Raw genomic sequence first — 72,089 nt, 5'->3', positions numbered from 1 at the left:
GAGAATCAACACAAACATCACCTTCTCCAGAGGGCTTTCCCTGGTTCCCACAATCTGATTCACATACCCCTTCTTGGAGGATGTAGCTCTATACTATATCATGACCCCTGCACATTATACTATAGTCTTCTCTTTATCTACCTACCTTACTGAATTTCATTTGCATACCTGAAATACCTTTTGTTTATTGAACCTAGCCCAACATCTGGTTCAAAAGAGGCACTGAGCAAATGGTGGTTTAATAAAGCAAAGAATGAATGAGAAAATAAATGAATTAATGAAAGACAAATAATCACTAGATCTGATAATATTTAAGATGCTCCCAATTCTAATATTTAATTTTAATTATTTTTGTTAGAGATAAAAACACAAATTTCAACAATAATAGTTAATAAAACAAATATTAACGATTATATTTGATTATTTGATTTGATATAAAGTACTCCCACCCATGTTAGCCCATGTTATTCTCAAGAGTCCTGTGAGAAATATTTTATAATTTGTTCTTATCATTTTATAAATGAAAAGACTGATGTTAGAGGTTAAGATATTTACAAGACCACTCAGATCTTCAGCAGCAGATCTTAAATCAGGTCTTTGGAATATAATATCTATACTTTTTCCTTAATGCCTCAAAACAAGAGAAAGATAAATAAAGTGATTCATTACCAAGTTTTTTTCATAAAGTTTATATTCACCACATCTTCTAAGTAACAAAAATTTATGATTCTTTCATTTTATATACCTATTTTTTTCATCTCTTTTTTGACCTCCACCACTGCAGTGAAACCACGAATGCTTCTTAAGTAGATCCCCTTACTGAGCTCTTACATTCACTGCAAGGCTCCCTTCAAACTCAAAGTGTTATGTTCTTGTGGTAATGCCATGCTATTATCTGGTTTTAGAGAGAGGGGTCTCATTATTTTTATGAAAAGGAGTTATGTAACACTAGGAGTTAAGGAGAAAGAGCAATGATTTTTCTAACAGTTTTAATTTTGAATCTTATGTAATAAAGTGTCATAAATCCAGCACCTCCATGGGCAAAATGTGCCTTTTATGCAAACCTTCCTCAGCCTGTTTAATTATTGTGGGTGCTATGATTACTCTTTCATAATTATCTTCTGAAATATCAATCCTTCCAAACTCCAGGATTTATTATAAATGTGTTTTTCCACTACCATTACCACAAAGTAGATTTTATTACAATAATCTTTATTTGCATTAATTTTCTTGCTTTTCTGTGGTCATCAGACAACTGGTGAGCATTTATTAAGCACATACAATCTGAAAGGCCTTAACATATTGAATTTTAAAAATGTTTCCCTGTCTTCCAGGTTTAAACTTCTATTTCAGGAACTCCCTTTTGACCATGCATGTCTCCTGCCTATGACCCAATTACACTTTACTTTCATGTTGTCAACCTCCACTTCTTCATGACTATACTTCAACACCATCATCTACTGCAACTGCTCTTGGTAAGGACGCTAATAAAGACCCACATTACATTTTCAGTGCCTCTTTTACATGCCCATTTTCTAGCATAGTAACCATGCCTTTTTCTTGAAAACTTACAATCTTCAGTTTCGTGATAATAGGCTTTTTTTTGGTCTGATCTTACTTCTCTGACAAATTCTTATTTCTCATTGGCTCCTCTTAATGTACCTCCTGTTTGTCTTTTTAATTATTAGGGTTGCATTAATTCTGTCTTCACCACTTATTTCTCATTCTTTACATGATTACTGAGTTACCTCTCCTCTTCCCATTGGTTTAACTACCTGTAATCCCAAGTACATAAATCCAGCTTGCTAAAAAAGAAAATTTCTTATGAATGTTGCTGAAATACCACAAATTCCATATATCTTTTTCATCATTGTATTTCCTAGGATCTTAAGTGGTGTCCAGAACTTTGTTAGATCCAATAAATATTTCTTATATGGATAAAAGAGTAAATACATCTTATTCATCCTTAAATCTCCTCTTCCTCCATGTTTCTACTCTCAGTGATTGGTACAACCCAATCACCCAAGCTACAAACCTGAAAGTCATGTTTCACAATGACATCTCCATCAACCACCAGGCAGTCATCAAGCCTTGATTCTATGTCATACATATATCTCTGGAATCTGCACGTCCCCTCAGGCCATGCTCTATTCATATATCATCATCATCACCATCATCTTTCCTGCATTATTAGTATAAATTTGGTCTAACACCAACCCATTTAACAAACCACTACCATAAGTTTTCTAAGCTACAAGGCTAATTGTGTGCCTTCATTCATTTAATTCAACACTCCCCATCACCATGAGAGAGACACACATATTTTGAATTACAACATGACATACTATGTATTCCTTAACTTTGCCAACTACAAAGATATGAATCCTAGCCTGCAGGAGGTTCTTAGTAAACATCTGTTATATTTAGTTGGCAGGAAGAAAACCAGTGTTTTCATACTTTCCTGCTTTTTCACATGCTACCTTGCCTGCCTGGAATATCTCCATCAGGGTGCTATCTGGCAAAATCAGCCTTCACTTCTTTTGTGAAGTTTTTAGGACGTCCTTTCATACCAGCCAGTGTCCAGCATAGCACTCCATTCATGGCTCTACAGATGAGTAGATACATGAATTACAAAGAGGAATTACTTTTATCTGCTGTTTTATTATTCATTTTGAACTTTAAACACAAAGTAAAGATGTCTTAATTAAAAACAACTACTTAGTATCCTGAGCATAACTTTGTTACAATTGTCATCTTGTTGGTTTTGTTCCTTTTTTTGTAAAGTCTAGGAATACCTTGGGTGAAATGATTTTTTGTTTGTTCATTTATCTTATAGTCTCCCATTTTCTATCATACAGAGAAAGTGGTACATATATAGGATTGATTATTTGCTACATCAGATGGAATAGAATGGGATGGAGTGGAATTGGGTTGGATACAAAAAAAATAATTTTTATAGTAAGGTCTAGGATGGATTACACAAGAGAAAAGCTGGAGTCATAGAGAACATTTATAAAATTATTTTACTAGATAAAAAGCAAAGAATCTCCAACCTAGACAGTTGAAATGATACTCGAAGGAAGAGTAAATTAAAAGAAATACAAGCAGAATTTGACAAGAGATTTGTTCTGGTGGTAAGGGAAAACAACTGGATGATGATGTTAAACTTTCAGACCTTTGCAATTTGGCAAAGATGACAACATTTTAATATCTATTATTTTACTTTTCTTTACTTTTAAAGTTAAGATGATTTCAGTTCTCTCTGTGTAAGATCTTTGGGATCAAGGAAAGATTCCCACAATTAAAGCTCTGATACCCAGCGGAGATGGGTATCAGACTCTGGAAATGCTCATAAAAGAAATGATCTAGTTATTAACTTTACACCTTTGGCTACTCTTTTAATCACCACTATCCCTTATTGTAAACACAGTTTGCAGTTGTTACATCATTTATTTTGTCATCCTAGTATAACAGCAAGGGAGGTAACCATGACAAAGTATAGATGTGGGCCTGCCTAAGTGTTCCTATTAGGAATGACCCTACCAATTTTATACCAGGTAATTTCTTTCTGAGAATCTCAGGTTCACCAGCAAACTGTAATTGGCTAAATGTCTGAGAGAACGTAAGTTTCAATGATAGTTGGTCATTACTTCTTTAAAGTTACAGGAGAATCCAGGGAAGCCAGTATTGGGTTGCGCTCTTAATTGTGCAGAACAGAAACCCAAGGGAAGGCATGCCTTGTGGCCTGAGTTGTTCTGATGCTGATATTAGAAAAGCAAGAAATGCTTCTTTCACAAGTACTGAGACTGTCTTTGCAACCCCCAAGCCTCCAAAACTAGAACTGAATGGCAAACCATGTTGTTATATTTTACAGCCAAGACATTTTTTGTGCCAATTGTATAATTTTGCTGTGTTTCACAAGAGGAATCTTTAGCAACACGTTGCATATGATGTTGAAAGAAAATTATCTCCAGGAAGATACAACTGTGCCCCTAAAATCCTATGAAATGTTGTGTATGCAGCTGAGAACTGAAGTCCATGAAAAGACACATAATAAATTAGACTTTAAAATAGGCAACAAGAGGATTCATGATGGTTCTCTCCATAGTACATATGACAGTTGGTAACTATCCCAATTTGCAATTAGCATAGGTTCTTTCTATGAATTGGATCATGTCCCCCTAAACTCATATGTTGAAGCCCCAATCCCCTGTGTGATAGTGTTGATATTTGAAGATGGGGCTTTGGGGAAGTAATTAGGTTTAGATGAGGTCATGAGGATGGGGTCCTCAAGAAGGGATTAGTGTCCTTGTAAGAAGAGATACTAAAGAGCTTGCTTCCTCTCACTCTTTCTGCCATGTTAAAGACAAAGCCAGAAAGCCCATCTGCAACCAAGAAGGGAGCTCTCACCAAGGAAACTTGATCTTGGACTTCCCAGTTTCCAGAACTGTGAGAAACAAATTGCTACTGTATAAGCTGCCCAGTCTATGGTATTTTGTTAGACAGTCCAAGCTGACTAATACAGTTACTATCATCTCAGAGCTGGTGATGGCCATCTTTAGTTTCAACAGTAACATTCAAGTCAGGAGACTAACAGTTCCCATTTAGATTAATTAAAGTGGCCAGAGGTTTTCATATCAAAATAGAAATTGTTCAAATGATAAGTATGGTTTAAAAAAAAAGTCTAGAACAGATAACAATTTTATATTTTAAACAGTAATTGAATTAATACAACCAAATCCAACTTTCTTTTTGCAAGTCCCCAGAATTCAGAAAGCACACAAAAAAATTGAAAAGCCACAACCTGATATATTTCATAACATATAATTTGACTCTTCCTAAACTTTCATCTTTTTTTAAATCAATTATTTTATTCTTATAAGTTAAAAATCTAAAATCCAAATTCTCATGTTAAATTTAATTAAAAAATTATCTTCTTAAATTTCTTATTCAATTTCATCTAAATCAGAAGAATATTTCCGGGCTTCCCTGGTGGCGCAGTGGTTGAGAGTCCGCCTGCTGATGCAGGGGATACGGGTTCGTGCCCTGGTCTGGGAAGATCCCACATGCCCCGGAGCAGCTGGGCCCATGAGCCATGGCCGCTGAGCCTGCGCATCCGGAGCCTGTGCTCTGCAACGGGAGTGGCCACAACAGTGAGAGGCCTGCATACCGCAAAAAAAAAAAAAAAAAAGAAGAATATTTCCTCTTAACAAGAACAAATTTGATCAGTTTTTTATTTAAAAATTGTGTGCAGAAAGCAGAGCAAATCAATTTACAAGGTGTCCTTCCTGTATTATTATTGGGTAAATATGAACCCATTAAGTATAGTTGTAGAAAGAAGCCAAAAGGTAAAAAATGAGAGAATGGCTGAGTGAAAGAAAGGAGGGGAGACAGATAGGTTGAGATCACTGCTTAATTTTATAAATTTATTTTGGAGTGATAATAGTATAAATATTGTCCAAAAAATGAAAACAAAATAGTTTCTGGATGGTCAGTTCTCTTTAACAATGAAAAATTAGAGCAACTAAACATTAGACTCAAAGTTGTTCAAGGCATTAGGAAATACATAACTAGGAAATTAAATGACTTTCCATGTTAAAGAAAATATAAATAATTGCATCAGGAAATTAGCTTATAGATATAACACCATAATGCAGTCATTTTCACTTCTGTTGAGTTTTGTACTCTTATCCTCAGTCAATGAAAAATAAGCAGGTAACAGTATTTTAGATCTCTTACCTCATCTTTTCATCTTCCTATGCCTAAAATATCTCTACTGTAAAAGAATTGATATAGTTTGGCAGATGAATCCTTTTTAAAATGATTAAGTAATTTTATTTCCTTCCCTATAACACTAGCAAGATTTTATCTCCCTACCTAGATTTTAAGTTTTGAACTGTTACTTCAGATAAATTCCTCAACATAGGTGCTTCATTAAATATAAGATAAATTGAAATAAATACAAAATTATGCCTCTCATTGGCATCTCATAAAATCCAGCTCATAGAAAGCTCCGGGTTTTTCATCAGTTTAACTAGGAAAATACCTAGACCTTGTCTTCACGTGATCAAATGTCACATCTGAAACCTGAAAAAAAAATTTAATAATATTCTGGCTATTTTAAATATTTGAATGTTTAGATCTTACACACTGTATCTATATTTGCTAAAAAAAAAATTCTAATTTTCAAATATTTGTCATGGCCCCCCCAAAAAAAGAAAAAAGAATCACTCAGACTATGTGATGAGTAGCCATACACTCCATTTCTTAGGAACCCCTCAGGCCATTGATTAATGCAATCAACTGAGTACCAGATCATTACATCTGATTAAGCACTCCCTGATTTTATTGGCAATTTAAGAACTCCAGTTTAATGCTCAGGAGGAAATCAAAAAGTATTGAAACACATATATCTTTTTTTTTCAAGAGGGAAAACTTCATTTGGTATTCAGTCCACACTAGATAAGGGGTGATCTATGGAAATAAACATACTGAAACATGGACATGAATAAAATGAATAAACAGAAAGAAAAATATCCAAAAAAACACAGGGTTTTAACCGACTGACAACCTTACTGTTGAGTGGGCTGATCTTTCCAGTGAACTGCTTTGGAACTCATGTTATAATAATGCCGATAATAACTAATGAAATGAAGTCTCTGCTCCTTGCAATCCTAGGAACCAGCATATTATTTAATACTCTTCCCTTATTTCCACAATATTTCTTATGAATAAGAAATACAAGCTTCTGTAAGAAATTTCCAGAGACTCAAAAAACACCTGAATACAGACAAAAGAAAATGGGGGTACATCAAGGACTGTTGGGAGGCATCTCTCAACCTGATGTTGGAAGAACTGACTCCTGTAAGATAGAGATTGTCATACTAGCAGTTACCCTATAATGACCTTATATGAAGTGAAAAGAAAATGGGCTAGTTCACCGTGTTATAGGTAATGCAGAGAGAACCATCTTGAATCTTCTTGCTACCTGTCTTAAAGTATAAGTTATGATGAGTCTTTTCATGGGTTTCAATGCTCAGGTACACATACAATGCTTCATATGGCCAGTATGGGCACAACTGTATCTTCTTGAATCAGTACTTCATTCTTTTTTATTGCCAAATAATAATATTCCATTGAAATGGATATATAACATTTCTATACCCATTCATCAGTTGGCATATATTTCGTTTGTTTCCACTTTTCGGCTAATATGAATACTGCTATGTAGATTCAAGCAAAAGTTTTTGTATGGACATATGTTTTCATTTCTGTTGGATATATATACCTAGGAATTGAATTGCTGGGTTATGTGGTTTCTTTGTTTAAAACTTTTGAGAAACTGAAAAAATGTTTTCAAAAGTACCTGCACCATTTTACATTCCCACAAAGTACTGTATGAGGGTTCCCATTTCTTCACATCCTCAAATATTTATTATTACCTGATTTTTGATTATAGTGATCCTACTGAGTGTGAAGTAATATCCAACTGGGATTTGAATCTACAGTTCTCTGATTACCAATTATGCTGAACATCTTGTCATGTTCTTATTGGATATTTGTAGAATCAGATGCTGTTTGTAATCAGATGTTATACACATATTTGAATTAGGTTGTCTTTTATTATTTAGTTGTAAGAGTTCCTTATATATTCTAGATAAATCTTTCATAGGGTATATGATTTGAAATATTTTCTCCCCTTCTGTGAGTTATCTTGATCATGTCAATTGAAGACCAAAAGTTTTTAATTTGATAATGTGCAATTTATATATTTTTCTTTTGTCACTTGTGCTTCTATTATCATAAACTAGAAGGTTTTACCTGAATGTCATGAAGTTTTACTGCTATATTTTCTTCTAAGAATTTGACAATTTTATCTCTGATATTTAGGTCTAAGTTCTATTAAGAGTATACAGTGAAAAGAAGGGGTCCAACTTTATTCTTTTACATGTAGATATCCAGTGGTTCCAGTACAAATTATTTTTTAAACTTTTTTATTGGAGCATAATTGCTTTACAATGGTGTGTTAGTTTCTGCTTTATAACAAAATGAATCAGTTATACATATAAATATATCCCCATATCTCCTCCCCCTTTCATTCCCTCCCACACTGCCTATCCCACCTGTCTAGCTTGTCACAAAGCACTGAGCTGATCACCCTGTGCTATGTGGCTGCTTCGCACTAGCTATCTATTTTACATTTGTATTTACATATGTCCATATATACACTATTACTCTCTCAATTTGTCCCAGCTTACCCTTCCCCCTCCCCGTGCCCTCAAGTCTATTCTCTAGTAGGTCTCGGTCTTCATTCCTGTCTTTCCCCTAGGTTCTTCATGACCTTTTTCTTAAATTATTATTCCATATATATGTGTTAGCACATGGTATTAGTTTTTCTCTTTCTGACTTACTTCACCCGTATGACAGACTCTAAGTCCATCCACCTCACTACAAATAACTCAATTTCATTTCTTTTTATGGCTGAGTAATATTCCATTGTATATATGTGCCACATCTTCTTTATCCATTCATTTGTCGATGGACACTTAGGTTGCTTCCATTGTCCTGGCTATTGTAAACAGAGCTGCAGTGAACATTTTGGTGCGTGACTCTTTTTGAATTATGGTTTTCTCAGGGTATAGGTCCAGTAGTGGGATTGCTGGGCCGTATGGTAGTTCTATTTTTAGTTTTTGAAGGAACCTCCATACTGTTCTCCATAGTGGCTGTATCAATTTACATTCCCACCAACAGTGCATGAGGGTTCCCTTTTCTCCACACCCTCTCCAGCATTTATTGTTTCTAGATTTTTTGATGATGGCCATTCTGACCAGGGTGGGATGATATCACACTGTAGTTTTGATTTGCATTTCTCAAATGATTAATGATGTGGAGCATTCTTTCATGTGTTTGTTGGCAGTCTGTATATCTTCTTTGGAGAAATGTCTATTTAGGTCTTCTGCCCATTTTTGGATTGGGTTGGGTTTTTTTTGATATTGAGCTGCATGAGCTGCTTGTAAATTTTGGATATTAATCCTTTGTCAGTTGCTTCATTTGCAAATATTTTCTCCCATTCTGAGGGTTGTCTTTTCATCTTGTTTATGGTTTCCTTTTCTGTGCAAAAGCTTTTAAGTTTCATGAGGTCCCATTTGTTTATTTCTGTTTTTATTTCCATTTCTCTAGGAGCTGGGTCAAAAAAGGATCTTGTTTTGATTTATGTCATAGAGTGTTCTGCCTGTTTTCCTCTAAGAGTTTTTTAGTGTCTGGCCTTACATTTAGGTCTTTAATCCTCTTTGAGTCTATTTTTGTGTATGGTGTTAGGGAGTGTTCTAATTTAATTATTTTATATGTAGCTGTCCAGTTTTCCCAGCACCACTTATTGAAGAGGCCATCTTTTCTCCATTGTATATTCTTGCCTCTTTTATCAAAGATAAGGTGACCTTATGAGCGTGGGCTTATCTCTGGACTTTCTATCCTGTTCCATTGATGTCTATTTCTGGTTTTATGCCAGTACCATAGTGTCTTGATTACTGTAACTTTGTAGAATAGTCTGAAGTCTGGGAACCTGATTCCTCCAGCTCCATTCTTCTTAAGATTGCTTTGGCTATTCGGGGTCTTTTGTGTTTCCATACAAATTGTGAAATTTTTCGTTGTAGTTCTGTGAAAAATGCCCATGGTAGTTTGATAGGGATTGCTTTAAATATGTACATTGCTTTGGGTAGTAGAGTCATTTTCACAATATTGATTCTTCCAATCCAAGAACATGGTATATCTCTCCATCTGTTTGTATCATCTTTAATTTCTTTCATCAGTGTCTTATAATTTTCTGCATACAGGTCTTTTGTCTCCTTAGGTAGGTTTATTCCTAGGTATCTTATTCTTTTTTTTGCAATGGTAAATGGGAATGTTTTCTTAATTTCACTTTCAGATATTTCATCATTGGTGTATAGGAATGCAAGATATTTCTGTGCATTAATTTTGTATCCTGCTACTTTACCAAATTCATTGATTAGCTCTAGTAGTTTTCTGGTAGCATCTTTAGGATTCTCTATGTATAGTATCATGTCATCTGCAAACAGTGACAGCTTTATTTCTTCTTTTCTAATTTGGATTCATTTTATTTCTTTTTCTTCTCTGATTGCTGTGGCTGAAACTTCCAAAACTATGTTGAATAGGAGTGGTGAGAGTGAGCAACCTTGTCTTGTTCCTGATCTTAGTGGAAATGTTTTAAATTTTTCACCATTGAGGACCATCTTGGTTGTGGGTTTGTCATATATGGCCTCTATTATGTTGTGGTAAGTTCCCTCTATTCCTACTTTCTGCAGGGTTTTTATCATAAATGAGTGTTGAATTTTGTTGAAAGCTTTCTCTGCATCTCTTGAAATGATCATATGGTTTTTCTCCTTAAATCTGTTAATATGGTGTATCACATTGATTGATTTGCATATATTGAAGAATCCTTGCATTCCTGGGATAAACCCCACTTGTATGATCCTATTAATGTGCTGTTGGATTTTGTTTGTTAGTATTTTGCTGAAAATTTTTGCATCTACTTTCATCAGTCTGTAGTTTTCCTTTTTTGTGACATCTTTGTCTGGTTTTGATATCAGGATGATGGTGACCTTGTAGAATGAGTTTGGAAGTGTTCCTCCTTCTACTATATTTTGGAAGAGTTTGAGAAGGATAGGTGTTAGTTCCTCTCTAAATGTTTGATAGAATTCCCCTGTGAAGCCATCTGGTCCTCAGCTCTTGTTTGTTGTAAGATTTTTAATCAGAGTTTCAATTTCAGTGCTTGTGATTGGTCTGTTCATATTTTCTATTTCTTCCTGGTTCAGTCTCAGAGGTTGTGATTTTCTAAGAATTTCCAGCACAAATTATTGAATGTAATGTTCTTTTGTAACTACAGAAAGAATGCACTGACATTCACAAAGTATTCAGCTCATAAGTGTGTCAATGTTTTTTAAGGACTCTCTAATCGTCTTTATTGTATTTTATAATTTGAATTCATTTATTTATTCTTTTATATTTAGTCAATGAACATTGGATTTTGTGCAGAGGACTAAAGATAAAATATACATTTTTAAAAACTTAAAATGCGGTGGGTAAATCAACACAAAAATTATTTCTAATATTTTGAAAACACATTAAACAATGTCCTTGAATTTTTAGTAATTAATCACATAGAAAATGAGCATGGATTTGGAAATCAGAACGTCACACTGAAGCTCCAGCCATCCTTATAAGATATTAAATAAGTCATTTAAGCTCACTGAGATGCAGTCTCTTTGTTTTTAAAATGAGTGAGAGAGAATGGATGAAGGAGATGTGGTACATATATACAATGGAATCTTAGCCATTGAAAAGAACAAACTAATGTCATTTGCAGATTATCATAGATTATCATACTAAGTAAAGTAAGTAAGTCAGACAGAGAAAGACAAATATATCATATTGCTTAAATGCTGAATCTAAAAAAAATATACAATTGAACTTATTTACAAAACAAAAACAGACTCACAGACTTAGAAAACAAACTTATGGTTACCAAAGGGGAAAGGTGGTGGGGAGGGATAGATTGGGAGTTTGGGATTGACATACACACACTACTAATATTTAAAATAGATAAAGAGCAAAGACCTATGGTATAGCACAGGAAACTCTGCTCAATATTCTGTAATAACCTAAATGGGGAAAAAAATTTAAAAAAAATAGATACATGTATATGTATAACTCAACCACTGTACTGTACACCTGAAACTAACACAACATTGTTAATCAACTATACTCCAATATAAAATAAAATTTTTTTAAATAAAAAGGTAAAAATAGGGGATTCCCTCGTGGCGCAGTGGTTGAGAATCCACCTGCTGATGCAGGGGACACGGGTTCTTGCCCCGGTCTGGGAAGATCCCACATGACGCAGAGCGGCTGGGCCTGTGAGCCATGGCCGCTGAGCCTGCATGTCCGGAGCCTGTGCTTCGCAACGGGAGAGGCCACAACTGTGAGAGGCCTGCGTACACCAAAAAAAAAAAAAACAAACAAACAAACAAAAAAAAACATGTAAAAATAAATAAAATGAATGAGGGGAACGGGACAGCAGAGTGAGAGGATTAAAATAATGAGATGTTAATGCCAATCTTGACCAATTCATTGAGCTATTATGAGGATAGAATGAAATACTTTTTACAAAAGTGTTTTTTTTCTGGATTAAAAGTTGAAGGCAGGGCTTCCTTGGTGGCGCAGTACTTGAGAGTCTGCCTGCCGATGCAGGGGATGCGGGTTCATGCCCTGGTCCGGGAAGATCCCACATGCCACAGAGCGGCTGGGCCCGTGAGCCATGGCTGCTGAGCCTGCGCATACAGAACCTGTGCTCCACAACGGGTGAGGCCACAACAGTGAGAGGACCACGTACTGAAAAAAAAAAAAAGTTGAAGGCAATACAATTTGCATCATTATAGTAAAAAATTCACACATGAATTTATTTCACAAAAATTTACTGAGTCCACATTATGCCAGCCACTGTTCTGGGACTAAGGATATAGAGGTGAACAACAAATAAGACTCAGTCTCAGACTTTACAGAGCTTCCAGGTAGAAGAAGAGTTTTCAGACTACAAATTTAGGCCTTGTATTCTTTTATTTTTCAAATTTACGTATATAATAATCACTCCAAAATCTAAAGAGATAATAAGAAAAATAATTACCAAATGGTAAAAATGAAAACAAAACAGCACTAGTGCTTGGCACTATACATACAAACTTCTGGTTATTGAGTGAACTTCTGCTGTAAAATTCCTTACTTGTTGGAATATTAAAGCCTTAAAAAGCTCCTTTTTATATTTTACTTTTAATATGCCAATATCTTCTTTCATGTGCAAAATCTCCCATTTTATTTTTTTCCAAATTCTGGGCTTACTTGCCCCAAAAGTTTCCTATCTAGACTCACTGAAGTATATGCTATATTTCAAGCATGAACATTGTGTGTAAGCAACAAAAGAGGTAAAAATAGACTTTCTAAATTATAAGGAAGGCCTCTACAATTTATTTTACTAAATTACACTAAAATACATACCCACAGTGCAGATTGAGCAATAAACAGTGTTCAAGGTAAGTCAGGTGATGGAAATTAATAAACATAGTAATGTTTTCATGTGTTAAAGGGGTAAGAAAGACTGTGACTTTTATAAACATCATGGTAGAAAGAAAATAATCATTATTCTACTTTATAACAAACAAAGACAAAGAAGATTTCTCAAATAACATTGTTCTGTAGCACTTGAAACTTAAAAATTGGACATATAAGACGTATAAGATTGGAAGTAGAGACCAAAAGCAATGCAAGCTTTTTCATCTGATGTAATCCTTGATTACTCCTGTGTCCAGCTCTGTAGGTGGACCAAGTCTTCTCGATGATTACAACTGTTAAACGCCCAGTTCATGAATGGTTAAAAAGAATCATAAAGTCTTTAACAAAAACAAGCAGAAAAAATAGTGAGATGAATTTAAATTCATTTATTAAGGAACTGTGCTATAACACATAAACTAAATAGAGAGGTTGGAACACCAGAATTTAACAGTTTAAGAGCAATTGCTTAAATGTTGATTGTAACCAAATATTGGTAACTCTGTCCCAGAGGCTGAAGTATAAACTGCCATGTCGTGCTGTTGCCCACTGTCCACAAGAGATGAAGATAAATGTAAGGAAAATCAACACGGGCTTCCTGAAATTTGTCACAGGATACTAGTGAGAAGCATAAATACTCTGAAAGTCAAAAAATAGCCACAAGGGACTTCCCTGGTGGTGCAGTGGTTACGAATCCACCTACCAATGCAAGGGACATGGTTTCAAGCCCTGGTCTGGGAAGATCCCACATGCCACAGAGCAACTAAGCCCGTGCACCACAACTACTGAACCTGAGTGCCACAACTACTGAAGCCCACATGCCTAGAGCCTGTGCTCGGCAACAAGAGAAGCCACCACAATGAGAAGACCACACACTACAACAAAGAGTAGCCCCCGCTCGCCACAACTAGAGAAAGTCCGTGTGCAGCAACAAAGACCCAATAGAGCCAAAAATAAATAAATAAATAAATTTATTTAAAAAAAGAAATAGCCACAAGATGACCAACATCTTTGGGAATATAATGGTCAGTAAAAAGAGTATTCATAGCCAGAGCTGTATCTAGCTCAAGCCATAGATAAACCCACTGTCACCACCATATCTTGAGCATAAACTACAACCTGGCCCTGGGTAGCTCTTGCATCCACATTATAGCCACTGCCAAGGCCACATCCACAGGCTCCGCCAAGAGTTCTTGCTATGACTGGAATGCATGATGTCAAAAGGTGAATTTTCAGTTGGTTGTAAAAGAAGATTGATGTCATTCAGAGCTCCAAGACCTATACATACATCCACTGCCAGGAATGGGTGGACCATGTCTCACATGGACTCTGCCTTCTCACTAAATGCATCCAATTGTGTAGCAGCCTCTCATTATTTTGTGGTGTCCTCTTTAAAAAAGACTTTGTCATAGCAGTTAAGGAAGTTTTCAGGTCACCTCCTGCTAACATGGATTTCCCCAAAATAAATCTTCAGTCTAAAATAATAAGTTCTATTATTATAAAATGTACTATTCAGATTTTATTATACATAATCAGCAGTGTGACACCTTCTATTAATGTGAAGTTCCCCTGTGAACACACAACCATGTGAAAGCTACTACAACAAATTCTTTTGCTCTTTCATTATCCTGGTATTTTACCTAAGACCATAAACTCAACTTATTCCTCACTGCAATTTAACATGTCAGATTAGGCAGGAAGTTACATTCCTATTACTGCATAAAGCCTCAGAGACAGAATTATGTCTGTGTCCACCTGCTGTCTAAACAACATACAGATGGCCAAAAAGCACATGAAAAGATGCTCAGCATCGCTAATCATTAGAGAAATGCAAATCAAATGGGTTAACACCTCACACTGGTCAGAATGGCCATCATCAAAAAGTCTACAAACAATAAATGCTGGAGAGGGTGTGGAGAAAAGGGAACCCTCCTACACTGTCGGTGGGATTATAAATTGCTATATTCACTATGGAGAACAGTATGGAGGTTCCTTAAAAAAAAAAAAAAAAAACTAAAAATAAAGCTACCATATGATCCAGCATTCCCACTCCTGGGCATATATCTGGAGAAAACCATAATTCGAAAAGATACATGCACCCCAATGTTCATTGCAGCACTATTTACAATAGCCAAGACATGGAAGCAACCTAAATGTCCATCGACAGGAATGGATGAAGAAGAACATATATACAATGGAATTTCACTCACTCATTAAAAAGAATGAAATACTGCCACTTGCAGCAACATGGTTGGAACTAGAGATTATCAACCAAGTAAAGTAAGTCAGACAGAGAAAGACAAATATCATATGATAACACTTATATGTGGAATCTTAAAAAAATGATACAAATGAACTTATTTACAAAACAGAAACAGACTCACAGACTTCAAAAGCAAATTTAAGGTTACCAAAGTGGAAAGGTAGGGGAAGGATAAATTAGGAGTTTGGGATTAACATATACACACTACTATATATAAAATAGATAATCTACAAGGACCTACTGTCTAGCACAAGGAACTCTACTCAATACCTGTATAACCTATATGGAAAAATAATCTGAAAAAGAATGGGTATATGTATATGTAAAAAAAAAAGTACAATTGTGATTAGGACACATGGGCCATCAAAGCTATAGAGTTAATTAATGAGGGAAATTATCAGCACTTGTATCAAAAATTGTGCATTAAAAACAAATAATCTATTTTTTTCTGTTTGTAATATCTCATCTGTCTAACTTGTTAGTTGTTAATCATATTTTGATAATTTATCCATCCTTCATGTAATTGTTTTATGTATTTCTATTATTCAAAATTCATTCCGGTGGTAAAGTTGGTAAAAAAAAATGTCTTAACATTTTCCAATGTATTCTCCAAATTCCTGCCCTTCATTCTGTTTCTCTTTTTCCACTGTGAAACATCACTCATCTTTTGGCAATTGGCACAAACACTGCCATACCCAAATGAACAAATAACATAATCATCAGTATAATGCTTTTTAAATGTGTTGTTTTAACTAAGCAACCATATAATCACAGTGTAGTCACAAGGAAAAGCTAGTGGGACCATGTACTTAATTCGTTGGTATAATTATTTATATTGCCACACTTTATTCTCAAGGGTATTCCAGCTTGGATAATAAATTCTACCAGTGTCCTATTATCACTGACTTAAGGGTCTGCCTGTTTAGGTTCAAATCCAAGCTTTGTTATTTACCATTTGTGTAAATTTGGACAAGTGTAATCTCTCTGTCTCTCAAATTGCTTCATTTGTAAGTAAGTGTTAAGTATTAAGTGAGTTACTATATGTACAGCATTGAGAACAATGTCTGGAAATAGTAATTATTATTATTATTGAGTGTTAGCTATGGTTATTATTCCATATATTAAAACCAAATACACATTCACAGAGAGAGAGAGAGAGAGAGAGAGAGAGAAGAGTAACACATCTTTATGGCCTATGGCACTTCAGAAGTAAAACAAATATAATATTGAAAAAACAACTAAAACAGTACTATTTGATTATACATAGCATTAATGACAGAGAATGTTAATAGGAACCTTTGGGACTGTGAAACTTTTAGAAGGAAATAGTTATTAGCTTTGCTATATTTTACCTGAGGCAAAATGCATGTTAATATTACATAGAAATGTTAACAGTTGGGCTTGAATATTAGTTTTAGTTTAACAATCATGCAATACAAATAGGATGCATTCAGAAAATTCTGGGGATGAAACATATATAAATAAGTGACTTAATATGAATAAAGTAGTTTTTAATTTAATGCTTTATATATTATTTAATTTTGAAAGATAAAATATTTTTTAAAATATTTTCCCCAGGATTTTAAATCCATTGTGGAAAATAAGAAATGAAATAAATTTATTTTCCCTGAGTTTTTCACTTACAAAATGGCTTAATATGCTACCTACTAATGTTTCTGAAAATTGAAAACATTTTTTAGGAAGGCATGTGGCATGTTTTGAATAACTTTGTCTTGTTCTATTAGTGTTTACATAGTTTTTCCTTTTCATAAATATGACAGAAATAAGCCATTAATAGAAGATATATTTACATAACTATCTGTAAGAGAAACAGAGAATAGAAATAATTAATCCATATTTTTTCCCTTTAGAAATGGCAACATGCAGATCAAAGGTGATTAACCTGTATTGGACACCAAGCCATGGTGATGGAATACTTTACACTCAACTTCCCAAGTAAGAATCATGCCTAAGACCTCCACATTATTGAGAGAGTCATAGACAAGAATCACTAATTGGACCAGATGCTCTTTTACACTCAGTATTGCTCCAAAGTTCTGAGCTTTCCCCAGCAGATAATTCAATTGCACCAGGAAATATAGAAAAGTCAAAAGAGTCACAATCAGAAAGTTCAGAAACTTCCCAAAACTTCTAAGTTGATTTTCAGGTAGAGTGTGAATAAAGAAATCTATGAGGAGACTTTTACTTCCAGTTGTCATATAAAAGATTAAGTCATACAGAGTGAAGTAAGTCAGAAAGAGAAAAACAAATATCATATATTAACACATATATGTGGAATCTGAAAAAATTGGTATAGACAATCTTATTTACAAAGCAGAAATAGACACACAGACATAAAGAACATATATATGGATACCAAGGGGGAAAGGGGGGAGTGGGATGAACTGAGAGATTGGGATTTACATATATACATATTGATACTATGTATAAAATAGATAACTGATGAGAACATACTGTATTGCTCAGGGAACTCTACTCCATACTCTGTGGTGAATTAAATGAGAAGGAAATCCAAAAAAGAGGGGATATATGTATATGTATAGCTGATTCACTTTGATGTGCAGTAGAAACTAACACAATATTGTAAAGCAACTATACTCCAATAAAAAAATTTTTAATAAACTAAAAAAAAAAGATTAAGAAAGATCTTCCCTCCCATAACAACCAGAAAAGCTTTAACAAATGAAAATCATACTCCTCCATGGGGTTAACAAAAAGCAGTATATTCATGAAGACCTTGTGAACAGACTTCAAGAGAGAAATGAGCCTCATAGAAGAGCAGGAAGCCAAGGGAGTTTTCACTCCTGAAGGCAAATGCCTGCTGTATGTGCAGGCAGACAAGACTTAGAAAATTTAAAGGTAATCTTTGTGTATTTCAAATACAAAAGAGAAGCTAGTTCCCTGATTTCACCCCAACTCTATGAAGCAGCATGTGTTCTGATTTCCAGCAGGAGGATGATCTTATATAGTGATTAAAAACTATGAATTCCATTTACAGATTAGAAAACCAAGATTTGGAGACATTATTTTCAGACGGCCGAGCAAATAGTGAATAGAGGGGAAAATTACTACTAAAATTTCCTTGTTCGAAATATAGGGCTCTTTCTCCAGTAACACAAGACCATATTCTTTCAAATAGTTAATATCATTGCAATAACATGCTGGATCATATAATCAAAACCTTTGTTCTGGTCTCCCCTTACTACCGCCTGATAAGCAGATGCATTACATGAACTAAAGCATCCATTCGATTGTGCAATAAATGTTAATTGAAAAGTTTACATGTGTTAAATCATGAAAATGAAAAATAATCCCTATCCTCAAGGATCATACATGTAATAAACATGTAAGTTGGAAAATCCAAGGTAATATGACAAGGAGAATATAGAGATGGGTTCTAGGTTAAGCTAGAGGGTTCTGAGACGCTTCAAAAGGATAAGTAAGGTACCATAAGACAAAGAATCAAGGAAAATATTCCAGGGGGAAAGAAAAATTATATGAGGGTAGAGAATAGGGAGAATTGTGATATAGTTAGGGTGAAGCAGGATTTTGACATAGAGCACCTGGAATTCTCTCTTTGAACCTCTTCCCTTTTCTGCCTGCATTCATTTCCTTCATGGTCTAATCCTGTCTCATGGTTTTAAATACTTGTCTATTTTTGGTAGTTTCTGAAAACTACCAAACATAAAACTCTGACCCAGACCTCTTCCTGGACATCTTTCCCAACTCTTTAATCAACATCTCCACTTGAATATCTGATGAGCATCTCAAACATAAAAAGTCCAAACTATACCTCTTAATCTTGCCCCACAGAACCACTCCTCTTTGCACTTTACTTTACCTCAGTTTAAGACTGCCTTATCTTTCCTGTCACTCAGCGTAGACTTTGGAATCATCCTTAACACCTCATTTACACTTCAGCATCCAATCATTCAGCAAAATTGGTAAATTCTACCTTTGAACTATATCCTCATTTTCATTGCTATCACCAAAAGCCAACTGCAATAGCCAGTAGCCTTCTGACTGGTCTTCCTGCTCCCAGTCTTGCCTGTCCCTGCCCCTTAGCAGAATATTATCAACACAGCAGACAGAGAGATCCGGTTAAAATATGTCAGGTTTTGCCTTTCGTCTGCTCCAAACCCTGCTGTGGATGCCCATCTTAGAATCAAAGCTAAAACCCTTATTGTAGGTTCTCTGACCTCATTCCCTACTGCCCACCCACCAACTTCACTCCTCTGTAGCCAAATTCCAACTCTTTCCTCTTTGATATACTAAGCAGAGTCCAGCCTCTGCACTCGCTGTTCACTTGGCCTCAGATGTTTTCCCCACATAAACAGGAGTCACATGTTCTCTTCCTTTAAGATTTTCTTGAATGCCATCTTATCAGGGAAAGCTTCACTGATTATCTTGTTTAAAATTTCAGTAAGACTGAATAAAACTTAACTCACTGCTCTTACTTTGTGCAGCTTTTCTTCTAGTCAACACTAGAAAAGAGGAAATTCAGGTCCCAATCTAGACCCACTGAATTGGAATCTGATTTTTAACAAAACCTCATGTGATTTGGGCCTTGGTTCTGCACCCAATTCCAACGGTGGGGGTGGGTGGCAGTGAATACCCCCCAACACCACCAAGCAATTCTCGGAATGTCAACCAGGTGTCCTACAATTTAACTCAATTCGGACACTATCTACCTAGAGATAGTGTCAGATCCCACAGGTTAAGGGGTCAGTACTGCAAGACACCACCTCCCCACTTCAGATGCCAATCACAAGCTCAGCAACTGACTATAAATTAGAGGTTCCAACAACCACCTACTTGGGTTCATTTAATTTACTAGAGAAGCTCACAGAACTCAGAGAAACATTTTACTTACTAGAGCACCAGTTTATTACAAAAGAATATAACTAAGGAGCAGCCAGATGGAGGAGATGCATAAGGAAAGGTATAGGGAAAAAGCACAGAGCTTCCATGTTCTCTTGGAATACACCACTTTCCCCAAATTTCCATGTGTTCAGCAATGTGGAAACTCTCCAAATCCTGTCCTTTCAGGTTTTCATGGAGGATTCAGGACATAAGCAAATTAATTAAATCATTGGTAATTGACTACTGATTCAACCTCCATACCCTCTCCCACCCCTGGAGATCAGGGGGATGGGACTGAAAGTGCCAACCCTCTAATCACAGGATTGGCTTCCCTGGCAACCAGCACCCATCCTTAGGTGAGGTTCAAATATAACCTCATTAACATAACAAAAGACACTTTTGTTGCTCTCATCACTTAGAAAAATTTAGGGTTTTAGGAACTCTGGCATAAACAGGAACAAAGATCAAATACATATTTCTTATTATAAATCACAATATCACAGGCCCACATTAAAGACTGATAAACACTGACCTAGATAGCATATACTCCATAATATTTGGATTGGTTATTAATGCTCTATTTAAATGCTTATCAATTCCTAATAATTTTGATCCAAAAATCAACAGCTTTCACAATCATTGCTAATTACTGCAGCACGTTTCTCTTATGATCATGAATACCTCAATTAGCACTTCAATCTACAAAAACATGAGCAGTTCAGTTTACAACTGGACAATTTGCCTGTATTTGAAGGGAATATTCAGACAATAACTACAAATCTTAACAACATGCCTTGTCCAGATAACTAATAATCATCACAGGACTGGAACCATCATAGGATCAGAAATAATGAAAAGTTCAAAGAGTGGACAATAGACTGTTCAGATTTCCAGAAGCTGAAGCCAAGGCAAATGTTAATGTTATTCTGTACATACCTGGACATTTTCTTTCTTTTTCTGTTACTTTTCCTCTTAAAACAGAATATATACTTATGTGTGCTGGACAACATGTTTCTAATGAAAACATACTGCATCTTTCAGTCAGGATTAATTCTACCCTCTTATATACTGATATGCTCTTTTATTTCCATGAAATAACCCATATCAATATCTTGACAAATTAAATATGGTAGTATAAAGAGTGTTATGTGTATTTTGCTTTTCTCATGAAGATTAATTAATATCACATGAATGCCATAACCTTTAGAAATAATATTATCCCCATGCCCCCCAAAATTAACAAGAATAATTAAAAGACCTTTATATAAAAAATATGATCATGCCTTCTAAATGCACACAAGGAAGATTAAGGTTCTTCCCTTAATCAATTATGTAATCTATAAACATTCAGGACCAAATCAGAAAAAACAGTCTGAAATGATTAATTATCAGGCTGCTAACCATAGCCCACTTGGTGCTACATTTTAGGAGGAGTACGTATGTGTTATTCATTCATTTCTCTAGGTACTCAACACATAAAATGAGTTAAAAAAAAAGAAGTCTAATAATTAAGGACTTCAATCTTTTATCATTGATATTAACTGAATATTAGGAGTATTCTAGTATAAAGAACAAATGTGTTCCATCCTCTGGAGAATTTCCTAGGTAATATTTGAGCCCTGAATCCAAAGGAGGTGTGTTACATTATTTCAGGACACAGGAATGCTCCTCTTTGGGGGATGATACAGGTCAAAATACCCTAGTGTTTCAACAGTGATCAAATGGAAAGGACCCTCAGAGAATCACAATCCTAAAAAAACAGGCCAAAATCTGTACATAGATCTGATCAGCTTTTCAGAATAGCAAAAATGTGAACCTCTGAAAATTCAAAATCATGAACAAGTGAAACAGAGGGCAAATTCAGCAAAGAAAGAGGCAAAACTGGAAGATAAATTATTCTGGCATCCAGGGTACAGACATAAATCCAGAATCTAAATTGAATACAGAATGAAAAAATGCATAGCAACAATACAACAAAATAGAAACAAAAAATCAGAAACAAGGACCAACAATTGCTACTCCAGGAAAAGAATACTTAGAATAATCTGCATAGTAAAGTGGCCTCCAGCTTGAACGACAGTGAACTCTATGCTCCATCACCCAAGCATAGCATTCCATTAAGAGGAAAATGGACTTTTAAATAGAGAGTATCAGAGGAACTTCAGGTAAAATTCATTCCAGTCAACCCACTTTGAATTAAAAAGTCAGTTCAACACTTGCATTTGGATTCCCAAGTATAAGAAAGAACAGGAAAATTAGTTACCAAAAAGTAATATAGGAACTGGCAGCTAGGTGTGAAGTGAGAAGGCAGATAAGATGACAGGTCATGGTGATCAAGGTGTAGAAGTCCCCAGTTAAAACGTTGGAGAGTCCAGATGACCATTATCTTCCACAGCAAACTGGGGCTTGGGTATAGGCACAACCAACAGCAAAGACACATCCACAGTTATATCCAAGTCATTGGAAACTTTGCAGCCATAACCAGAGCCCCAGAGCCCATGGCCAGAGCCCCAGCAATAACTCAGGTCTCAAAGACACCATACTTAGAGTCACAAAGTCCAGAAAAGCCCGGGGGCAGAGGGGTAACCAGTCAGAAGAGCAATTGTTGTTATAAGTCATATTGAAACTAAGCGTGCCCTCTGATATCCTGGAGCATGTAATCAAAGTTAGACCATCACAGTTTCCATGGTCTGTAAGTGTGTTTATTAATACATCTACCTAGCAGTGGGTGGGATACTGCAAGTAAATCCCCTAACTCATTATTCTAAAAACGTATTTAAAAAATAATAATAAACCTCATTAACCAGTTTTCTTTTTACATGAGGACAAACTTGCTACCCATTTAAAGATACAATATTCTTTTTTTTTTTTTTTTTTTTTTTTCGGTACGCGGGCCTCTCACTGTTGTGGCCTCTCCCGTTGCGGAGCACAGGCTCCGGACGCACAGGCTCAGCGGCCATGGCTCACGGGCCTAGTCACTCCATGGCATGTGGGATCTTCCCAGACCGGGGCACGAACCCGTGTCCCCTGCATCGGCAGGCGGGCTCTCAACCACTGCGCCACCAGGGAAGCCCAAGATACAATATTCTTTGAGGTCAAGTTGCAACTTTGCTGTACCCATCTCAGTCTGTAAACTATACTAGGAAGAGAACATCTTTAATTTTTTAACCCCAGAGGTAAAGCTCTGAAACTAAACTGTTTGATTCTATTCACATACAGCGTACTGGAATTTCCTTGCCCTCTAATAAGATCTCACATCCCCTCTCAAAACTTTTTTCACCGTTGTGGCCTCTCCCATTGCAGAGCACAGGCTCCGGACACGCAGGCTCAGCGGCCATGGCTCATGGGCCCAGCCACTCCACGGCATGTGGGATCCTCCTGGACCGGGGCACGAACCCGCATCCCCTGCAATGGCAGGCGGACTCTCAACCACCCCTCTCAAAACTTTTGACTAGATGAACCTTCCCAGTAACTGTGAGTTTCTGAACAAATTCCTTTGTTGAGAATGTTGCCTTCCCAGCACAGGGTTTCTGGATGCTGATACACCCTGCACTCCCACCAGTAAGCTGAATGACCAACAGGATGTGTCCAAATGTAGCAACTGCCCACAACTGTTAGAGATATTGACAGACCCCAGCCAAGATAACTGCCAGCATTAACCAACACTGTTGACCTGAAGTCATGGCTATTTCTCTCAAAAAGCATCCAGATAATGTAATAGGGAAGAACTATTCTGACTCCATATAGGATCTGTTTCTTTTACTTTAACCTTTGTATTCTATAGCTTTTGCTACAAGTTAAGAATGTTGCCTGTAGCCTGAAATTTACAGGAGAGCCCATTCTCAAGGCTCTGACCTTTAAAGGTATAACACTTTTCCATTCATATAGAGATAAAAAGTTGCAGAACAGAGAATAACATTTGTCTTGTTGGAGATTTACAGGAACATCATGACCTGACCTATGTGGACAGATGTAAGAACAAAGGATTCTGACACCAAGAAGTCTGCAACAAACATACCTCCTCCCCTTTTAGTATAAAAGAAGTCTGAATTCTAACTTGGTTAAAATGGTTCTTTGGGACACTAGTCCACCATCTTCTCAGTCTGCTGGCTTTCTGAATAAAGTGTCTATTCCTTGTCCCAACAACTAGTCTCTGGATTTATTGGCCTGTCATATGGTGAGCAGTATGAGCTTGGACTCTGTAACAATAATAAATGGCTTCACTTACTTTTCTGGATGTACAGGTGTTTCAATGAATACCTCTGCTCAATAAGAATCATATTAAACTTAACAGTTGCTGGTCCCTGAATTGATGAACAGCTCAAGTAGAAATCTCAAGGCCCTGTTCAAAAAGAGTTTTTGAAAATGAAACGTTTTCTACACTTTGATTTGTCACCGTTAACAGTAAAGCAACATAAACAAACTTTATCTACTCAATAGGTTTCTAGGCTGGACCTTGAAATCTACAGAAATTCCATTCTAGATCCAGAATTCTACTTTTCTATTTTTCTTATATTATGGTGAGAAGTACAATGTGCTGATACATTCATAGAGAGTCACCAAAGTGCTGGTACAATCAATAAAATACTCTGAATTGCTGTGCAAACACAAAGTAAACAGTTGTGCTATCATAAGTACAAGTTTAGAAAGTAAATAGAAATAACTATGCATATATCAATAAGTTCAGTAAAAAGGAAAGCCATTTTCCTTACAAGGAAAAATTAGAGACAATGGTACTGCTTAACATGACGTTCACTAACAAAATGATATAGTAATTGTAGAAACACAGGCACATTTGAGTATGGGCTGTTAAAGGAAGGTTAAAGCTACATAAAGGATTGCAGGGATTAGAGAAGCCTTAAAGTCAGGATTTGTAGGATTACAAGAAACAACATTTTGGCAAGTGTCTGAATGTGATTTTCTTCCAAACTACCACTAACACTTCTTTGCTCTCTTGCTCAATCCTCTCTCTTGTCAGCAGTCAGTGAAAAATATTCCTGCTCCCTTCCCATAAAACACAGTAGTGTTTAACCTCTGTGTCATGTTTCCCTGAATGCTGGCTTCACCATTTTATTGACTGACAAAACAATGTTTAGATCAACCAGCCAATCAGTTTACAGGAGAGGTCGCTGTCATTTTATCACCTGCACTTCTCACGCTGTACTGTTTTTTTTTTCCTTTAGTTGGGTTGTGTTATGGGTCATAAGTAGGGGCAAGAATCTGCTAACAAAGAAATAGAATTTTTTTTAAATATAGAGTAGCACATGCACAGTATTTAAAAGAGAACACAAGTATATTAATAAATGTGATATTTCAGAAGAAAAATCACAGGAATCTGTTCCCCATGATCTAACCTGGCAGTAAAATTTACCTTAAAAATTATTTCCAAGCCAGTACCTATGAAGAGAATCCTAAAAGATTTCACAGAGGGGAGAAAAAAGCATTCATACAAAGGACTAGAGGTCAGAATGATATTAGATATCTCAAAAGCAAAATTGTAAGCCAGAAGAAAATGAAGCAATGCTTTTTTAGTAAGATGAAAAAGTATATATTTCTAGCTTAGAAACCAGTCAATATATAAATTAACTGTCAGTGTAAAATAAACATACTTTCAGACATGCAGGATCTCACAAAGCTTATGTAAAGACCCACTAGCTCAGGAAAGTTTTCTCCAGGATCCTATTGGACACAGTAAGGAATAAAGAATTTATTTTCATTACAGTGGCCTGACATTGGAGGATAACATGTATCCTGAATCCTAAAAATATTTATGACCTTTGATTTAGTATCTTGGCTCTACTTGAAGCCTAAAATAAGGGAATAATCAAAGATGGGAATAGTGATTATTAATGATGTTCATTAAAACACTATTTCAAGCAATCAGTGTTTGAAAACACCCTAAATGTGTAAAAGTGAGATTAAATAAATTAAATATGCTGTATTTATGTAGAGAAATATGATGCAGTAATTTTAAAATTATGTTTTCAAATAATGTTTAATTTTATAAGAGTTCAAAATAATCACACTACAAAAAGTATAAAAAATTACTTTCAGTCACTAAGGATGTGTTATTATTCACTCCTGATTAATAGGTAATGTTTATGATTTTTCTTACTTTATTTTCTCTATTGTTTGCAATGAACAACTACTCATAGAAAAAAAATTTTTTTATTTTTCTACCAAAGTAAACATCCTTTCTATGGAGCTCAATTTTTTTCCTTGAACTTCTAATAGAGAGAAAGTTCTAATCATTTCTAAGCAATGCTTTCTAATGTTTTTCTCTAGACTCTTCCTCAATTTCCTACATTCCTAATAAAATTCAGATGATAAAACAGAATGAGTATTCAAATACGGGTCTGGACAGAGCCATATGATGGAAGGATTATCACCTCCTATGTGTCATACTTCTATTAACTCACATTTGTATCAGGTTCTTTTTTAATTATACATTACATTGTTGATTCATTCTTAGTGTATGACTTGTTTGGTTTCTGCAATATTTTCCTGAGTCAAGATTTCTCCATTCTTTCCCTGACACTGACGTGCACTTATTTGTCCCGTGCCAACCTTCATTCTTGCTGGTCACTTTGTTTAGGTCACCTTTGAAATCTGCTCCTAAACCTTCAAGGTTTGGAAGTACCACTCAAAATTAGTGACACTGGGAAAATGTGGTGAACATGTCAATTTCTTTATCTAGATCAGTGTTTCTCAGAGGTGATTCTGACACCATCTGCTTCATAATCATTTTGTGCTAGTTAAACATGCAGGTAAGTGCGGTGTGCCCCAGACACTGAACCAGAATCTATGGAGGCAAAACCCCAAACTGTGTGTCCTTTAACACCTTGGCTAGAGTTTTTATCCATGCTCAGATTTGAAAATCATGAAATCCAGGTTATTGTAAAATAAATTTCACATATTTTATATATCCATCATGGTTGATAAGACGTTTTCAGAAACTGCCTGGTTCTCTATCCCCACATTTCCTCTCTTTCAATTGTTAGACCAATCAACCCAGAGGTCCAGGCCTACCCCAAATTCTGGATGGATTCTGCTCTTAGCTTACTCCTTACTCCAAAACAGATTCAATAAGCTTACCAAACCCCATAAAGGAAATACCTAAATGCCTAAAGAAGTCTGTTTCAAAAGTTATATAATGAATAATTTCATTTATATGTCCTTGTCAAAAAGACAACATATGATGATGGATAACAGATAAATGGTTGTCAAGAATTAGGGGAGAGAGTATGACTAAAATATGGACAGCATGAGAGAGTTTTTTGGGTGATGGAACTTTTCTATATCCTGATTGTTCTGATAATTACACAGATATATGCATGTTTTAAAACATGTACCCGATTTTACTGTATGTTGATTTTTAAATATTTTTAATCCAGCTTGGTAGAAAATTTTCCTAGACATATAAAATCCTCCATTCATTTTGGCGATCCAAATTATATCCTTGGATAAAGTGAAATTTTCCAGAGAGCTTTAAATCTACATTACATCATTTTTTACTGATACGCATGCATTTTTCTGGATTTTGCTTTTATGTTGCCACATAGGCTTACATTGAAAGAGATTATAAGAAATAGATATTAGAAACTCATTATAATGTTAATTATGGAAGTGTTCTTAAAGTGATATTTAATAATAATAGTAACACTTTTAAAAAATTATGTAGGGCTTCCCTGGTAGTGCAGTGGTTGAGAGTCCACCTGCCGATGCAGGGGACACGGGTTCGTGCCCTGGTCCAGGAAGATCCCACATGCCATGGAGCGTCTGGGCCCGTGAGCCATGGCCGCCAACCTGCGTGTCCGGAGCCTGTGCTCTGCAACGGGAGAGGCCACAACAGTGAGAGGTCTGCGTACCGTCAAAAAGAAAAAGAAAAGAAAATATTTAGCGTTGACAGCTAATTCAATGTAAGACCATGAATGCACAAAATTATGGACCCAGGGGGATGTGAATATTATTCAGGGAACTGTAATTTTGGTCAAGTTTGATCTAATGCAGTGAATCTTCTGCCATTTCTCTTATGTGTCCATTTTTATGTCAAGTTTGGTGGTTCAGGAATAAACCAGAATGTGAAATACAACTTACTGTAACAAAATTCACCTTTCTTGACCTTTTATATTTAAAGGAATTTAAAATGTATTTCTCATCTTCCTTCATGCAGTCCACTGAGACTACTCAAGGGAATAACCTTTCCTTAGCTTGCTGTGTGAGGTAAATACCACTGTAACATCATTGGGATTTACTTTAATTCACATCTTTGTTCTTTTTTTAACCATTAAACTCATACCACAGATTCAAGAAATTAGCCATATAAAGAAAAATCAAACTGAAAACAGAAAATGATGAACATATAAGGGATATAAATTTTAAGATTGCACACTGAGTACAAAGTTAAGATTGTACACTGTTTCTTCTAGTTGGCATTGTCAGCACTGAGCCAGAATGAAGACTACAGGACACTGGAAAGTATTCTTAAAAAGCTAAAAACCTTTTATAGTGGCACTTAACACAATAGAGATTAGAGAGGTTAGGGTTAAATTTAATCCCCAGATTTCTTATTCAAGAGTATAATATGAATAAGGGAATGAAAGAAGAATCCATGAACATTCACCACCACTGTCTACTTTTTTCTTAAATCAATACCCCTTTAATAGATAGGATGCTTAGAATAGCAAAGTATTACCCTCACTGCAAAATGCAGGAGAAAAAGATATCCACAAGGAATGAATCAAAAGAACAAAACGAAATTGAAAATCACGTTTATAGGCTAAGTATATTTATTAGAATAGGGAAATTAATGGAAAAAACTGAACTAGAATTTAGGGGGAAACATGAAAATCAAACATACTGGGAATTTAAAATCTTAAGGTACAGTAATCTATCAAGAAAAATTAAGACTTCAAATAAAGTTCAATCCACAAAGTTTATGTTCACTCTACTTTGCACAGTTTAACACATAGAGAATCTGAAGACCACTTTTTATCCTCTGGAAAGCTGTTAGTACAACATTGCTTCAAGTTTGGCTCCTGAGGACACATTGTACAGTTCTCGTGGTTAGAAGTTGATTAATAGAGGTTGAATGTCCAATATCTTCTGTAGTCAAGTGGCTGGGAGCTACCATATCTACATCCAAAGCCATAGCCCACTGAGGAGAAGCTGCTGCCATATCCACAGTCAATAATGTAGCCCAGAGGGTAGCCACAATTGCCCCAGTAGGAAGCTGGGTAGATGTTCTCACTGAAGAAGCCACAGGACATTTTTTTAAGAGTTGAGTGTTGAGTGGCAAAGACAACATTCCTGGGAATGACTTGTTCCATCTGTCCAAGCCTTTTATACACCCCCACTAAAGAGTATGGCAACAAATACCCACCTTGTTCTTAGGCATTTTCATTACTCTTTAAAATTATTTGAGGATGACTGACTGCCTAGTGTTCCTTGAATTAGTTTAGTCCCTATAACGGGGAAGCTACTGAAGAGTCATCAACGTTTTTGGTAAAAGCAGGTAAAAACCGGACTTCAAACTCAATCCTCCAATTATCAGACTTCCCAACAACAAAAACTGTGCTGGTTGCAACACCAAACCATATTTTTAGTCCACAGGAATTTACTGAATGTCCTCATGCTTCATAAAGCTCTACACCAGGATTTGAGATATAGATTTCAAAGAGCTCTTAGATCTAGCAAACCTTTCAAACTGGAAGCAAAGGCAAAACAAACAAGCCTACAATCAACATAAATATATGCAGCTAAATCCCATAATTATAAAATGTTGTGTGGACCTAGTGGAGCAGAGATTCTAGTAGGAGTTTGTGTAACTATAAAATTGTAAAGATGAATTAAACTTTAGGATGTTAGGACCAGGGAGTGTGTAGCATAGCACTCAGATGACAAAGGAAAGTTTCTCTTGATATTTTAAATTATGAAAAGAAAATTTGCAAACAGACAAGGAAAACTGAGAAGTGAGATGTGTTTTAAAAATTATTCATGACAGGCTTCCCTGGTGGCACAGTGGTTGAGAGTCCGCCTGCTGATGCAGGGGACACGGGTTCGTGCCCCAGTCTGGGAAAATCCCACATGCCATGGAGCGGCTGGGCCCGTGAGCCATGGTCACTGGGCCTGTGCGTCCAGAGCCTGTACTCTGCGATGGGAGAGGCCACAGCAGTGATAGGCCTGCATACCACAAAAAAAAAAAAAATTATTCATGACACTTGTTAAAGATGGTAAGGCCAACTTTATTCAAGGGGAGCTAATACAATGTAGTAGTACAGGTTTTGTAATAGTGTAGAGAGACTGGGCTCCACTTTGAATACAAGGAAAGGTGGGAATTTTTAGCCAAGGAGCAGGGGGGAATCAGTGGATGGAAAATTACTGAGAAGAAATGTCAAGGGTAAGGGGAGAGGGGGTTGGTTTCAGACCAAACCAACCTAACAGGATTCTTGCTGAAGGCAGTCCAGAGAGATCAGAGTGGGAAGTGGTGGAAGATGAGGAACCACATCAGGTATTGAAGGTGATCAGACATCGAGGTTGGGGGGGCTGTAGAAGGGTTCTTGTTTAACTGAATTAGCAGGCTTCTTGCTAAAATTGGACAATGCAGAGACAAACACAGGAAACCAAAAGTCAGAGCCTAGAGGGTTCAGTGGAGCCTGATTAGAGTTTGATCAAGCAGGAAATCTTTGTCAGATGAGCAAGTCTCTTTCCCTTCCCTTTACCTCCTTCTTCAATGGCCTTCTACCTCTGGACTGTGCAATTTTTCATAGATTACTCATCTCTTCCTTTAAGGCAGAACATCAAATCATTTTTGACATTTATGAAGAATGGTACTGAAAAATACTCTATAATTGATATCTGTAAAATTCTAAGAGACACAGTTGAATGAATGACACTGAGAGAGCTGGGGGATGTGAAATTGCTGCATGATGTCATTGCTTCATCCTATCAGTAGATCCTAACCAAACAGCATCCACAGCCCACTCCTCAATCTCAGGAAATTGTTTCTGGGCTCATAATCAACACATTCATAAAATCTCTCTTGAGTGTCAAAAAAACAAAGCAAATAGAGCTGTTTTCAGATTTGAGCAAAAGATTTTCTAAGGATCTCATTGCCATGATTAAGGATTCTTTATTTTAATTTGAAAATAACATCTTGTCTTTTCATTCATGTGACATTTATCCAGGACTTAATATGAGCCCTATGCTGTGCTTTATTTTGGGGACACAGTGGTGATCAAGATAGATAATAGCCCTTCATGGAGCACACAGTTCTATAGAATGCAATTCGAGTCGACTCTTGTCAGTGAGAGGCAGATAGCAAGGCTTCAGCATCAAACACACCCAGATTACAAATCCAGTTCTGCCACTCTCCAGCTTCGAGTCCATGAACACGTCATTGAACTTTCTGAATTCCAGTTTCCTCTTGTGTAAAGTGAGGATAACAGAACCTTGAATAAAAGCAAACTCATGGGGTTGTGAAGAAGAGTAGTGTACTACAAGCCCAGGAATATGTAAAATATTAGTTCTTTTGCCTAATTATTTGTATTATTGAAATGACTGAAAAAATATTCTAGAATATGCTCAAGATGATGACCTCACCTAAAACCTCAAATAAACCCAGTTCAGAAGGATTTCAGTGTCATAAGAGAGTAATGGGATGAAAACATGCTTACCAAATATTTAGCTCCAAAGTTATTATGCTATTCTAGGTTGTACACAAGGTTGGGTGGGTAGTTGGGTGGGCAGTTGTTTGGTTGGTTGATTGGTTGGTTTTAAGAAAACTTTATATACACATTTGCCAACATAAAGCCATGAGTTGAACATATCCACTGGGCAGCAGTTATCACATTTGGGATGGCTCCTTTGGCTGAAGGAGAGTTATGAGAAATCAAAAATCAGAGGCATGTAAGTATGAAGCATTTCCAGTTTCAGCTTTGCTTCCTGTGTCTGAAGTTTGGGGCAAAAGAGCAGGCAAAACCTTCTTTGGATAAGAAAAAGATTCACTTTGAATAATTTTATCAAATGCCAGTGTCATCCATTGATTCTTCAGTGTTTTATGTTTATGTTCATTTAGTATCTTCAGTAGGTGAAGAAGAACTCTGACTTGTAAGGTACTTGGTAATCTTCCTTAGGTATCTATTGTAGCTGAAAGCTTTTTTTAAAGTCTACAAGGCAAAGCCAGTGTGAATCTTTGAAAATGATGACTTTTTGCAACTGTGAGATTTCTCTGTGCTGGGAAGGGGCTTCTCTTGATCTCTTCTTGCTGAGAAGCTGCTCACAAATCTAGTTAGAAATTGACCCTACCTTCATATGATCTATGGGAATAGAGGTGAATCTTGTGGTCCTCTAAGAAGTAAAAACTTGAGGACAAAGATATAGAAGCGAAAGAGAAGAAAATGCAGACAAAGGAAAAAATATGAGGGAGGGAGGGAAAATCATTTGGTCGTTTCTTATTTGCAAGAACAATGTAAATACGGTATAAAATTTCCTACCAGTACCAAGCTTGCTATGACTCTGCCATCTTCACATTCTCCACTGTAGTAATTTTATGGCCAACAACTTTATTGGTTAGGGTAATCAAATACTCTAGTCACAAAAAGGGTCACACTTGGAGAACATTCCTCCACCAACTTGTGACAGAAGGCAGATATTAGCTGTCTTCAAAATAGCCTTAAGAGAAAACTTGGGAAATGTTTAACAGGGTATCACTAATAGATTTACTATCAAAGTTAGTCTTGGAAAACTCTTTGGGGCTCTAAACCACTCCGTGAACCACATGGGTAAATACAAATCAGCATTCATATATTCAGCTTTGACTAATGAATCACTACTTGTGAGTAATCAAGGAATTGGGAAACCTAACAATTCGAGTAGAGGGTTTAGGTAAAAGGACAGAAATCCAGAATCCAGGTGGTAGACGTTCGTGAGAGACATGAGTACATAATTGATACATAGAACGTGAAAATGTGAAAAACAAATTTCTAAAGAAACTTGCAACATTCAAAACCCCTCCTTTGTGGAGACAAGTTGGTTATGGAAATAAGTCATTAGGAAAATAGTAAGCAGAGTAGAAATAACACTGCACTCTGGATTCAAGCAAGGGTTATGCAGTATGATTCTAAGTGCAACAGTTAGTCACAGACTCATAATTCAAGAAAGTACTCCAGAATATTCTCTAGCCATGCCTTTCTTCCAGGAAGAATTACTCTGAAACATCTAAAATATAGGAGGAAAATATTTTTTCTCTCTCTCTTTTTCTCTCAAACTTTCTTCTGTAAATAAGGTGTCTTTAAGTATTCAAGTCACCTTTCTCAGCTACAGGCTTTATTCAGCATGGAAATCTTAAATATATGTAGATTCGTTTTTCAGGTAATTCAGAAAAGTAAGCAATTAATGGGAAATTCGGAAATAAAAACAACACTTTTCTTCATGTGTGACCATCTGCAATGAATCCAACTTATAAAATGTGCAGACATCAGGCTTCCAACCTGCAAATGGCTATGAATTAAAGAATAGTTATGAGATGTTTGCAAATGGATGTTTGATATCTTTTTCATGTTTGTTGGGGAAATTTGTCAGATAACCCAGCAATATTTATTGAGTTTCTACTATGTGCAGAACACTTAACTGGCCCAGCTCAATACCAAAACTCATGTACAATTAGAAACAAATAGCTAACCATACTCCCTACAGACCACAGCTGAGCCTGAATGCAACATCAAATGTTCTTCCTACTCTTTCTTTTCACTTTATCTGTAAAATGGTATTTATTCTGTTCTCATTTTTATGAATCCTATATAAATATAGATGAAATCTCTTCATTGCTAGATTCAAGATAAGTGGAGGAGGCTGAAAAGGATGGGAAATAAAAAGCAATGAATAAGGACCTTGTAATTGTCCCAAATTGGCAGCCCAAAGGTAAATTACTTATAGAGAACTTTTTAAATACAAATTTCCAGTACGCATAGAAGATCTTCCTGTGAGAATTTCCAAGGGTGGGAACTGAGTACAAGCATTTAAAAAAAAACATATATAATAGGAGTGAGTTACAATTAAAAATACCAGACATAAAGTAATGTAGAATATTTTCTTATTACATAGGAAAGGATAAATTTATCAAATCAACCAAAAATACATTTTTTTTTCTTCTAAGCAGAGCATGTCATCAGAAACTTGAGTCCCAGTACCATGTCTGTGCTTGAAGGGTGCCAAGCACAGACATTGTACTTCAGTATACTTCTTGTATGTCCTTGGGGATATAAAGGTCTCCTTCTTCTGCCCTTATCCTGTTGAGATGTAGATGATTTGCCTTTATCAAGATTCAGTTACCTGAGCATAAATAAATAAATAAGTGTGTGTGTGTGTGTGTGCGCACGCATGTGTGTGTGTGTAATGGCCTGAAGCAGTGCTTCTTAAAGCATGGGGGTCAGACCACCTGATGTAGAATCCCTGGGGTAACTCTAAAAACTTTAGATTTCTGGTTCATCCATGTTGTTTCCAGTGACAGGATTTCTTTCTTTTTTAAGGCTGAATACAATACAAAACAATAAATACAATTTTCTATTGTATTTATACCACATTTTCTTTATCCATTCATCCCTCCATGGACACTTAGGTGGTTTCCATTTCTTAGCCACTATGAATAATATTTCAATGAACATGAGAATGTGGATATCTCTTCAAGATAATGACTTCATTTCCATTTGGTGTACACCCAGAAGAGAGATTGCTGAATCACTTGGTAAATCTATTTATAATTTTGGGGAAACCTCCATATTGTTTTCCATAGTGGCTGAATCAATTTACGTTCCCATCAACAGTGCATAAGGGTTCCCTTTTCTCCAACATCCTATAATAGATAGCAGCACTTGCTATCTCTTATCTTTTTGATGAAAGCCATTCCAACAGGAATGATAACTCATTGTGGTTTTGTTCTATTTCCCTGAAGATTAGTGATGTCAACATCATATACCTGAAAAAAAAATCGGTAATTATCTGAGGTGAATGATATGTTAATTCACTTGATTGTGGTAATCATTTCACAATGTATGTACATATCAAACATCCTGTTGTACACCTTAAATATATAAAATTTTTATTTGTCAATTATACCTCAATTAAGCTGGGAAAAAATATTTTATTTCTGGATCATACCTCAGATATACCAAGTCAGAATTCCTGGGCGTGAGGCACAAAAATTTACATTTTAAGCCAGCTGCCCAGGTGATGGTCCTGCATGCCACAACTTCAGAAACACTGAATTAAATGTTCTCTGTGGTCTCTTCAAGCACAAATTTTTTATAATTCAGTCATCATTCTAGAACAGTCAGACAGTTTCTAACTTCAATCTGACCCCCTAATTCCTGAGGGAAAAAAAAACTTTTCTTTTTTTATGCACTTCTAACCTGCATGTTTGGTTAAGTTACAGTTCTCAGCATGCATCAACCTGCAGCTGCTAGAAAGTTTCAAACTGGACAATTTACTGATTATAACAATAGTCTACTGGAAAATAATCTACTAAGTCAATTCTTAAACAAGATGTGTTTTGAAGTTTTTTTAAACAGATATTTGTTGGATGAAATACGGTGCAGAAAATATTGTTTTCTAAAATGATCTCTCCAAATAGCCTTTACATTTATAACTAAGATGAAAAATATGCAACATGCCACATGCAGACACTCAATAGAAGAGCAGAGTTAAGCCAAATCCTGCTGTCACCAAGAATATTTGTACTCTACATAAAATGTTTTCAACAAGAGGATTGAGACATTATTGACTTGTCTTATAAAAAGAATACTACTCTCCTCTCTAAAAGAACACAGAGAAAAGCTGATATATCTTCAGGTCTATGAAAAGGGGCTCTTTTAAGAGTAAAATTCACTACCTGGTATTGATTCTACAAAGATTAAGAAGCTTTACATCGTTGTTTCTAAACTGGTGCTTCTAAGCTGTAAAGTAGATACCATAGGTGGTTTGAGATAAGGGATTTATCCTTCCCCCAAAAGACTCTCAGGCTCCTAAAATATGTCTATAGCTACTCTAGATGCCCCAGAATCCTTAAATAGGGGACATAGCATTTTATTCTACAACCCTTAATCCCTGGGAGAGGGAACATAGTGGGTTTCCTTTGCACTAATATAGAAATAAGTGAAATCGGCCACCAATGTTCCATTCTCTTGAAGAGGAGCAGGATGGTGAGATGGTACACCAAGCAATGAATGGTGTGCCATTGGCACCAGAATTGGAGATGGATGTCACAGAGTTAGAGGAAGGTTAAGATAGGATTTTTTTTCATCATAAGCAAACCCCTCTTGCCTGCTTATCACAAAAGATCAAGGATTATTTGCTTTCTCACTACTTCTAACACACACATGAGAAAAATAAATCCACTTCCCTCCCCACTCAATGTACCAAAAAATATGCACCCAAAAAAGGAAACTCCACTCAGGTGAGAATATTATGATGGTTGAGACAAGTTTATTGAGAATTTGACAGACACATCGCAACTTTATGATGACAAACGTCATGAGCATGGTGAAAAATTCAAAAGTAATACATGTTTGCGTGGCAAGTTTCTGCAAATGTCCCCATAAACATCATCCAGGGGAGACAGCTGGAGGCATCAAGTGGTTTTTCATTTTCTTCCCTTGAGACTCTGGCGCTAGGTCTGAAAAGCAGTGACTGGGAGGTTGATGAGCACATGAGGACTTGGAATTATGCCTCTCAGCTTTGGGAGAGAAGATTCCATGCCTCAGGTATTTCAGAAAATCAATAGAGAGCAAATGGCCAGAATCTTCTGTAGTCGAAAGCCCCACAGCCATTGTAACCATAGCCAAAACCATAGCCCACTGGGTAGTGGGTGCTGACATAGCCACAGCCAACATTATACCCCAGGGGGTAGCTGTAGCTTTCCCAGTAGCATCCTGGGAAGACAGTGCTGGAGAAGTTGTTATAGCACATGGTGTCTGGAGTTGCTGGCTTAGATAGCAGTGGAATGCGTTTCCTCAGTGTGATGGATTCCCTACTCTCCATCCTTCTTTATATACCCTGGCTATGGGGTGTGGTGAAAAACACAAGGCGTCATTTTCATTGACACCTGTTTGCTTCACGAATAGCTCATTAGGTTGTTTTGCTTGCTTAAGACATCTTTACACTTGCTTAAGAAATTTCTCATGTGATAGAACATAGGGGCAGGATTCCTTCAAATAAATTGTGTACCTTCATTAAAGTACGTGTTGCAGAGACTTCAAAGCACTGGGTCTTGTAGGTCCTAGACATAAGCCTCTGTGAGCAGGCATTACAATACCAAGAAATTTTCTGAGGTTGTTAACTGTTATTCAGTCCTCTTACTCTTTGAGTGTCCATACCACACAGTTGGAATTCAAAAAATATGTGTTGAATAAATTAATAAATGAAATAACAAATACATAGTAAGACCACCTCAAAATGGAGATATTTCTTAGTATTCACCTGATTAAACAATTCTTTTGCAGTATACAAGACAAATGCCAAAGAGTTCATTGGAAAGACTCCTTTTTTCCCCTCTATCTATAGCTACCCTTTTTACAAAACTGGATACAATTTTAATTTTAATTATAGTACCTGGCTGAACTATATTTAACATCACATTTCTAAACCACTGCCTGAACTAATAATCTTGTGATTATAAAAAAAAAAAAAATGGAGCTTGTGGATTGATCCTAGAAATAAATTGTCAAATATCATCTGTTGGTCTAATATGCTTTTCAAAGTAAATGTTGAAAATAATAACAGGATAAAAACAGAAATATTAATGGGAAATTTTACCTTGAAATGTACACTATTTTTTCCATTAGATCTATTAAAACCAGATTATCTAACAAATGTGATGATCTGGTAAAGAGCCAGATGACAATATTAAATCAAAGTTATTTCACTTTTAGAATGATCATGCACCCCAGGATTGGGAAAGAAAATCATTCCTCTCTCTAAATGGAAATTTAGTCCTCAAATATGAATTAAAGGAGGAATAAGATTGATCAAACCCATCTTGGGTCATGCAAGACTTAAAAAATTATTCTCAGATACCTGCATTAATATTCCTCGGAATGGCACTTAAGAGAAAATTTACAGAAAATACAGCAAAAGAGGACATATGGCACAGAAATAAAAAGACACAGAAATAAAAAGTCACAGAACTGCAAAGAATCATTCTTAGAAAGGCACAGAACAAATACGTATTACATACTAGCCCCGAAAATTTTACTTTAGATTTCAGATGTAAATTTCCTTCTTGTTGCTAGCAGCTAAGACCTAAATTTCTGGAGGCATACAGAGGTCACAGGCTGACTCCAAGGACAAGGTGAGACACTTGGAAAAATGCAAAACTGTGACAGTGTTTCAACCACTAATTAATTAATTAGAGGTATTTTTGAAAATACACCCTGCTCTTGCACCATCCTTGTTCATGAACAAAGCTGTATGGCCACCTAGGGTGATTCAGCATTTAAAATTCAAATACCTCATGTGACTTATAGCTAAATAAGACCAGGGAATTACAATTAGCTTCACTCACAAAACATAAAGGCATTCAACAGCAGATCCTTCTCTAAAAATCATAGAATAATTTATTTCTTATTTCTACCGTCGTCACATTGCCCTGCTCCATAAAGAAAAAAACTGATAATATTTGAAAAAAAAGAAAAATTGAACAAAAATAGCATCGTACAATGGAAAGAAAAAAGATTGAGTTAATGTTAAAATTCAGTTATGATGCTCTGTTTAAATAAGTTCCCCTCTTACTTGCCTACCCAATCTGACAATATGCTAGCTTTGCCCTGCAGGGCACAATACCCAACTCTGTATCTGAGTAGTAATGGTGAATAAAAATTAAAATATGTTGCCTTTTTAAAAACTTAAGCCGTATTTACAAAGAACATTCTGAATTTTCTCTAGAAAACAAGAAAATTTTAGGGAAATACATGATTTATCAAGTTATTTAAAAACAAAATCGGTAGCTAGCTTAATCTTACACTGGGTCTGTGAAAGCTTTATTATAGTATAGGTTTATCTAGGGAGGATCCAGGTTTTGTAGAGCCTGAAGTTTATACAATGTTGAGAAGCCTCTTGATGAAAAACAGTAAACATAAAAATATAAAATTCAGTACAAAAATAAACATTTGCTAAAATGATAAATCACAAATTTAAACACTAATAAAAGTCACAAATATTATAAAATTTTGAAAAAATGTTTTTACTACATAACTGCCTGACACATTTCTATAATATTTTTTCCATAGATGAGCTTTGGGCTCCACCATTTCAAATTTTTTCCTCCACTACTCATTCTACGCTGGATGCCATGGGGCTAATACATACTGAAATGTGACTTCTGGTCCTGCACACTCATGTCACAAATTCTGGGTGAATTGAAAGAGTAGATGGGAGAGAATTCCTGGAAGCCATCACCATACATGGATGGCTAGAAATAGCCTAATTATACACAGAAGTAACTGCAAACCACATAAATCTATCTCCCATATCCAAATTCAACTTCTCCTTAGCTAGATCCCAGAAAGGTCCGTGGTCTCCCTAATGCCTTCCAGCTTGAGGGGAAGTGTGATTGTAGGGAACCCCAGGTGGAAAGCAGCAGCGGGCTAAACCAATTGCAGTTAAAATGTCTTACTTTTGTGAGTTTCTCAAAAAACTAGGGTCATGTGACATGGAGGTTTGAAAAACAGAAAAACATTATATTCTCACATATGAAATGACATGGTATTGAACAAATCTTTGCTGGGTATTTATTGGTTTAGATAAAGTTCATGACCCTTTATCTTTTAATAACAATGTTAAGATGTTATTTAATAAATATTCTGATTTCTTCTTTCATATTTATTTGATTTCAAATAAAATGTGACATGAATAAAGATAGGGAAAAACCTTGCTCTTTGATTTTCTACAAAGGAGCAAGAATGTATTGTGTACAGATCATAGAAATAGAGTCAATTCCAGTGTGCACAATAAAACAGTTCTTGTCTTATCAGTTTCAGATATAAAGTTCCCAGCTTCAAAATATTATAATTCATTAAAAATGAGAGAGAAATTACAAGGGAATGTTTTAAATGAATTTTAGAATATACATCAGTGTCACTCTATAATATAAAAGTTATATTTCATTCTTTTCATTTATTCTTACAAATATTTATTGAGCACCTCCTATATTCCAGGCATGCTGTTAGGTGCTAGAAATCTAAAGACAAATTAGAAATGGTAATTAAATGGAAAATGATAAATAAATGAAAATGCAGTGTTATATGTTCTACCCTGGAAGTCCACACTGCCCTCTTGTAGACTTCAGGGGATGAAACAGAGAGTGGACAACTCTACGTGATGTAGGGGGTAATGTCCATGGAAAGCTTCACTATGAAAAGGATAGATATTTGAACTGGGTGTTGAAAATGGACATCAGTTAGGAAGATAGTGGATTTAGAGGATATTCCAGAAAGAAGTATTTGAAGCAAAGTCTTAACGGTGTTAAATAGTACAATGCCTTCCAAGAGACATTGATAATTCAATGGGGCCATAGCCTTGCATGTGACAGAAAAATTAATGGAAGTCGGAGCTGGAGAGACAGTCAGGGGACATATGAGACTGTGTCTTTTTTGGAGGAAAAGGGAGCCACTCGTACACTAAGCTAGGGTTGGCATAATCAGTTCTGCATTTTCGAGAGATCACTACTCTGACAGTGTGGAGGATGAATTAGAATTGGGAAACCCTGGAGGTATGAAAACCAGGTTTAAAATTGTATCCTTTAGGGATTATTTTGGCTACAAGTAACCAAAAAAACAAAACAAAAACAAAAAACAAAACCAGCTGAAAGCTGCTAAATGAAAAGAGTTTATTTTTCACAAATAATGGAAAATGAGAATGTAAGCAATTCCAGGTTGCTCCAGGGCTTGACAATGTCAGGGGTCAGAGGTGTGATTCTCTGTCTTCTCATGGCTGCAAAATCACAGCAGCAGGTCAATGCTTCAGATTCGTCACATCAACATCTAAAATTAGAGGAGTAAAAAAAAAAAAAAAGGACTTCTCTCAAAGCTCCTTTTCATTGTGCAATGAGCAGGAATTCATTTTATATTTGTTTCCAATGGATTTCTTTTATGTCCCATTGTCCAGAATTGAATCATATCCCAGGGTTGAACTACAAGGGAAGTTAGAAAAGTGTGTATTGGGCACTTTCTGCCTCTATCATGTGAAGCAGGCTCTGGCAACCTAGAAGAAGGAAGAGGAATAGTCACTGGATTGATAATCAGTTACACAAAAGCCACTTCACTAACTAGGTGGCAGTATTAGCAAGGGGATGAATTTAAGAATTGTTAGGGAGGTAGATTTAACAAGTGAGTTAACAACCATCTATCAGGATCATATCCCTACCAGGAATTCTGATGCAAGACATCTGTGGAAGACACTGGGAAAAGGAATACCAAAGGGCAGTGCTTCTCAATCATTCTCCCATTATGGCATCAAAGTACATTACGCATCTTTAGGATACAGTGGGATAATCTGACAAGACTCACTGAGAAGAGATAGCCATCCTGGGAGCTCTGGCACCCCAGGTCCTGTCCAGATCAGCTGGGGGATGAAGAGTAGCAACACTCTGGCACACCTGTAATTCAGTGCTGTGGTCCTCCAACTGGAAGGCTCTGTAAGATATTTGGGACAATTAGAGATAATAAAATAGCCAGTAGAGACAACATCTAATCATTGCTGCAAGAAGAAAATAAAGAAAATTTCCAGAATGTAAAGTTATCCCAAGGAGGATGCTTGCTTAGACCCTTGATTTAAAATCCTCCTAATGCCTTTGGGTTACTATTATCTGGTAATCAGATACTGAGACCCTCAAAATATGACATACTTTCAGGTAATTTACTAACTTCCATACAAAATTTAATTATTGTTGTCTAGGGCCTCATATTCAGAAATTGCATCTGGTTTTTGGTATGAAATTAAGATTTACACCCATGCAGTGAGGTGATACCATCTGAATAATAAGAATCTTGACACCTAGGAGTCACCCTTGACACCCCCCTCCCCTGCATTTGTAAATACAATCTGTCACAAAGTGCTGTCACTTTTACCTTCTAACACTCTCTTGGATCCATTAATTTCTATCAATGTCCACTTCACTACTCTATTTCTTATTGTTTCCTAATGCTACAAATTACCACAAACTTTGTGACTAAAAAAGACACAAATTTATTATCACAAGTTCCAAGAGTCAGAAGTCTGAAATTAAGGCGTCAGCATGGCCAGTTCTTTCTGCAAGCTCTGAGAGGAGAATCTGTTTTCTGGCCTTTTTCAGCTTCTGTAGGTGGCCTGCGTTCTTTGGCCAGTGACAACTTCCTTTCATCACTCCAATCTCTCACTTCTATCATCCCATCTCCTACTACTGACTCTGACCCTCCTGCCCCCCTCTTATAAGGACACTTGTGATTACATTGGGCCCACCTGGATAATCCAAAGTAATCTCCCCATATGAAGATCTTTAACTTAATCACTTCTGCCAAGCCCTGTTTACCATGTAAGGTAACATTTTCATGGGTTGCAGAAATTGAGTGGACAACTCGGGGCTGCTTATTCAGCCTGGCACACTACCTACTTCAAGCTACCAACTTATGTACCGACACTGCTATGGTGACTGCAAAACTAATCAAGTTGACAGTTTCCCTCCTTACACACTGCTTCCCATTGCCAAAGTGTTTACAAAATGTAGATCTGGTTACAATACAAACACCCACACACACACACACAAACAAACATTAAAAATATTTCAGGACTTCCCTGGTGGTGCAGTGGTTAAGAATCCACCTGCCAATGCAGGGAACAAGGGTTCAGTCCCTGGTCTGGGAAGATCCCATATGCTGTGGAGCAACCAAGCCTGCGAGCCACAACTAATCAGCCTGCACGCCACAACTACAGAAGCCCATGTGCCCTAGAGACTGCATGCCGCAACTACTGAGCCCATGCGCTGCAACTACTGAAGCCCCCATGCTCTAGGGCCTGCGTGCCACAATACTGAGCCCGAGTGCTGCAGCTACTGAAGCTCACATGCCTGGAGCCCATACTCTGCAATGAGAAGCCACCACAATGAGAAGCCCATACACCACCACAAACAGTAGCCCCTGCTCTCAGCAACAAAGACCCAACACAGCCAAAATATAATAATAATTTAAAAAAAATTCAATAGCATCCCATTGTTTTTTAGACTTTTTTATTCTTTAATCTGACCTAAAAACCCCCAACTCACTCTGATTAGACATCATTGACTATCTTAGATCTTCAAATATATCATGTGTCTTGCCACTTTCTGTTTGTTCTACAGGGAATTATCTTCCCTCCTCTGTCCTCCTCAACTCCCATCAACCTTCAGATACTAGTTCAATCACTTCCCTTGGGAGGCCTTTCTGACGTCCCTGAGTAGCCAAAGTCCACCTTCACTATCATAGTGGCCACCATCTCCCTCCTACTTGTAGCTCTTTAACCTTTATTTGTGTGATTGATACCTGCCTCAGCAACATGCTTGTTTCAAGGAGAGCAAAAATGACGTCTTTAATCAGCCCTGATTCCTCAGTGCCTAGCTCACTACTGGGCATGATGTAGGTTTTCAATGAATATCAGTTGAATAAATGAGTGAATGAATGAATATTCCAAGTCAAATTTGGCCACTGACTTGCTGTAAGAATTTATGGAAATCACTTGCCTGGGTCCCAAGTCTTTCGACTGTAACAGGAGGTAAGTTGACACCCTGGGACTCACCAGCTTAGCCATTGAATGATCCTAACATCAAAATTACTGATAAGCTAAGATTACAATTCAACCCTCTCCCACTGGATTTGGTCAATTAAGCATGCAACTATATAGACTACTTTTGTTCACTGTGTTACATACCCCTGCTAAGATACACTCATGAGAGCCCAGCTGCCATCACTTTAAAACACAAAATGCAGTGACAGAATTGCAGAAGAGAAATGTTGAAACCTCTACAAGACATTCCACCACAATAGTTTCAAAGTTTAGTCTGTGCAAGAATCTCCTTGGATACTTGTTTAATATGCATATTTCTGAGCTCTGTTCCTGTAGATTCTGATTGCCTGGGTCTGTGCTGGGGCCGAGGAATCTGCATTTTAAATAAGCAGTCCAAGTGATTCCAGTAACATACTTTGGAGGAATTCCCTGGTAGTCCAGTGGTTAGGACTCAGTGCTTTCACTGCCGTAGCCTGGGTTCAATAATTGGTTGGGGAACCAAGATCCTGCAAGCCATGTGGCACAGCCAAAAACTAAATAAATAAAGTGCTTTGGTCACTCCTTGAGAAATTTGTACTGTTCAATGGTTAGCCATCTGAAAAGGTGTCCTCTTTAACAAAACACACAACTTGGGCTTCCCTGGTGGCGCAGCGGTTGAGAGTCCGCCTGCTGATGCAGGAGACACGGGTTCGTGCCCCGGTCTGGGAAGATCCCACATGCTGCGGAGCGGCTGAGCCCGTGAGCCATGGCCGCTGAGCCTGCGCGTCCAGAGCCTGTGCTCCGCAAAGGGAGAGGCCACCACAGTGAGAGGCCCGCGTACCGCAAAAAAAAAAAAAAAAAAAAAAAAAAAAACACAACTTAAAATGGGATGAGTGTAAAATGGTGAAGGAGAAAAAGGAGACACCTTCTTAGCCAGAATTAATAAGCAGAGTTGATGTAACTTATTATCATGGGCAACTTTGCTCCCCAGGGGACTTGGCAATGACTAGAGACAATTTCCCTTGTCATGACTGGTGAGATGCTGCTTTGCCAGGGATGCTGCCAAACATTCTGCAATGCACCGAACACTCCCCTCCCCTCAGCAACAAAAAACTATCCAGCCAAAATGTCAACAGAGCCAAAGTCAAAAACCCTGGTCTAAAGTCAAGATCACATGCAGTTAAATATGATTGCCATGCAACATACCCCAAAAGTATCACATGACATGGGCCAGAACTTGCTGACCAAGACTTGGGACTAACTTGAGACACAATTTCAGCGCCTTGCTATCTCAACACTTTTGGAGCTAAGCCACATTGTGAGGCTACTTAGTTAATTATCAGAGCAAGAACTAATTAACGAAGCTTGCTATTTGACGTAGAACCCATGTGGTTTTCTTAAGAAATAATGTGACACCACAACAATGCCTGGATGCATAATAGGCCCACTGACTCTAGTCAGAAACATTTCACATGTGTTTCAGAATCAATATGAAAAAGAAATTCCAAGGAAAGTACATTTTTTATTGCAAGCTTTTAGTCACTAATGTGATCTGAAGGTCCTTTTTAGCATCTACCCTCTACTCCTGCTGATGCAAAATGGAGGAGCTGAGGTCTATTACTTGTGACACAAAGAGAGAGTTAGAGCCAGACACTGGAAATGTGTATAAAATTAAAACACAGAACCAATCAGCAAGCTGAGTTAGTGAAAAGGATCAAGTATGAGAAATTATGGTCTGTTTGCTACCTTGGTGTTAAGACAGACTTGCTGATGAGTAGAAGCATGACATTTCAACTTGCTTGTTAGCTACCCTTTGGAAGGCCTGAGATCGTGTTCTTCTGATGACCTTGAAAACAGTGTTTCCTATTGCAGCCAAACAAATCATGATGGCAAGTTCAATCTACTAAAAGCATCATTTCTTCAAAGTCTTTGCTGACCAAAAACTAAATATAAAAACAAATAAATTTAAATTTAAAAAATTAGGACCTGTGTCCCAAAGATTCCTTTATCTTAAAATTTAAGGCTGTTCATTAGGAAAGTGTTGAAAATTCTGTCATTGCAACAAAGTGCGTAGGACATAGAAGCTTCAAAATGGAAATAATGAGGCATAAAGCAGATTATTAAAAGGGGAGGATGATTGGAAAGGGAAGAAAATGGAACAGAACACTGTAATGCAAATATCATTGTCAAAGATAATGTCAGGAGCCTCAGAGGCAAGTCAAGGAATTGAAAAGGAATTGGTGTCTGAGGAATAACAGGGTATTTTTAGAGATAACCATAATCAACATACTCAGGAGTCATAGAACATTCTAAGTGGTCTCTGCCTGGCAGGCCTTAGAAGCAAGAAATATTTCCATTTATCTAATAGAAAGCTCTCCTTCTATAATTTTAAGTGCTTTTTTTCTATTCTCAATAGAAATGAAAAACCATGAACTAGTTTTTCTGTAAATAGCAATAAAAAATTGAACAAAAGTATAGGAAAATAATTTTTTATACTTTCCTTTTTTGCTGAAAATGTTAACACCATTTCATCAAGACTTTAAACATCAACAATGAGATATGTCTCCTTCTCTACTTATTTTGGGATAAGAATCAACAGGACTTGGGCCAGTACTCAAATTGTATGTGCACACAAATCACCTGAGGATCTTGTCAATGTGCAGAGTATAATTTGGAAGAGGAAGGCCCGAGATTGTGCATTTTGAACCAGCTCCCAGGTGATGCCCCTGGGATGTCTGCTGACCATATTTTAAGTAGCAAGGGAGTAGGCTTTTTCTTCTATGGCTTTAAATAATTATATTAATTCAACAAATATTTATCAAGTATCTGGGATACAGCAGTGGTGATGGAACATTGAATAAAGCATGGTGCTTGTCCTCAAAAACTTTACAGCATATAGGCTACAGTGAGGGAATCAGACCTGTCAATTAATGATGGTGAGAAAGATAAACAGCAGCGCTGAAAACACTAATAGTAAACAAGAGCATTCCCTGATTCCCACACACATTCTTCAGAACATCAAATCAGACAAGGTCACTCTGTAACAATGATGGAGACAGACAAAAACAAGACCACTCTGTAGCCATACCAGAGAACAGATGAAAACAAGAACACTATACAAACCACAAAAATGACTAAACATCACCTTCAGTGACTACTGCTTTTTTACCAATGACAGCTTTAGCTTTGTTCCACTTCCTCAGTAAAAGTTGTTAAAATACCCAATCATAGAAATTAGGTCTGTTTCCTGATGTTACCTCTGGGAAGTGGACTAATGGTCCCCCAAAGATGCCACCATCCTAATTCCAGAGCCTGTGAATATGTTATATTACATGGCAAAAGGGCTTTGAGGTTGCTAATCCACAAGCCTAGAGGTAGAGAGATTATTCTGGATTATTGGGGTGGGCCCAATGTAATCAAAAGGATCCTTAAAGTGAAAGAGGAAGGTAGGAGCGTCAGAGTCAGGTCAGGAAGAGAGATTTGAAGATGCTATGCTACTGTCTTTGAAGGTGAAGGAAGGAGACACAAACCAAGGAACTGGGGCAGCATCTTGAATCTGGAAAAGGCAAGGAAATGAAATCGTCCACAATGAATACAGCCCTACCAATACCTTGACTCTTGAACTTCTGACCTCCAAAATTGTAAAAGTAAATTTGTGTTGTTTTAGACCACTAACTTTGTGGAAATTTTCTACAGAAGGTATCCAACCCAGAAGAGACCACTGCCTCCTTTAATCCCCTCCAAAATCAACTCCTTCAAACTCAAATCCTAGAACAAGCCTCTCCTAACCCTCTTATTGAGACATCCTACAGTTTCTCATGTTGCATGATCTCCATCATCACAGTAAGTAATAAGCCCAACTTTGTTTGACTACGATGTGTTCCAGGTGGTCTTGGTTGGTGGGCAGGGAGTAGGGTGAGCACTGCCATATTAAACAGAGGTCAAGCTTTTCAGTCGGAACAAGGGAGGACCCCTGGGGTAGAGGAAGGCCTTCTGAAAGCTCCATAGGAGTTCACTGGATGAAGAAGAGGGCAGAAGACAGCAAAGAACCATTGCAGGAGAAAGGGAAGCATGTTTTAACAAAGTAGGAAATGAGACTAGAGAAATTGGCATTCTTATGAGCCACTAATTGATCTTTATCCTGAAATTGATCTTTATCCTAAAATCAGTAAGTAACCACAAAATAACCAGAGTTTGTGAAAGAAAGTCATGTTATTAGATTGGCATTTTGAGAGATGATTTCATCTGTGGTATGGAAGATGGTGTGGAGATTGCCTGGCAGACCGGATAGGCAGCAGGTGTATTAATCCAGGCAAGAAACGATAAGGGTATGAATGGAGGCAGAAATTAGGAGTGAAGATCTGCCACCATTTTGTAGAGATAGTGAGATGGGAAAACCTAAGGACTTGGTACCAAAGTAAAGAATGAAGCCTAATAATTATTAAGATTATTTGGCAAGTTTATGAAATACTGGAGGACCTTCATAACCTCATTTAGGGTCAAATCAGTAAGCACATAATGAATGTTTTGTCTCTGTTATCAGTGGTAGAATAATGTGCTAGGAAGGAATCAGAAGACCTCAGCTTGATACCTTGGCTCAAGGCTTAGCTTTCCCAGTTGGTAGATATTTCCTCACTTGGGGAAATTACTTAATTTCTATCAAATTCCTAATGATACCTATTTCCCAAGACAATTGTCAGAATTAAATAAAATTCTATTGATGTATTCTGTAAACTGTAAATCAATATATACATTTAGGTACAGTTATTTATGGCATAAGAAGTGCATTAGGGACTTCCCTGGCGGCCCAGTGGTTGGGACTTCGCCTTCCAGTACAGGGGGTGCAGGTTCAATCCCTGGTTGGAGAGCTAAGATCCCACATGCCTTGTAGCCAAAAACCCAAATCATAGAGCAGAAGCAATATTGTGACAAATTCAATAAAGACTTTTAAAATGGTCCACAAAAAAAAAAAATGCATCATGCAGGGATACTTCTGGGAAACACTTCTATAGCTTTAAAAGTGTTGTATGGAGGGAGCGGGAATTCCCTGGCAGTCCAGTGGTTAGGATTCAACACTTTCACTGCCATGGCCCAGCTTCAACCCCTGGTCAGGGAACTAAGATCCCACATGCCATGTGGCCAAAAATATATATATGATATTCTATATATATATACATGATATATATATAATTTATATGTATGACATATATCATATATATGATAGAGTGGAGAGATGGATTTAGAGTCAGATCATCCTTGACTAGCTATAGATTGACATTTTCTTTACAAATGAATGATGCAGCCTCAAACAAATTAAACTTTTCGACACTGGTTTCCTCTTCAGTAATATAGTAGATAATGAAATCTGCCTCAAAAAACCTGTTATTCTTTTATGAAAATTATCTATTGTTGTATCTGTTAAATAATTACTACAGGAGAAAAACAGATAAGTTTTTGTTGTACTTAATCCCTTCTTGTCCCTCATTAAGGTCTTTATGTTAGGTTCAAGATGACAGGCGGACCAACCATACAGATTTTTTTCCTTCCTCTTCCCTAGAACCCATTAAATTATAGTAAAGACTGGAAGCCAACAATGACAGAGAGAATTATAGGGACAACATCAATTGAGGTGAGATTAACTAAAGGTCTGGGTGATGGAAAGGAGATGAAGGGAAAACAGAAAGAAGGAGAAACTATGAGAGAAGGGGACTACAAGCAACAGTAAGCTGATCTTCCCTTCAAATTCCCAGGGAGGATTGGGCCTCAGAACACTAAGAAAAATACCAGGACTGGGGCTGAAACAGAGATAAGGTGGTTAAATGAAAATCTCATTGAAGAACACGATGGGGTACTAGGGCAACTTGTGCTGTCACTTGAACTTTAGCGCAAAACTTTAGATCTTTACACACTGGCATTTGAGGACCTCATCCAGCCTAAAGGTCAGCCACCCCTCTCTTACCCTAAAGTGAATTCTGCCTGTCAATGAATTTTTCCCCCATACCCAGAGCTCCAGTGCAGCTCGTCAGTGTGTCATTATTAAATCTGAAAGAATGACTGACAATCATAGCAATGACTGTTATAACATATGAGAGGATAGAAATTAGCATATGTAACAATGATACCACAGTAATAAGTACACTTAACACCTATATCATACTTTCTAAATACCACTCTTCACCTAAGCGATCTAGCACTTCCATGACTGAAGGAGAAAATTTCAAGATGAGCCTGGAATATCTTGTTGAGCCAGAAAGGAAGGCATTGATCAAACAGCGATAGGAGCCATTTCTGAAGCACAAAGGAGCCAGCATGAAGATGTCCCCACTCTCCAAATCTGGAACAATTGAGCATGAAAATTAAGAAGAATAATAATAATGGATGGTACCACATTGAGTAAAATAAGAATCCTCAAGCCCATATTGATATAGATATTGATACTAATAAATAAGCACACAAAATATAAGTGGGGAGAAGAGAAATTTCTTTCTTAAGTAGAATGCCAAATACTAAATATAGAAGGAATTAGAAAGTTAGAAAATTGTGAATGGATCCTAAAATAGTGGGTGAAAGCTTGATAAGGAATAGAATATTTACATAGTGTCAAAGTATTGACACAAATTAATTATTAATTACAAAGGGAGAAATAACAAATTTGCAGTGAAGAAACATGAAGGACGTTACTTTCATCAAGTGATCAAGGTAACCACCAACCAAATTTACATGAACCAACATAAAGTGTCTCTTGATACAATGCAATGAAAAGGATACAGCATCACTTCTATGGCATTTCTACCGAAAAATGCTAAACATGAATCTAATCATGAGGAAAGTTGAATAAACCCAAATCAAGTGATATATATATATATATATATATATATATATATCTTATTATAGGCTGTCTCATATTTTGGGTCCTTGGAAGGAAATGAGTCTTTGGATAATCATTTATAACATGTTAATTGGCATAAAATAGGAGACTATTAAATTTCTTGTAAATATTGAATAAAGTATATTTAGCTCTTAAGGGTCAGAATTGTGTTTTATTTATCTCTCTGTCCCCAAATTTTAGGACAATGCTTGGTATTGTAGCTACTTGGTGAGTGTCTTTTGAATGAGTATCTCTTGAAGATAGTCAGCATCTCAGGCAGGTTTTTACAGCACCTCAAGTTTTAACACAGTGGCCAGAGCCCAATAACTTCATACATAAATGAAGTTTATATTGGACTCTACAATATTTTGTACCCATAAAGCAGAGATTTAACAAATCAATGAATAGTTATTGAGCATCTTCTCTGACACAGGCAGAGGTGCAATAAATACTTGATACATAAATGCATGAGCTTTCATTCAAACAGAACAGAGGTTTCTCAGGAAAGAAGATAAGAAGCATTTTCTAAGTACAGACCACATATCATTTCAAGTGCTTTTGATGGCAACTATCATTCCAAAGAATAAATACTTCATTTTTAATACAGCTATATATATATAATCAGAGGTGAAGAAGGTAGGAAAAATAAAACCCATCAATCAAAAAGGGAAAAAAATACTATGTGATTTTAGCTGTCGGCTTCCCTTTACTGACCAAATCTTAGGATGTCTTAAAAACAGAGTGTCATAACTCAGTCCATTTAGTGAACTGTTTCCAACAGTTTATGGGGTTCAAATCTCTCTAGGACTGAGTTCTAGAAACAGCAGGAAAAGGGAAAAAACAAAATGGAATTGTGTCACTAATGAAAGGAGGAAAGAAATGTTTTTTAACATTCAACAACTAAGAAATGCTCCTGTTTATAATCAGCATAGGGAAACACTAACAACTGCCGTATACAGACTGTACAGTTGACTCTTGAACAGAGTGGGTTTGAGCTTCAAAGGTCCACTTATATGTGGATATTTTTTAATAGTTAATACTGTAGTACTACACAATCCACAGTTGGTTGAATCCACAGAGTCAGAGAAAATCTCAGCTACAGAGGGCTGAACATAAACTATACATGGATTAACCCCCACATTGTCCAAGGGTCATCTGTATTTGGATTAAATTTAGGACTTTTTTAGGGAATTTTTAAAAATTGAAATCTCAACATAAAGGGGCAAAATTATTAGGCATCACCCTATCTTGGTGTACAGTCTGAAATCAGAATAAGATTTGACTAAAGTTCACCATTACAGGTTGAAAGTGGTTGATGAGTACAAAAACAAAACAAACAAACAAAAAAGCATCATAAAATAAACAACCAGAACAAAAATATTTGTGCCAAATGAATTTGATTTATTGAGATGAACAGCAAAACCCCTTCCTCCTCACACCTAATTGCAATGCATTGATGTTGATGTAGAGTTTAATGATACATGGGCAGAGCAACCATAAGAGACAGACTGCCTGCTTCACTAGTAAAAATCAGGTATATCGGAAAAATATATCTTGCTTTGACTGTAGATGAGTATCAGTTCAGCATTTTATGCCTGGGTGACTTGTTCAGCATCATCAAAGACCAGGATTTCAGCAAGAAGTCAGCGAGAAGATGGAAGATGTATCTCTCAAGTGTATCTGGAAGCAGGAAGACAGACTTTGTTTTTCACATTGTTCTGTGCACAGAGTAATGATCGAAGAGTCCTGTAGTCATCTGCAGCCATGGTCCATCAGTAAGTGCTATAGCCCAAGCCAGAGCCAGAGCCCCATGGCCGGCAAAAGCTGCCACTGTAGCCATAGCCTAGGTTGCTAATGTTGCTACCAGCAAAGCAGTAGCCCAGGGAGCTGTAGCCATTTCATCCATAACCATAGTTCAGGGGAGAGCTCAGGGGCATGACGCAGTTCAGGAGTGTGGCTCTGAAGGTCCTGTGGAAATCAGTTCCATAGCAAGGATTACCTGGGAAGTAGCTTGCACAGCAGAAGTAATGAGTCATGGTAGCAAGAGCTGAGAAGGATTTGGATAGATTGCAAAGAGCAAGTTACCCAAGAATGAATGAAGTTCTCGTCCTGCACAGGACCTTTTATATCTCAAGCTGGTGGGCATGACATGCTTGCCTAGACATCTTATGATAAATTTGCATAGATAATTCTATTATTGCTAATAAAATGCATATAAAGGAACCCACAGACTCACTGCCTACATTTTTGTTGGCTTTTCTATCTGCAAAGGAATGTGTCATATCTTCAAAGCCAGCTGCCATCCTTGACACACAATTGAATTCTTTTCATCAGTGTTCCATGGTTTAACCAGTGTTCTGATTGCATCATGTGAGGCTCTTTAAATCCTCTGATTATAAACTCCTCCCAACTGATATAGCTAAACTAAAAAAAGCTTTGGCAACCATGTAAACACTTCTACAGCTTCCTGAAATTCTCTCCATATGTCATTCAAAAGCATTGGTATACCAACTGTTTAATAGGTATGGAGGGGTTTTTTTTGGAGTAAAGAACATTATTTGGAACTAGAGATGGTAGTTGCAAAACATTGTGATGTACTAAATACCACTGAATTGTTCACTTTAAAAATGGCTCATTTTATGGTATGTGAATTTCATCTCAATTTTTTTTAATTTTTAAAACATTGCTACAGAAATCCATCAGAGCAAGTCCTTTTTACAGAGGCTGTAAGAACACTAAATAATAGGATAGCTATGGATAACGTAGTAGTAATTTTAATATATTTCATTTTTGAGCATTATCCTTGTTAACATGTCTTTTTTTTCCATGGAGAACGTACAATCTTTGGTTGTAAATCATCTTGAACATTGTCAAGCTGTCTTGTTGTGGAGTTGCCACACTGGGGCTGAGTGGAATGGTGCCCAATTTAAAGTCATGTTATACCATGCTTTGTTCTTATTGACTTAGTAAAACAAGTTTGGATACCATGATCCATTATGAAATATCAGTTATATTTAAAAGTGCAGCACTTACTTCTGCTCCCATTTTGCAGAAGTATGTCCCCTTTTCATGACAAAAGTAAACCAGAAAGAATTTGAGCTCAGCAAAGCTAAGTCTATTCCAATTCAAATGTTTAGGAAAGAATCGTTTTTATACAGCCTAGATTTTCTGAAAATAGATAAAGAAAACTTCCTGGATACCAACTCCTTTGTATATTTCCCCCTTAATGGATAACCATAGAGCCCAAAGGGCAAAATATTCCAGACATTTCTCTGTTAAAATTCCTCCTCCCTGAGGTTCTCGGACACAAGAACTTCCTACAGGTCATATTATTTAAGTTTGGACGTGCTTTTTTTTTATTCTAAAAGCTGATTACATGTTATGAGAGTTTATAGTTAGAGAGAATCAAAAAGATAAGGTCTATTTTCAAATTCAATTTTTAACAAAAGGAATGAATTAAAATATGAGGCTGTATCCTCAAGAGTCCAAATTATATAAACTCTACATAAGCTAATCCAGAAAACTCAAAAATATGTGTGGGAGTCAGAGAGGGCAGAGGTGACTGCTCTCATTTAATTGTGACTGTTCGGTGGTTACTTGAAAATTTTTACTGCTGATTCTACCATGCAATGACTTCTGAACTTGTAATTTGGATCTACTGCCACCAGGTGGCAGTGGTATTTATTTCAGTTAGTCTGAACTACAGGACTGGAGTTGGAGGGGTCTCAAATGTTAACAGGCAGAAGAACGCCCTAAAGAACTTGTTTGAAATTCAGATTTCCAGAGCTATCCTCTCCCTCTACCACCATGACATCCTGGAAATCTGTATTTCTAATGAGTATCTCAGGTGATTCTGATGAATAAATCATCCTGATAAATTCTGGACCAGTCTTTCATGAGATTTCAAGGACTCTGTCTTTGCTTGGCTGTGTGAAACTGCCCTGAGTTGCTTATTTCTCTTTGACAGACATGTTCAGTGTCAGTCACAGGTGGCCTATTCTCTGGGTGATAGAGATAATTAAAGAAAAAAACCTTGGTTTGTCTTTTCCATTCCCTTGTGCTCTGTTTCTTTTCTCAGGTCACACCTGAATAGAAAGGGAAGTAAGTACAATGTATCCAGGCATATTTTACCAGGAGGTAAAACCCACCTGAGCTGGCCTATGAATCACTTACCCCCAACTAAAAAAAAAACAAAACTGTTTTGCTTGTTTTTTTATTTTCCTATCTCCTCTTAGACTTTCCCAGAGAAAATCTTTAGCCAAGTATTTGATTCAATATTTTTTATTTTAAATATTAGTAATAATAAATATACATGAAGGGCTCACTCTGTGTTAAGTTCTGTTCTAAACACTTTATGTATCCTTCTTGTTTATATATCTTACCATATACATTGTATATATAGATAGATAGATAGATAGATTTATTTATTTATTTATTTATTTATACATACACACACACATATATATATATATATATATATATATATATATATATATATATATTAAGAGGACTTACTACGCATTTGTTTTTGGTTGCACCACACAGCATGCGGAGTCTTAGTTCGCCAAAACCAGGGATCGAACCTGCACCCCCTGCAGTAGAAGTGTAGAGTCTTAACCACTGGACCACCAGGGAAGTCCCACTATGCACTTCTCTAAGCACTTAACAAGTGTTAATTCATTTAATGTTTGCAATGATCTTATAATATGGGTATTACAATTTTTCTAATAAGAAAACTGAGGCCAGAAAGTTTAAGTCAACTTCCCAAAGTCACACAGTTAATAATCAGCAGAATCAAACTCCAAATCTAACCCATGTAGCTCCAAAGCCATGCTCTTCCCAGTTTTTCTCTACTGCCTTTGATGTTAGTGATACTTTAAAGGGTTTCCGCTTATAAAGTGCCTCAGATCACTTTATTTTCTTGAACAGATCAGTAAGGACAGGCTAGATTTTGCTGCCGTGACAAACAACCCAAAGTCTAGATGCTTGGAAAAATCAGAGGTTTATTTCCTGCTCACACTACACATCCCCTCAGGTTAGTGGGTGTCTTAGATGGATGACATTCTCATTCAAAGACTTAAGCTGACAGTTGTCATCTAAAATATTACTAATAGGGGAAGGGCATGTGGCAAATCATACATTAGCTTCCAAAAACTTCCACCCAATTTTGTGCATCCCTGCCACACTCTTCCCACTGCACAGCCCTACCTAACTTCACAGGCCATACCAGCAATGCTGTGTGCCCAGAGGAGGAAGTCCATGATGTTGCCCAGCAGCGTTAATGACTCCCATGGAGACTTTATACTCATTACACAGACTACAATAATTTCTAAAACATAGTTTAGCAATGTTTCTAAACACACTTTCCAAAATTTAGATAATTAGATAAAAACAAATAAAAAGGGTTTTTTAAGACTTTACATAATATAATTTAAAATAGTTCTTATATTTTATGTTGTAAAACATATTTTTCTCTGCAGTTCATTCACTATCAATCTGTACACGGTTATGGATTACTTGATAGTTTTCATTTCTTTTCTTTCTCTTCTTTCCTCCACATCTGCCTAGTCACTATGTAATCTAACTGAGGGAAATGTTGCCATAAAAATTAGTTTTACACGGAATGGGAGAAAATATTTGCAAACTATGCAACTGACAAGGGGTTAATATCCAAAATGTGCAAAGAGTTCATAGAACTCAATATCAAAAAAGTGAACTACCCAATCAAAAAATGGGCAGAAGGCCTAAATAGACATTGTTCCAATGAAGACATACAGATGGCCAACAAGCACATGAAAGGATGCTCAACATACCTGAATATTTAATGGGTATCTTTATCAGAAAATAATTAGGCTCTACAGTATAGCCCTTCAGCTCCTACAAGAATCATCTTTGTTTAGGCTCCAACCAGTGTCAAGTAGATATAAAATGACAGTGCTTACCCATTCCCTCACAAGATCTCTCTTACCTCATACCCAAAGGTTTCACCTCTAACATCTAAAAAAGACATTGACAAGCCTATGTGTTACCCGTGTATGTATAGTCTGGAAGTGCGGGGAGTTAATGCTCTAAGGGGTGAACCTTTGTACAAGAGAGATGGGAGTCAATGGACTGTCCTGGATAGAGTTAGGCAACTTCTTGGGAAATGGTCCTATAGAATCAAACACTTAGTTGTATTTAGCTGTAGTCAACTCAATAAAGCATCTTAATCTGAGGTGCCCACCCTCCCCTGTTTCACTTCCCTGCTCCCTAAGAAAGAAAAACTACATCAGCCCTTCACCAGAAACTTTGCTTTCTGAAGAACCTAGACCGAAATAGCACCTCAAAAAAATTCCTTTAAATATACCTTTGCTGAGATGCAACTCATATATGATAAATTTCACCCTTTTAAAGTGCACAATTCAGTGATTTTTATAGCCTCAGAGCTGTACAACCATCACCACTACTCAATTTCAGAACAATTTCATCATCTCAAAAAGAAACTACATCATTAAAGTCTCTCCCCATTCACAACCATTAATCTAAGTTCTGTCTCTATGATTTACCTCTTCTGGACATTTCACGTACAGTTAATTCTACTACATGCAGCCTTTTGTGTCTGGCTTCTTTCTCTTAGTATAATGTCTTTAAGGTTCATCCATGTTATAGCATGAATCAGTATTCATGCTGAATCATGAATCATTCTTTTTTATTGCCAAATAGCATTTTATTTTATGGATACACCATAGTTTTTTTAATCCATTCATCAATAGATGGACTTCTGAGTTGTTTCCAATATTTGGCTATTATGATTAATGCTGCCATGAACATTTGTGTAAAAATGATTTTTAACTTGTCAAAACTCGAGCTCCTAATTTTCTCCCACATACTTATTCCTCCCCTAGCCTTTTCCATCTTAGTAAATAACACTGCTATATAATTGCCCAAAACAAAAACTTAATTCTTTTTTCATATAATTCCTTTATCCAATCTGTCACCAGGTCCAGTCAGCATTGCCTCCAAAATACATCTCAAATCCACATACGTTTTTCCATTCTCATTGCTGTGATCTAGTCAAACCACCACCATCTCTACCTAGGACTATTGCCATAGCATCCTCTCTGGTTTCCCTTTTCCCTCTTTTAGTCTCCCTCCACATCAGCTAAGCTAATATGAAGTTTCAAAATAAAGTGTTCTATACCCTAATTAGAAATTCTTCAGTGACTTCCTGTTGTTCTTAGAAAAATAAAAATTCAAACTTCTGACATGGCCTGGTTCCTATCTAACCTTCCAACCTCACTTCATCCTACTCTTCCTCCCTTCCTATGATCCAGCCACAATGTTCATCCCCTCACTGTCTGTCACCCCTGGCAGTAGGCACCTTGTCTGTCTTATTTGTGCCTAACTAATACATAGTTGAAACTCAATAAATATCTATTAATCCCTTAAAGGAATGAATGAATGAAATAGTTGTTGGAGTGTATGATGAAAGATGAGTATGATTTGGACAGGTGAAGATAAAAAGATGTTCAGGATAAAGGAAAACCATCAGCAAGGAAAGAGCAGAATTGTCTGTGTTGGTTTAGGGATTGGTGAGCTGATCCATTTAGATGGAGGAATGTACATATGGAGGGAAGTTAAGTTGAAATTTCCAGCAAATCAGTGCCATGGTTAGAGAAAGAATGACCTTACATGCAGGGCAGGTGTGGGAAGAGATAAAGAGATGCTACCAAAGGATTTAATTGAAGAAATGATGCGATTAGAACTTCCTTAGTTTGAAAAATGGATTGTAGGAGAGAGCTATGGAGAGATACCTATTAATATTCTATTAGAATTGTCAATTCAAAAAAATAATCAAGCATCTGAGTGAAGCTTGGTAACAAAAATGGGAATAAGAAGACAGATTTGAGTGACATTATGGAGGGAAATTTTATGGGACTTATTTAGCAATGAATAAGATGTCATCTATGAAGGAAAGAAAGGAACCCAAAAAATCACCTCTGATACCCAGGTAAAAGGTGCTTCTAGTAATGGAAATAGGGACATCAGGAGAAGGATTTTAATTTTAAAGGGGTCACTTGTGCCAAAGAGATTATAAACATTTGGAAATAAAGAAAAACCGCTTAGAAGAAAAAAGGCTAAATACAACGTTCGGGCTTACATCTTTCTTAAAGTAATACTTTAAGCAATGTTGGTAAATAAGATCCACTGGGTAGAAGAAAAAGACTGAGAACAGAACACTGGAGACACTGGGATTTTTAGGGGGATAAGGAACAACAGAAGTCAGAGGTGTCAGTAAATGAGAGTCAGAGTATAGTGGGGAAGTCAAGGTAACAAAGATAACAGATGCCATAACAAGTGGGAACTTTCAAAGTCAGAAAAGTTTAAGGTACCCAATGCCAGAAAGAGTCAAGGAGGATGGAGATTGGGATCACTTCACTGAATTTGGCAAATATAGTTTGTTGATGACCTTTGAGGGGAGACTTTCAGTAAAAGAAAGGGGAGAATCTGCACTGAAAGTGATTAAGAATTGCACCGATGATTTTTAAAAATGAATAAACATAGACTATCCTTTACAGATGGTGATTAAGGAAGGAAAGAAAAATGATGAGAAAAGATAGCTCAAAGGGTAGAAGGATCAAGCATTAGTTTCTGTTATGGGTGATATATATGTTATATATATGTTTCATATATGTAATATGTTTTATATGTGATATATATGTATATATGTATACACACAAATATATATATATACACGCACACATAAACCCACATATAACACATACGCTTTGAGTAGCTCCATTGGTGCAACTCTTAATCACTTGCAGTGAAGATTCTCCCCTTTCTTTCACTGAAATTTGCCTCAATGTTAAAGCTAGAGGAAACATTGGTCCAGCTCTCTCTTCATTTTATATATGAGGAAAGTGAGATTCAGGGAAGAAAGTGAAATATCCCATGTCACACTATCAGTGTTGATTTGAGCCTAAAATCGGGGTTTTTTTTAATTTTTAAATTTCTTTTATTGAAGTATAGTTGGTTTACAATGTCATGCCAATCTCCACTGTACAGTGAAGTGACCCATTTATACACACAAAATCAAGAAGTTTTGAGTCCTTGTCTATTACAGACTTGAATCCAACCAGTTTCTCAGGGAAAAAAAACTGATTCTTTTTTTGCACCTTACCTCCTCTGGTGGGCAAACCTAAGCTGGCCCCCATGACTTCTGCCTCTTGGTATTCACCCCCTTGAGAAATACTTCTGAGTGTGTAGGACCTCTGACTTTCTTATAATGAATTGAACATGACTACAGTGACAGCATGTCACTTCTGTAATTATATTACATGGCATTGTAACATCTGTCTTGCTGAGAGGCTCTCTGCCTTGCTGGTTTTGATAAAAACAAGTACCACGTTTCAGAGACCCACACAGCAGGGAACTCCAGCCAACAGCCAACCAAGGAAACTGAGGCCCTCAGTCCAATAAACTACAAGAATTGAATTCCACCAACAACGATGTGAACTTGGAAGTGGATCCTTCTCCATTCGAGCCTTGAAATGAAGCTGCAGCCCCAGCAGGCACTCTGGTTGCAGCTTTCAAATGAGACACTAAAACACAGAACCCAGAACAAATGTGCCCAGAATCCTGACCCACAGAGACTGGGATAATATAAGTGTGCTGCTTTAGACCACTAAGTTTGTGGTGATATTGTTACACAGCAAGAGAAAACTAGTACAACCCACACACAAATGCACATACACACACACACTCACACAAGCACAGATGCAATTTGTCACTCATCCAAAGGCTCCAATATATATCTCAAATCCTCTCACATTTCTCCATCACCACTGTCACCAGACACCAAAAGCCATTATCTCTTTGTTCTGTACTCACTGCTTCAAATTTGAGGTGAATTAGTCTTCTGCACCTTACATGGCACAAGGAAGAAGGGGTATATACCAGCTGATACACTTGCTCCTAAATAACTGTCCTCTTCACCATTGCACCAGGCTATCAAAATTGCTCCCACCATGGGAGTTTCCCTGGTGGCGCAGTGGTTGAGAATCTGCCTGCCAATGCAGGGGACATGGGTTCGAGCCCTGGTCTGGGAAGATCCCACATGCCGCAGAGCAACTAGGCCCATGAGCCACAACTACTGAGCCTGCGCGTCTGGAGCCTGTGCTCCGCACCAAGAGAGGCCACGATAGTGAAAGGCCCGTGCACAGCTATGAAGAGTGGACCCCACCCGTGCAACTGGAGAAAGCCCTCTCACAGAAATGAAGACCCAACACAGAAAAAATAAACTAATTAATTTTTAAAAAATTGTTCCCATCTGTTTCAACAGTCCTGCATGTGACCAATCCTCTCTGCTTTCCATCTTTAAGAGCTGCCTTATTTCTGCTCTCATCTGATAGCAATCTTTTTATTTTTCCAGGATTGTTATGATTTGTTCTTTTTGTAAAAAAGAAATTATCTTTTCTATCATTTCTAGGGATATGGAGAAAGAGTAAGAGGTAGGTGCCTGTGTTTAGTCTGTCATTTTGATACAATACCCTTTCCAGAGTAATTTTCACTATATTATGCTGCTTCCCCCCAAATCCATTTATAGACATTTTTCCTGGAACTAAATTCTGGCAGGGACTTTTTATAATGGCTCTTGTAAGTATTATGCAGCCACTGCAAATTATATTTATGAAGAATATTTAATGGCATTGCCAAATTCTCACACTATAATGTAAGTAATAAGTCGGGATAAAAACTGTATGAATCTTCATCCTCCCTGAGGTGAAATTTTAAGCCATACTATTGAATGATATTCACAAGAAAAATAGAAAAGGGGGCTGGAAATGGACCTTGGGAAAGCCCCAAGAGACAGAGAAGTAGAAAGAGAGAAAGCCATATATATATATATATATATATATATATATATATATATATATATATATATATATATATATATATATATATATATATATATATATATATATAGAGAGAGAGAGAGAGAGAGAGAGAGGCACTAAACAAGACTGTGGGAGTCCTGGAAGGCTTCCTGGGGTAGGACACAAGCTGATTCTTAAAGGTGAGTAGAAGGGAGCCAAGAAAAGTGAGCAAAGGAATAACAGGATCAAAGGGTCAATGGAGGGACAGGAAGGGGATCAGAATAGCATTGTAAATTTTAGACTTTGAGACATATCCTTTCACAGAGCCTGGCACACAAAAGTGTGCATTTTTTAATAATGAGCATTTTTTAAATATATTAATTAACTGGTGCTAACTGACTAATTAATAAAGTAAAAAAATGTTCTGAATGAAACCAATATTGTAGCCTTTTTATGGCGGCCAAACAGGCAATGTCAACCTTGAACGGTCTTGGGAGCCATGTCCTAAAGCTTGCTACCCTCTGCAGGCTGTCAACGTCACCGGCACTGCTCAGAGGAGCCGGGCCTTGGTTGGCCTCCAGTTCCTCCCTCACATGCATGAGTCATGTCACTTTGAATCGCCCCTGCTCATTTGTTCCAGTATCTTCACAGGGATAATACAGACTGGGGCCAACAGAGAGGGACCAGGAAATATTAACTCCCAAAAAGCAACCCATCGATTCTTACTAAATACCTTTAATCTAACTTAGTTATGTTTCTGAGTTACTAGTCTACCTTTCAGAGCAGAGATCGTCCTAGAACAATTGTCTTAGAACACTTATTCTTATGTGGCCTTTGGCTATCTTCCTCCTGAATTTTTCCATTCCTCAGTTTTATCAGCAAAGAACATAACACGGCTTTAGGTAAGAACGGAGAGATGGCTGTTGGCACAGTTAGTCCAAGAATATCTGTTTCCTCGGTTTCCCAAGCAGAGAAACAAACCAATTTAAAATGAATAATAAATAAATAATTAAAAAACATTATCAGGGATCCTAAATGTCTTAAAACGGTGGGCCTTAGATCACTTCGTAGTGATTGGTCCCATGATTCTATGCATTATTTTATATATGATTCAATAGAACACTTCTTTGTCAGTGCACAAAAGTTGTATCAAAACATAAGAAGAATTTTTACTATACCAGACTTAATGTCCTCTATAAAATTGAAGTTTGAAAGTCAGAAAATTTGGAGATAAGTTCAAAACCAGCAGTGAACAAGGAAAGCTCTTATCTACAGTATCATGAAAAAGAATTTTTTTTTAAGTTTTGGTCTTAGGATTCAAGAAAAACATCCTCATTAAATGTATTTATTCAGACAGCCAACAAATATCTATTAAGTATATTTTATGTAGAAAGTATTGGAAAGTCATTGGAAAGTGACTTTCCTAGTCACTGTTGAAAATATAAAGATTAAAAGATACAGTCACACATACCCTTTTAAAGATGTATTTTAAGTTGTGTACAACTTGTAGAGGAAATGTTGGTTTATCCTTTAAAAAGTTCTTAATCGTTTATCATCTGATGCCATTTGAGGAACTATAGGAGGCTGTCTATGACTGAAATGGACAATCTGACTGGGACTGTAGTGAAAATAAAAGCAACTCTACAATTAAAATCAGAGAGAGATCTCTATGCTGATTGGTTTGATTTTTAAAGAGAGGAAATAACTGATTTAGTTATGCTGATAGGGACTGTGGTAAAAACAATAATCGTGTTAGAATAGATAAATTATGGAAGTCATTGAATTTTTGTCAGAAGAATGAAGATAGTGTTAGTAATGGGCCATGATTTCTCACTTGATTGACTAGCCCTATTCTAAGAGAATGGGATCATGTAAAATAATAAATACTATTATAGATATAAAGAAAAAGATACAGTCACAGACTTTCAGAAATTTCTTGGAGGATTGGGAATAAAGGAGATGGGTATAAATTATGCTGATACCTAGGAATACCAAGAGCCATCAGAAAGTGAATTCACTAGTCTGGGTTGAGAGTGGGGTGGATGGGAGTCAGACTGGAGACCTGAGATTCATGAAAATAGTTGGGAGAAGTGTGGGGAAGTATGCCATGATAATAACCATGATAGAAATAAAAATTAAAATAAAATAAACTATCACTTCTAAAAGTAGAGAAGCACAAATAGCGAGTCCAGTCAGGAGCATTGAAGAACTTTATCTTTGAAATAACACAAATAGTTGGATTAATGAACTCACAGAGAAACAAAGGATTCATATTAAGCCTAGAGAACCAAGCTGCCTTCCCAGGTCTAACAGAGGACTGAGACATCTTCTCACCAATAAAACCATACTTATTTTTAACTAGTCCCAGGCAAGTTGCCCAAAGTTTTTTTGATATAGGCTATTTTCATCTTTTCTTTTCTGAACACTCTCTTATGGCAGAGATAGAAAATAGAACTATTCCTACACAAAGAGTCTCAGCACTGGATTAATATTTTAAAACCCTTTGAGACATCTTCTAAAAGCCTATAAAATTCAAACTATTCCCTTAAGCAAGGAAGTGATATATCACTTAATATCACTATTTCATTGGGTATGAAAAAAGAAGTAGAGAGCATTTTTTTTAAAAAAAACACTAAAATTATGACCACTAGTCATGATTAAGACCTGGATTTTGTGACCTCTAAAATTTATGCTTTTCCTTGTGGACACAAATACATTTCACTGCATTTGGACCATCATTAAATTTCCCATAGGCCCAAGAAGGACTGTTCTGACAGACTGGATATTATTAATATTATAATTAGCACCAATAAGAATAACAACAAAAATTATTATTTATTTAATACTTATCTGGCACTCTTCTAAATATTTTATATGTATTATTTCTTGTAATCTTAACAAAATCCCAATGAGGGATCACCTTTTATTATTCCCACATTACAGTTGAGGACACAGAGGGAAAGAGAGATGAAGTAATTCACCCACTGTCACATGGCTCTTAAGTGTCAGAGCTGGAAGTTGAACCCAAGGGAGGTGGGTAAAATGATAAGAGTAAATGATAGAATAAACAAGAGTCTAATAAAACAATATCTGAGGACAAAATCAAGGTTAAAGCTTGACTCAGGGCACACGAATCTGTATTTTGTATTATGATTTTATTGCACTTTTTAGCAGTAAATAGTGGTTCAGAAAGAAGGAGTAGACTATAAGGGTTGTTGCATTCCCTAAGTTTGGGTTCTAGTGCAAAGAAAGGAGTTAAGAATGGCAAGAGATGCTGAACTACCTCAGAAAAGCCAAATTAAATTGGGTAACAATGGTATCTAGATAAAACTGAATTGATGGGCATGCACATAGGGGAGAGAATAGCCTTTCATTGTGCAACTTTCAAAGAAGTGCTTGTTTAATATTGTGATTTATTAACGATGTGACCATCAGAAAAGAAAAATGGCACAACTCCCTTAAAGGGCAATTTGACACTATCTAGCAAAATTTGACATGCATTTACTTTTTGACTCAGATATTTCTTTTTAAGTTTCTATCTCAATGATTCAATGACAAAAATTAGAAATGACATATGCAAAAGCTATTTGCTGCATCACTTTTTGTAAAGATAAACATTTGAAAACAACCCACCAATAGTAGACTGGTTGAATAAACTATGCTACATCCATACAATTTAGTAGTAAGCAACTCTAAAGTGAATGAGGGAAGATCTCTATGTACCTACAGGGAGTTAATTTAGAATTTCTAAGCAAAAATGGCACCGTGTACAGTATTTGCATCATGCTACATATGGGGTAAGAAATAGGGAAATACAAGTATTTATCCATATTTGCTTACAATATTTAAAAGAAAGAGTGGAAAAATGAATCAAAAACTTGTAAAAATAGTTACCAATAGAAGCAAGGAGAACAGAATGAAGGGCATAGGTTACACCTCATTTTATATTTTTGACTTTGAAATCATGTAACTATTTTAATAAATTTTAAAAATTAAACTGAAAGAAAAAAGGAATCTGAAAATTGAAAACAGTGTGAAGCAAATGAATCTAACCACATCTCATGTTGGTGGCATAACAACTCAAAGAATTATTTCAAGTGATTCTAACATACAGAATTTGGGCTATGCCTCCCTGGAGGTAAAACAATCCTAAAATGAAAAGAAATATTTTTAAAACCTTAAGTGTGTTCAGTAATCTTATTGTTAGTAATAATATTTGTCTTGTTATTCTGAAACTATTACAAGTATCAGGTAAAGTAAATAAAAAACAAAGATTTTCAGCTTAAGATGGGGACGGAAAAGCTTAAAGTCAAAGTAGTTAAGTAAAACTCTTTAAATCTGAATTAGAAATATCAGGAAAAAATTCATTACATATTTTTCTCCTTAAAAAATTATAGATTTCCTGGTTCTGTCTACTAAAATTGTCTACAATGGCAGCTCAGTAGCGAGGAGGACAAATAGCATTCAGATTGTGTGCTCTTAGCACCATTTTGGATCTAAAGGAAAGAACTCTTTAGGGAAATGACTGATTCCAAGTCTGGCAGGAAATGTACAAAATAAACTTAGGACATCTATGTGACAGGGGAAGAGGACAGGAGATGAAGGGAAGGGAAGGAAGAGAAGGGGAGGAGAGGGAAGGAGAGGGGAAAATAAAGGAACAGCCTAAGTCTAACCAAGCTTCTAGATCAGCGTTTCTCAGCCTTGGTACTATTGACATTTGGGACCCAATCATTCTTTGGTTGGGGGCTGCCATATGCATTATACGATGTTTATTTAGCAGCATCCAGGCCCCTACCTACTAGACGCCAGTAACACAATCTTCTCCAAGTTGTGATGACCAAAACTCTCTCCAGAAGGGTCAAAATCATCCCAGTGTAAAACCACAACTTTAGATCTCCAGAAACAAGTTAAATGAAACTCAGGGAAGCGATCAGCCAAATACAGAATGGGTTATCTCATTCCACTTCTCATCAACAATAGAGCTCTTTTGCCATCTGACTAGATAGTGATCCAGAATCCCAACTTGAGGATATGTTTCCTAGGACTATTTCCTGTCCCAAATATCTTAGTGTTACTCCAGAAGCAGTAAATGAGGTAAAGTTTGAGTACAAGTAGTTCATTTGGGAAGTGCAGATAATATTGATATGGAAGCAGGGAAGGGACACAGAGAAAAGAAGGAAGGCAAAAAATAAAACACTATTAAGGTGTCTGGGAGACAGTGCAAAACTGAAACCTAAGAATTAACTATCAGAGAGTTGAGAAAGCTGGGGTTGTTATGCACCAACTTCCTCACATCGCTGATTGTGGACTATTCCTGCCACGTTAGTTCCTTGACACTTCCAGGCTGCTTCATGCAAGAGTTCTCCACAGTTCCAGGGGAAAGCACTGGCACAGAGATTACAAATACTGGTGGTTGGCAACGTGCTGGAGAGAGATATGGAAACATCTGGTATTTAAAGTAAAAGAACACTTGAGATTCATTTTAAAATAATTAAGCAAAAGAAAAAAGTGAGTGAAGCTAGGCTAAACAATATAGGAAAGGATCGATCATTGTTGAAGCTGTGATGGGAGCAAGAGTGTTTATATGATTTGTCTCTCTAGCCTTGTGTAAGTTGAAATTTTCATAATAAAACGTAATAAAAATAATAGCACTACCTGTCATCATATAGTATTTATTATTACAAGAACCCATTGACTTCTGAGAGTTCCATCTCTTCTCTTTCATTTGCCTTAAGTATTGAGACTTTGCAAAAATCCATTAGCTTATTGGCCTCACCATCAATAAAGTAACAGATGAAAATTACAAAATTCTACACACAGTATTTGAATCTGATTTAAATAAGTACTTTTATTCTGACTCAACTTAAATATGTAACTCCTATTAAAATATTTAGGCTACGACAAATGTAGATGAAGGAAGTATACTCAAAAAAAGAGAGAGAGAGAGAGATGCATTTATATTTACAACTTAAGAGAAGAAAGTAAGAAAGCATTTCAGAAGGAAACTTAGGATAATTAGACACCAAAAGGAGAACTCTGTAATTCATTCAAAAAATTTAATATCCATAACTTCTCTTTGAAAGATTGAGACAAAACAGCAGTCCTATGACTGTAAGAGAGAATAGTTAAACCCATCTGCCAAAGAACAGGGATCTGTTCTGTGGGATATCTTGTACTGAGTGTGAGAAATTCAAATCAGAAGTTTACTGTTAAATGGAAAACTACTTTTTCTTAAAATATATTCACTTCTAACAATGAATAATGCACCCTTTTTACGTTTAACAAATTCACTTTACAGTGGCTTTATTTTACAAATATATGAATAAAAGTTAGTCTAATGAACAGACCCTAGAGTTATCATAGCCTCTGAGCTGCAGAAACCTACCTTGCACCTTAAAATGTTCACTACCCTAGTGAAAAGTTCAACAGGAAATTCTGTAGGCATAATCGTGTGATGTGGTATGTTGTAACATTCAAATAAAGGGGAGAGCTTTTTCATTTAATTTTCTAATATTCTCAGAAATGCTCTTCCGGATGTCATCTCCTAATAGAAAAACTAATTAAGCAATTGGCAACTTTCATTCTCTTTCAAAGTGCTATTCCAAGAAATACTGCAATCTTATCCTTTTATTTCCTTTCAAGGGACTATGAAACTTCTAAAACAACTTTCCATGTAAATGCTTGAACTCCAGGGAGATATTAATGAATAAACCATCACATCTGTTCAAAGAGCAAGCCAAAATATGGGAGCTCTAAATCAGTTTGTAAGAAGAAAGAAAGAAAGAAAATCTTCTTCACTTTGGGGTAAAAAATATCAAATACCATGGTCAGAAATGATTCAAAACCATGTCTTTCCAGCAATATCACAATGGCTTCTAATATCTCTGCTTCCAGACTCTTTCTTCTTCCTACTCATTTTGCAATTCTTCAAATGTGTCTTCACAAAGTCCAGCACCATTTTGTTATTTACAGGTTCAACAGCTATCATTGGCTCCCTATTGCCAAGAAGTTCAAACCTCTCATTAGCTCCTAAGCTCCTCCACAATTTGTCCCCAAGCATAGCTTCCACTATTCCTTTCTGTGCACCAGGCAACTAGAATTATCAACATTTCCGTATGTGCATTGCTGATTCCTACTATAAAATTTTAGTTCCTGTTGACTCTGTTGATTGGAATGGCCCTTCCTCTGAAATCATCCACACCTTTGAGATACCCCCATTTAAATCATGATTCAAGTAAATGCCACTTCTTCTAAGAAAGTAACTTGATCAACCTATCAGAAGTTATTTTGCCTAGCTCTTTGACCCATTATTAGAACAAATGAACTCCTTTTATATTTTTACCTAGAAACTTGAATTACCTAAATTAGACCACGAGGTCCTTAAAAGGAAGGATTGAAGACATTTTTCTTAGACCCACCTAGCTGTGGGTTTGCCAAAGTTCCATTGAAGGAGGGTTATACAACAGCCATCAACCCCTTCCAGCTAAACTCTCTAAAAGTATCAATAGATACCTCTGAGTGATTGCTGCTTTGCTGAGGTGAGTGAGACATGTAGGTAAAACTTTGGGGAACTGAGAGAATTATAAATTAACTTACCTGTAGCAACAGAGATAACAGGACATATTATAGAGGAAAGAGCCCAGAAGGGAAGAAGGAGGTTGGGACAAACATAGCTGGAGAGAAACACTAAGAAGAAGCAGAGGAGAAGGATGGAAAGTAGGAAGTGAAAAGGCAAAAACGCTGGCAAAAGAGAAGAAATCAATTGGAAAATCCAAGGGGAATGGAACTTCGGAGAAGGAGAAAGCAATGAAAAGAGGGATTTCAGGAACTTTAATTGCAAAGGATGTGATATAATCCCTTCCTCTTCATTCTTATCACTATCTTGACATTGAAATTTGTAGTGATATGACTACTTGCAAGATTGGCATAAGGTCAGCCTTGGGTAAGGGCAGCTGATGCAAGGGAGTCTGGTTCCAATGTGTTACAGTTAATTCCAGAATCACACCACATCACAGAATCATTTATTGGTTTGGGTATACATATAGGCTCAGCTAAAGCTAGATTTGATGAAGTTTTGCTTCACTCATTCTCTACTATTAATTTCATTATCTTTATAAGATTCCTGTATAAAATGAAGCCCTCCAGGTATTATTAAAGAAAGACAGTATCTTAGCAGCAGGAACAAATTAACATTCACGGCCAATGTTCCATCTAATATTGAGAATTGTAGAAGCAGAATCCATTTGCAGAATTGGGCCTGGACAAAATTTGGTTTTATTTAGGTGGGCTGTACTTTACATTAGCAAAGAGCATCACTTTTTGACTTGCTGAGGGAAAAAAAAAAAGAATAAAGTAAATGTCTCCATCTCTAGTAAGAATCAGAACAGAGAACTTAACAGAATCAGAACTTAACAGAAGTTTGTCAGTGAGGTTTTTTATTACTTATTAATAAATTTATATTTTGTCTGCAAAGAAAACTTCAAGGCACTCTGAGTCCCCTTCTTTTTAATTCTTAACACTATAAAATTGCATCTCTCTTTTCTCACAAAATTTCCATTCTCTCAGGGCCAAACAATCCCAAACAGCAGGATGTGGGGATTGGGGAATAGGTGGAAGAATCTGAATAAATCAATTGTATGAAATTAATTTCTAAGACCATCAACATTTAATTGGTGAAATTTCAGTCACAGAGAAGGGAAGAATTTGACTGGGTACTATTCCACCCACAGTAAAGTGGAGGCTCCTTGTGGGAGAGAAATCTGCAATACCCTCTATTCTCTCCCATGCCCCACTTGAGCAGAAACTGAATTAGCCTGCTCAAAGACTTGGCTAATGAAGAATTAGCCTTATCCATGACATTTAAAACAGCATGCCTCCTTCTTTGATGATTAAAAATCACAAGACTGAAACACTCTAAGATAATAAATCCAAGATCTCACTGACTGGAGTTGAAAATTAATATGCACCATCATATTTTAGCAAAGGTTTAATCACTTACATAAAGTATATACATTCAATACACTGCTAATTGCTGTCATCTAAGAGTAAATGTTTTGAAGAAAATAGGTATGAAGTGATTCCTTGAGCTGCCTGCAATTGGCAGGCCCAAGGTACACCACCTGAAACAATTTAAGTAAGTGAAAAGATGTGAATGCCACAGTTGCTTTACCAACTGTGACTATTTGTTAGAAAATAAAAACAAAAAAATCTTTACCTCCCTTAAACAGAGCAAACAGAGAAAATAAATAAACAGGCACCTCTGAAAATTTAGAAAAACTTGTGCTTGGTCATTCAATATTTAAGGAGATAATTTCTGGATAAAGACAAGCCGGATGCTTAAGAACTGTTCATGCAGCTAATGTACTGACAGCAACCATTAACTACAAATTGAGCTTTGAAACATAGCCCGTTGGGAAAATGCTGTTGCAGAGCACACATAGCCGAAGCACACTAGCTCATCCAAGAAACACCTTGTCCATGACCCGGGACTCAAGGTCATCAGAACCCATTGTAGTCCAGGAAGAACTAGGGCCACATGACCCGCAGCTAACACCATGGATGTCCCACTGAAGACATTACTAATGGATTGACAAATTCAAATCCATGGTCCAAAGAGGTCCCAGTGGCAGAAGGAAAATTATAGGATCTGAATTGAATGAGCAGGGGTCAAAGTCTTCCTAACTCAGACACTAGCTACTGTTTGCTCATCTCTATTATGAAAATAAAATTATTATTTTAAAAGGACAGTTCGGCAGTTAAATGAGATGATGAGGATGAAATATGTTTTATAAACAGTAAAGCATAATTCGTTGTTGTCACCTACTCATAATTAACGCAAATACTCCTACAACTAAGAGTAAGGTCTATAATCTGCTGAATGAAATTCCATTTGCATTATGTATTGAAACCCCAAGGATAAAAATTGAGCCTTGAAATCTTATATTAAAGGTTTAGGAGGGCTTCCCTGGTGGCACAGTGGTTGAGAGTCCGCCTGCCAATGCAGGGGACACGGGTTCGTGCCCCGGTCCAGGAAGGTCCCGCATGCTGTGGAGCGGCTAGGCCCATGAGCCATGGCCGCTGAGCCTGCACGTCCGTAGCCTGTGTTCCGCAACGGGAGAGGCCACAGCACTGAGAGGCCCACATACCGCAAAAAAATAATAATAATAATAAAAGGTTTAGGAAAATGAGATAAGGCATAACCTAAACAGTCACTCTCTGATAAATTGTTATCATATTAAATTAGATATAAATTAGCCAAAGTTAAGGATTCTAAACATTTAAAATTATAAAATACATTGTTTGATTAATGTGGAAATTTTTAATAATATTATCA

The 72,089-nt window shown here is 36.7% G+C and overlaps 2 protein-coding genes across 2 annotated transcripts; both read right to left on the bottom strand.

Annotated features, from left to right (window-relative positions):
* Window positions 1-37,036: 37,036 nt before the first annotated feature.
* Window positions 37,037-37,228, bottom strand: KRTAP8-1 (keratin associated protein 8-1; the record flags this gene model as incomplete). The annotated part of the gene is made up of 1 exon (XM_081234811.1): window positions 37,037-37,228. The coding sequence occupies one exon, from the start codon at window positions 37,226-37,228 to the stop codon at window positions 37,037-37,039; it is 192 nt and encodes a 63-aa protein (XP_081090937.1).
* Window positions 37,229-52,669: 15,441 nt separating this feature from the next.
* Window positions 52,670-52,933, bottom strand: KRTAP7-1 (keratin associated protein 7-1; the record flags this gene model as incomplete). The annotated part of the gene is given in 2 exon segments (XM_081235397.1): window positions 52,670-52,795; window positions 52,799-52,933. Coding segments are annotated over 2 exon segments (261 nt in total).
* Window positions 52,934-72,089: the final 19,156 nt, after the last annotated feature.

Source organism: Mesoplodon bidens (assembly GCF_964165515.1).
Source record: "Mesoplodon bidens genome assembly, chromosome: 5".
Taxonomy (NCBI): domain Eukaryota; kingdom Metazoa; phylum Chordata; class Mammalia; order Artiodactyla; family Ziphiidae; genus Mesoplodon; species Mesoplodon bidens.
The sequence above is the reverse complement of the archived record's forward strand: the minus strand, read 5'-3'. Positions and strand labels throughout refer to the sequence as shown.